This window comes from Acinonyx jubatus, chromosome C1 (assembly GCF_027475565.1).
Source record: "Acinonyx jubatus isolate Ajub_Pintada_27869175 chromosome C1, VMU_Ajub_asm_v1.0, whole genome shotgun sequence".
NCBI classification, from domain to species: domain Eukaryota; kingdom Metazoa; phylum Chordata; class Mammalia; order Carnivora; family Felidae; genus Acinonyx; species Acinonyx jubatus.
Window position 1 is genome coordinate 188,754,144 of NC_069381.1, and position 72,089 is coordinate 188,826,232.

At 40.3% G+C, this 72,089-nt stretch overlaps 1 protein-coding gene across 5 annotated transcripts; it reads left to right on the forward strand.

Moving 5' to 3' along the window:
* The first annotated feature begins 9,524 nt into the window (after positions 1–9,524).
* On the forward strand, positions 9,525–41,746 carry ZDBF2 (zinc finger DBF-type containing 2). Of its 5 annotated transcripts, XM_053215685.1 has the most exons (7): positions 9,526–9,858; positions 14,486–14,538; positions 15,509–15,586; positions 16,755–16,859; positions 22,313–22,440; positions 29,688–33,060; positions 33,682–41,746. In XM_053215685.1, exons 4-7 carry the CDS (start codon positions 16,800–16,802, stop codon positions 37,048–37,050), a joined length of 6,930 nt encoding a protein of 2,309 aa, XP_053071660.1. In that variant the 5' UTR covers positions 9,526–9,858; positions 14,486–14,538; positions 15,509–15,586; positions 16,755–16,799; the 3' UTR covers positions 37,051–41,746. The 5 variants fall into 5 exon arrangements, with proteins under 5 accessions (XP_026908448.1, XP_053071660.1, XP_026908452.1 ...); XM_027052647.2 differs by having other exon boundaries at positions 9,525–9,858; positions 29,688–41,746; XM_027052651.2 differs by lacking the exon at positions 9,526–9,858 and adding an exon at positions 9,894–10,151 and having other exon boundaries at positions 29,688–41,746.
* Positions 41,747–72,089: the final 30,343 nt, after the last annotated feature.

Below are 72,089 nucleotides of genomic sequence, written 5' to 3' on the forward strand. Positions count from 1 at the left end.
CTCCCGCTAGTGAATTTTGCCTTCATACCACTATGCCCATAAAAGAACTTAATACGATTCCAGAGCCAAGACTCTAGCCTACCGGACGCTCTTGGAGGCACTCTATGTGGTATGTTAGGAGACACTGTATTGCGGAGGCTTCGTGAGTGGCTGTGCAAGTGCCAAAGAGCACTCAGCCCTTTGAGCTCTCCAGTTTTAGTCTGGGAAATCATGGCAACACCTGATAAAAGAACACACTTCAGTAGTCATCACGCAGTAAGCGTGTCAACAACCAACGTGCCCTTTAGGCAGTGACCATGGCTGCTTGCTTTAGCTGATGTGTCCAAACAGTTGAAAGAGATGTTGTCTCTTTCTCGTGTGTAACGTCGTTGCTGCCTGCACCAATTGTTCTAATAATGTACCGTGGACTTGTTTTGAGGAGAAATCATAAGAGACATGGACATAAAGTGATTGCCGTGAATGAAAATATTTTCATTACACTCACCAACGTCCCTTAGAAACAGATGGCAGGCTGGCTGGAAAGGCCACTGGGGAAGGAGTTTGCATGATTAGCAGAGAGAGGGGGTAGGGAGACTGCAGGCAGGAGCATTAATGGAGATTTTCTCGGGAAGGAATGCTAAACAAGGTAAGCAAGGTGTACAAGCTATTATTGGAGAGTTGCAGAGTTTTTGTGGACTCCGGGCTATAGGATGGTCTCCAGTTGTCTGGTACTTTGCCCAGTAGTGATTAGGGCAGGAATTGAGTCCTGGGCTGTCGAGGTGGCTTGAAAGGGTGTTGGGGATGTGGAGTCAGGGACTGGTTCACTTGCATATCAAAGCTTTGCTAGTAGGCAATTTGTTATTGCTTGGAATTAGTTAATCCAGGGTGGGTGGTTTCCTTGAGTCTAATACCTCCTAATTCCACATACCTAAGAAAATATAGTTATAAAATATTTATTCATTGGGGAGCCTGGCTCAGTCGGTTAAGTGTTGGACTCCTATTTTCAGCTCAGGTCATGATATTGTGATTCATGAGTTAGAGCCCCACGTTGGGCTCCATGCTGATAGTTCAGAGCCTGCTTGGGATTCTCTCTCTCTCTGCCCCTCACTTGCTCATTCTCTCTCTCTTTCTCAAAATAAATAAATAGACTTAAACTATACTCATTTTGAGAGAGCAAGAGAGCATGCACATGGACACATTCAGGGGAGGAGCAGAGAGAGACAGAGAGAGAGAGAGAGAGAGAGAGAGAATCCCAGGCAGGCTCCTTGATGGGAGTGCAGAGCCTGGCATGGGGCTCGATCTCATGAAGCGTGAGATCACGACCTAAGTCAAAATCAAGAGCCAGATGCTTAACCACCGAGCCACCCAGGTGCCCTGAGAAAACATAGTTACTACTATTGGCCCTGTGATGCTCAGGCATCTTAAGGTGTCTTGGTGGAACTGTGCAGATATGTTAGCCTTAGTAGATATGCAAGATGCATATCTTCTATAATCTGCTGTGCAACGTTGTGCTTAGAAACAAGAATACTACATTGTACACTAAGAATCTGTTAAGAGGGTATATCTCATGTTGAATGTTCTTACCACAATAAAATAAAATATTACAAAACAAGTATAATAGTAGGGAACTACATTACTGAAATATTTTAAGAGGCAAACAAGGAGAAAACACACCCATTAGTAAGATTAGCCTAACTTGGAAGTTGGTTCCCAGCCAGCCATGAAAATAAGTTAGGGATTTGTACCATACATACAGGTCAAAGAATCGTGATCCATGTTTCATAGATATAATGCCTCAAAACCTTGGGCAACATTAGATAAAGTCTTAGACGTCTGTTGATAGTTCTGTGTGACTAGATTTTGTCTACTGATGGCAGTGACTCTGGTTGAAAAGCCTGCAACTCCCAACGATGTGACCTATTCCCCAAAAGGGAATGAAAATAGGGTCACGTCTATGCTTTTGCCAAAGTGAGGTTGAAGGGAATGGTGCTTCTTGAGATTGATATATAGTCATGGGAAACCCCGGTGTGAGCAGGATTGAATGGGAATCCCATTTTCGTAGGGCAACACCAGGTACAGGTGACATTGATTTTTGTTATTAGGGCCATAAGAAAAGCCCAGTCCTGAAGTACGTGGCTTCAGGCAAAATTGGGATCCTAAGCATAGTTGTTTTTTTTTTTTTTTTGTGGACTTTTGTGTGCTGTATGAAGGCCAAACATCTCCGTTGGGATGGAGCAAAAATGCCAAAAATGTTTAGCAGTGAGGGTTGGTATAAATCCTATCCAGAGGGCCCCCTAATTAGAACGGTTGTTTGAAATCTTAGGAGCTTGGTATAATGGAAGTATTGAAGCGAGTTGGACCTTTTCTCGGCTGCTTAACCTTCACTTACAGGCCATCTCGGAACTATGTCGGTGGGATATGCATGTAGAAGTAGGATGGTGGTAGGTTTATGGATCTCAAGCCCCACAATTGCAGGCAGTTAAACTCTGTGCTGCCATTCCTGTCGATTGTAAATATTGCTAGTATCAGAATGACTTTGGGGAAGACAGGTGCATGGTCTTTGGCTTTAAACGTATGGGTGGTAAGGTTGCTAGGCAAAGAATGAGTGGTTGTTGGCGGCTATGCAAAGTCTGATGATGAAGCAGATTTAGAAAGCTGGGTTGGGGTGCCTGGGTGGCTCAGTCGACTGGGTTTCCGACTTCGGCTCAGGTCATGATCTTAGAATTGGGCTCTGTGTCGACAGCTGGAGCTTGCCTTGGATTCTGTGTCTCCCTCTCTGTGCTCTGCCCCCACTCATTCTCTGTCTCTCTCTCTCTCAAAAATAAATAAATATTAAAAAAAAAAGAAAGTTGGGTTGGTGAAGTGAAGGGGTGTGGTGAGTGGATGGTAGTGGTCTAACTACCATTCTGACAGGAGCTAACAAGAATCAGCCGAGACGCGTAGCATGACACACAGAAAGGGCCAGTCTTGTGAACGGAAAATTAAACATGGAGTCTAGCTGTAGTTGAGGGTACATTTCAAGTGACAGCCTCAAAGATACATTTTTTTATGAGCCCCTGTGAACCTTTTCTGTGTGCTTCACTTCCCTCCGTGAATGTTCTTCTCTGTCTAAGCAGATCCTACTCACCTCCCCAGGCCGAGCTCAAGTTTGCGCTTAACTACTCGCATTGGAGGGCGAATTGTGAGAGATACTGTCAAGATACGTGTTTCTGATCCTGTCGTTTATCTTACCGATCCCAGGTTTCCTAGCATTGCTTTGCAACCACGCAGCTTGTCACTTGGAGTTTGAAGGCAGGATAGGATATAGTAAGATCCTGGGTGAGGCACGTTGCTAGCTCCGGGGGGTGGGGGGAGGGGGGCGGGTGGCGTGGAAATAGACATTTGGTGGATGATCCTGTTGTAAACGATCCCAGGGAAGTTCAGGGTCAGGAGTCGGGGAGGATGGCATAAGTGTGGAGCGATGCAACTGGGTTGAGTCCAAGGGATAATTTTGAGTAAGAGCTTGAGCAGGAGGTGAGGTCACTTTTAGCAGTGAACTCCTGTGCCGGCAGGGGCGATGCCTCCTGCCGTGAGGCCCTCTCCAACAGCGAGCCAGAATTCTTTCCGAGAAGTCAGTAAGTCCTCCGTAGCCTGGCTCCTCTATTTTGCTGCCAGAAAGCCACGATACAGGGCTGTCAGGTGGCGGATGGTCTGCGCTCAGGCCTGCGGTGGTTTGAACTAAAATTGTTTAGGTGGGCCCAGGTTCAGAGGGCATCGGCCCCTTCAGATTTTGGAAAAAAAAAAAAAAGACCCCAGTTTTGACTCCAGTTTGCTTTTCACTGTACGGTCACCTAGAAGGGGCCCTGGAGTCCATTTAGTTGCAAACCGTGTACCTGGTGTTTCTGAGGATATCAGAATTCCTCTCTGGACCTTCCCCAAGTCCCCTGGTGGGGCTCCTGCTCCAGAGCCGGTCATCAAAACTTTCTTTCTCCACTGTCTAATGTCTGTTAGTTTAAATTTTTATTTAGCCACTATTTTAAGCAGAAAAAAATCCAGAAGACTCCTAAGCCATAACCTGGTAAGTGCACAGCGACACTGTCACTCTCCCCCACCTTCTTCCTCCCTGTTTCTTACAACCTCCTTTGTGCCGTGATTGAGTGATTGATTTTATTATTTCCTGAGTTGCATTTCAGAGTTTCTTTGTGGAAATATAATTATATATTCCTAGTTCTGCCTTTCTCGCACAAAATTCATTACATTTTGCTTTTTTGTCACCTAATGTATTCCAGAGCTCTTCCTAAATAATATTTGAGTGTCATCTATTAGTTTTTAAAAATGGGGTCTACGGAATTCATATTAGCCTCTAAAATCATCCTTATGGCAACTATATATAAATGGAATAATTCTATAGTGTTGCAAGTTGACCAGTGAAAACAATTGAGGTGGGGGGAGGCAGGGGAGTTTAAATAGAGGGAAAGGCTCAAGAATATAGTTCTCATATTGATGATTTCATCATATAAAAGCCAACAGTAATTATTTTTTTAAAAGTTAAAGCTCCAGAGGGCATAAACTTTGAAATGAATTAAAAAAAATTTTTTTTTGTCTTTAGTTGGAGATAGTATTTTTTTAAAAAATTTTTTTAACGTTTATTTATTTTTGAGACAGAGAGAGACAGAGCATGAACGGGGGAGGGTCAGAGAGAGGGAGACACAGAATCCGAAACAGGCTTCAGGCTCTGAGCTGTCAGCACACAGCCCGACGCGGGGCTCGAACTCACGGACCGCGAGATCATGACCTGAGCCGACGTCGGCCGCTTAACCGACTGAGCCACCCAGGCGCCCCTGAATTTTGAATTAAAGGAAGGAACAAATGAGGGTGCCTGGGGGGCTCAGTCAGTTGAGCGTCTGACTTCTGCTCAGGTCACGATCTCGCGGGTCATGGGTTTGAGCCTGCGTGGGGCTCGCTGCTGTCAGCACAGAGCCTGCTTGGGATACTCTGTCCCCTGCCCCTACCCCGCTTGTGCTCTCTCTCTCAAAAAGGAAGGGGGCGCATGGGTGGCTCAGTTGGTCGAGTGTCCTATTCTTGGTTTCTGCTCAGGTCATGATCTCACGGTTCAGTTACTGAGTTGGAGTCCTGTGTTTGGCGTTTTCTCTGTTTCCCTCTCCCTCTGTCTCTCTCTATGTCTCAAAATAAATAACGTAAAAGAAAAAAAAAAAAAGAAGGAACAAGTGTGTGGTTAGTCCTGATTATCACCAGAAGTTAGGAGCATTATCTTTCAGGATTATAAATTGTGCTTTTCTGATAGCAAGAAAAAAAACAAGGTAAAGAAACAACGTGCTAGTAGAAACAAAAGAGGGGAAGGAGTGAAAGAAAAAAGAGAAAGAGTAGACTATGGTAAGAATTGGTAAGGAATTATTAGAAAAAAAAAAACTATAGCAAAGGATGCCCTATCTGATGTCTTTGTATAAAGATGTATTATGGGTGAGGGGCGCCTGGGTGGCTCAGTCGGTTAACCATCCTACTTGGGCTCAGGTCATGATCTCACAGTTTGTGAATTTGAGCCCAGCATAGGCAGTTTGTCAGCACAGAGCCTGCTTCGGATCCTCTGTCTCCTTCTCTCTCTGCTCCTCCCTCGCTCATGCTGTTTCTCTCAAAAATAAGGAGACCTTAAATTTTTTTTTCAAAAAAAGATGTATCACAGAGGTATCCACATAATGTAAAAGTGGGAAGGAGTTGGCTTGACTGAATTAAAGGAAGAACAGAATGGGAAGACTGTGACAAAGAAGTTAGATCTCATTGCACAGAAGTTTAAATCAACGGGGGAACATGTTATGATATTAGAGTTTTTATATTAGTCGCTGGTCCTGCTGCCACTCCTTTGTCCACATCTACTCCAGACAGATAGGAGCAACTACTAAAAAACTATTTCTTGTCTTTAGTTCCGGCGGATCATTTGTATGTTTCGTTAAAAATAGGCTCATAGTGCTCTGTAGCGCTTTGCCGACTTCAGTCATTTTTAAGTTCTCGTGTGATAGATGAGGGTTAAACTCATTTGCAGAGTTCTCTCCCGGCTCTCTTCTCCCCACACTGACATCCACCAACGTTTTCTGTGTGTCCACCATATACCTCTGCCACTTTAAAGTATAGACTTTAACTTGCCTTCCTTTTCCAAGAACCTATTTGTTCCTTGTTCCAACTATCACCCTTACCCTCTGTCTTTTGAGTGACATTTTTGTCAAAGATGGGGACTATCTTACAGAGAGGAATCAAGAACAAGACAAAATGCATGGAGATATCTTGTGATCATTCCCATTAAATTTAAAATTTTGATTTGGATGGGGCATATGAGTGAATTCTTTTCTATTAAACATGACATTATACTCTTTATATACTTATAAAGTTTATTTATTTATTTTTGAGACAGAGACACAGAGAGAGAGCGAGAGCAAGCGAGCTCTCACACATGCTGGGAAGGGGCAGAAAGAGAGAGGGAGAACGAGGATCCCAAGCAGGCTCTGCACTGACAGTGGGCTGAAACTCACAAACTGTGAGGTCATGACCAGAGCTGAAATCAAGAGTCAGACGCTTAACTGACTGAGTTTCCCAGGTGCTCCATATACTGTTTATAAAAATGCCAGGGTAGGGGCACCTGACTGGCCCAATTGGCAGACCATGCGACTCTTCATCTTAGGGTCGTGAGTTCAAGCCCCACATTGGGCATGGAGCCTACTTTAAAAAAAAAAAAAGAAGCCTGGCTAATGGGTAAAATCTTCATGATAACTTCACCTGACTATGGATAGGTATATGTGCACTAATAGAATTTTAGGGAAAAATAAACTCTAAACTGATAGAATCTAAGTTCTTTTATGATTCAGGAAAAAGGAAGATCTTTTTCCTTCAGACATTAGCCTAATGTTAGCTTAAACAGCTTACAAAACATCAGCATTATCAGAATGATTTCTGGACATAAAATAGCAGTTTTTATTCTTCCTTTGAAGAAAGAATGTGAAATAACACATACATAGGATCTTTTTTCTCCCTGGGGAGGGAACATACAAACCCAACCTTGATACTTAGTGTCCTTTAAAGAAATATTAGTGAATGAGTTTAGCTCTATAATGGATTAATAAAGGATTGTGGGGATCTGAAAAAGTTTAAAGCTTAACCTTACAGATGATTAAGCTCTGCCAAAAAAAGTACCCATTGCCAGTAGACAGAAATGTAGTCTGGAAGGACTACTAACTGGATGCAGGATGAAACTTCTTTTAATTTTATATGATAGGGGTGCCAGGGTGGCTCATTTGGTTGAGTGCCTGACTCTTGATTTTGGCTCAGGTCATGATCCCAGGGTTCTAAGATTGGGCCTTTTGTGGGGGCTCTGCACTAGCATGGAACCTGCTTATGATTCTCTGTCTCTCTCCCTCTGCCCCACTCGTGCACAGTCTCTCTCTTTCTCTAAAAATAAGAAAAAAATTTTTATATGATAGTATCATGTTGAAAAAAATGCTATCAACTAAACTAAAACACGTTGATTTTTTGGTAATTTAGTGTTTTATTTCATACTTCGTGAAATAACCCTTTCAGACTTAGATTTATTATGTGTCAATCTTGTGTGTGCACATAAAGGGAGATGTAAGTAAAATTGGTTAAGGGGTTCCAAAATTTCTTTGCATTCAAAACCCACCTTTTCTAAAACACTTTTTGTATCAGTTGTTGATGGCTGTGGTTTTCCATACAGTATTGTCTTCTGGGCCACCAAAAGTGTTGGAGATGTATCGACTCCTAAGAGTGCCCTACTACTGAATCTAGGGTTTTTTTTTTTTTTTTTTCCTCAAGTCGCTGATTCTATTCCGAAGGCTTCCAGGCTGGCATTGTCTGATCTAACCAGAAGAGGTCAATGGGTAGTTTCCCGGTAACACATAGGATTCATTTTACTTCTTCAACGATTTTATTTTGACTCAAACTTAGAGGGGTTGTAATTGACAAACCATACCATCAGAAATAATATCTAAGTCATTTCAGTGTGTGTGTGTGTGTGTGTGTGTGTGTGTGTGTGTGTGTGTGTTAGGCTTATTTAACTGTTTATTTGTAGGTTTCCAAAATGCATGAAGAACTAATGCTCTTGGTAAGGAACTCGGTTTCTCAGAAGTCTAAGCTCTTTTAGCCAGTCCCATCTCTTTTTTATATGCTGTTAATTTCCTCCTTTAAGGGTTGTGGGTTTTATTAAACAATGCACTTAACTCAGTTGAAATAAGGACAATGTGAAAAGCCACATTCAATTTTCTATATGTGGAGGTGCTGACATCCAGGTTAATACAGCTACCTGGCCAGTAATATTAAGAGACCAGTTTGTAAAATGCATCTTGATTTCTGAGATGTTGAAGTGTGAAAAATTTGTGTCTTCGCATCTGTGAAATGCATTATGTCATGGTGGCTGGGTTAATGTATAATGGGTTTTCTTTCACCATTTCCAAGGTTGGGATGTACCTTAAAAGTTTGCCTTAAAAAAAATCAGTATACATACATACATATATATATATATATATATATATATATATATATATATATATATTTTTTGGTGTGTTAAAAAAATCTAAATAGCTGCAATAGCCCAGGTTTAAAGTCGGAGAAAGATGTAGGGGGCGAGGCAAGAGCTAAGTAATACACAAGAATGGAAACTGTGGAAGCAAAAGCAATGGTGAATTTTAAAAAAGGGACAAAGTCACAAGCTTATTAAAGAAATGTAATGACAATGACAACAATAGCCAAAGAACAAGGTAGCTCATTCTAAGATTATTTTTACCTAAAACATAAGCTCTTTAATCGGAGGCTCTCTCCACTTTAAGGGATGCTCATTTTCCTTATAACATATTTTAATGATATATTCAGTATTGTGATTGATTCTGGTTTGTGTCCCCCTCATTACAGTCAGCTGTTTTTGCACACCACCATATTCGCAGTGGGTGGTACAGAATACCATTGAATGACTGAGGGGATTTCGGTTAATATTCGTAACCCTTTCATGTGCAGGGGAGGTCTTTGAATACCTACTCTCCTTAAGCCTCAGTTGTCTCTTTTGTCAACTGGGAATAATAGGATTCCTAGTAAGATCCTCTAAAGGGTTGCTTTGAGGATGAAATGCAAGAGTACATATATAAACCTTAAACACAGTGCCTAGCACAAAGTAAGCGCTCATTAAACAGGAGCTTTTGTTTGCTGCAGCTCACTGCGGCAAACACACACGAACGGCGCAAACGCCGAGCCCTCTCAGCGGAATTTTCTTTTCGAGGTTCGTCTGTTGCTGGGAATTGACAAGCAATTTCCCTCTGGGCCCTCAAATGCTAAAACCTTCGTGTCTATCTCGCGTCCTAACTCCGCTGTGAGCCCAGTCATTTTGGTTAGAACAGGTTTGATTTTACAAGCTCCGGAGTGGGGCCCTGACCCCGGTGGAAGTGTTCGCTTTAAAAGATCTGCGGGAGGGGAGGGTTGGGGCGGGAGGAAGGGGGCTCCAGCGCCGGGGGGCGGGGGTGGGCAGGGGGCGGTGCGCGGCTCCTGCGTCAGAAGGGGCCCTGTTTTCGCACCTTCCCTGACGTCAAAGCTCAGTCAGGACTGCAGCTCTACGTTCCCGGTGGATGTCTACGTGGGCTGAGTCGTGACTCGGATCCCGGGTCTTGCGAGTGACGCTCGCACTTCGCTCCTCGTCTCACACCGGCGGGAGAGGCCGGGGGGCTCCTCTGTGTGGCTCCGCGGGCTGCGGGCGGCAGGCAGCGGGCGGCCGCGGCGCCCTGGACGGCCCGGGGGGTCCGGGCACCGCCATGGAACCAGAATAGGAAGGGAGCGCGCCCACCGGTCCTCGGCCTGCGCCCAAGCCCGGGAGGAATCCGGGAGGCCTCCGCGGAGGTGAGAACCGCGCCGCAGAGCACCGCGGCGGCGGCGGCGGGCGCGGGCGCGGGCGGGGCGGGCCGAGCCGAGGCGGCGCGCAGCCGGGGCGACGCCCGCGGGCTCCGTGCGCGCGGCCGGGGGTGGGGCCTGCTCGCCTCGCGCCCCGGGCGCCTTCTTCCTCCCGAGGGACGGCCGGACCGCTCGCCCGGCTCCTGCACCCGCCTCGCAGGTCCTTCTCGGCTTCTCCCGTCCCCAGTCCCTTTCTGCCCGTCCTGCGGGAGCGGGGCCGGCGTCTCCGGGCCCGGATCGAGGTGGCTGGGGCGTGGGGTGGAGGTGGGGCGCAGGCTGCCCTGCGCTTCTGTCGGGGGCCCTGGGTCGGAGGGGCCCGCGGACGCGGCCCGGGGCTGAGAGGTGGAGAGGGGGCGGCTCGCGGAGGTCGGATTTGGGGCTTTGTACCCGCGGGGACTTGTAGGGGCACCTGTGGGGCCGAGATCCGAAGCCACCTGTCCACAAATCCCCTTCCCCCATTGCCCTGCGCTGTGTCCAGCTGTCCCCAGACCTAGGCCCTTATCAGCCTTTGGCGATTGGGATTTATTTTGGAAGCGTTAGATTTTTGTGTTAACGATCGTTTTACTATCGTCGTGCAACAGTTGTGTAAATCTGCTCAGATTACGCCGTCGTTATTACGTGCTCTTTAGAAGGCCCTTTGCAGCTCCTAACATTATCCGACGCGATGATTTTGGAAGCGCGGGGAAGAAATGCATAACGAGATGCTGGCTGTTAAACGTCTTTAATCCCCAGAATAGAATTATATTTAATTTGTTTGACAGCAATTATATACTATCAGGAAAAAAATAAATAAACCCACTGAAAAAGCCCTTATCAATCTTATCATCAAGGGAGTCAGTATTAACAATTTGGGGTACGTAAGTGCATATTCGTGTTACATAAAGGGGAATGCTAATGTAGTCTGCTTTTTTTGCTTGGTGCGTTGTGGTCATTTCTGTATCAGTGCATAAACGTTTTTCTGCTGCCTTCTTAACGTGCACTGATTTGGACCCAGAGCCTGGAAGGCAAGAATTTTCTTCTTCTCCCTGCACTTTGGCCAGTGGCCAACGTTAGTAAAGAAAGTGGTGAGAGATTTGATAAAGTATCACCGCAATGGCCAAGGTATTGGATAGAAATAAGCTGAATTCAGGGTGACAGCCATCTTCTGTATAATATTGTTTGTTTGGCTTAATAATGTGATGTAGTTTTTTCAGATTGCAGTTTTCACCCATTAGTGAATTGTGAAATTAATTTTGTGGGTCATAACTAGCACTTACAAAAAACAAAAGAGGATAGCATAGTAAATACCAGAATGCATTACAGGTAATGAGGATATTTTGTAAGCTTTGTTTTAACTGCGTGTGTGTGTGGGCCAGTGCGTGCGTGGGGTGCATGCGCGTGAGGGCGCGTACATGTGTGATTGCGTGTGTGTGTGCGGGGTTGTGATATAAAATGTATTGCTTTCTCTGTGCTACGCTAATTAAGTTTGAAAATCACTAATCCAAGGTACTGTCAGCACTCAGATCTCAGAATGGGAGCAATGATGCAATTAAGCTAAACGTTAGTTTTACTCTTTTCTTTGGAATATGTGACAGTGTTTATTGCAACAAATTAGATCCCTAATTATTTGTTTTCACTTAATATTAAAACAATCAATTAGCATTCCTGAAAATACAGAGAGGAAGCATTTTATGGAAGTTAAGAGGTTAAGAGCATAAACTGCTCAGATTGACCTACAGTCAAATCCCAGCTACAGTGGTTATTGGTGTGTGACCTGGAACAAGATACTGCTTCTTTCTCAACCTCAGTTTCCTGATTTGTAAAGTGGGAGTTAACCGGGACACCAATTTCATAAGGGTGTTTGCTATTAAGATGGGATGATGCATATGAAACTGTTGACATAGTGCCTAGCCCAGATTGACTATTCACTAAAAGTTAGCTATTATTATTTTATTAAGACTGAATGGAGGATAATGCTTGTCACCAGAGGAAAGGCAGCATAAGCATAAGGTGGATAATCCAAACAAATGGGAAGTTGAAAATTAATGTTGTAAAGAAAGGGACACTGAATTAATAAGATGGTCTTTTTATTTCATTTAGCCATTGTTTTGTGACTGCTCCCCCGTTGTTTTCCTGTTGCTAGACAGATAATTTGGGTGATCTTACTCAATAAACCAAATGCCTTTCTATTGTCTTTTTATATTTAATATTAAGTTGGTGTCTGTCTTGTGTGACAGTTGAAAAATATTTCCCATAGGGATTCTGGATTTTGTTAGCTCTTATTTCAAAATACCGTGGTTTGGGAAACACGCACTACAACTCTGAACTCATTGCAACCATGTGCTTATCTCTGCAGCAGGTCCAGATCTCAGGTGTGCAAGAAATAGTCCCAAAAGAAAAATAGATGCAGCTTGAGACATATGTGCTGAAGTCACCTCAGGCAGTCTCAGAGGTCTTTGTTCACTGCCTCAGATCGGTTTATGCTCTTTTAAGTGTTTCATAAACCAAAGAAATAGAGTCTGGGCATTGTCCTTTTTTAGAGCATTATTATTTTTATGAAAAATAATTTGAATGCTTTGCACTCAAAAAAAAAAAAGGCCATTGCAAGAGTACTTAATTGGGTGTGACAACTGTAAAAGTTTGGGGGAAATCTTAAACGTTAATCAAATGCTGCTCTCAGTGTTAGAAATGTCTTTAAGTTCTTGTTCTGTTTGAAAGGAACCAAAGTGGAAACTTGTTGATGGTAAATTATGGTGTGGTTTATGAAAATATGAAAAAAATATGACTTGGGACTCTAGCTGTCCTAGCCACAAAAAATCTCAATGAAACAAAAAAGCTTAACTTGACCTTAAATGAAACATGTATACATTCATATTTCTGAAGTTAGACAAAATACTAATTTATGTGTGTATCTATTTTTAAAATTCTCCTAATTTTTAAATAGCTAATTCACCGGCTGCTGGGTCTTGTCGGATAAGACAGCTTTTGTCTTACACTGATATGCAGTCATTAAAAATTCGGTTTTGGAATTATATATCATATCATATAGGAGTGCTCATCATATATGGTTAAGTGAGAGTCAGCAGGCTATATAGAATAGACTATAGTACCATACCATTTTTGTAAACACATGTTTAGAACAAAGAATATATGATAAATATTAATGGTGGGTAGTGGGATTATGACTGATTTTAGTGGTCTTTATTTTCATAATTGTGCCATGGTATGTTTTATTTTCATAATAAAAATTAATAAAAGTAATATTTGAAAGAAAAAATTACTGTGTGTTTTCCTAATTTGCAAGCATAAATGAGACTAAATCTTTGCTCTAAGGGATACTGATTCTTTGAATTTGGATAATTTGGGTGTTAACTAATTCTCTAATATCCTAGAAAATGGTGCCGCATAGTTTAACTTACCCTGTGAAAAGCTCCTTTGAATAGGGAAGAACCACTGTTCCAGAATTTTCTTAAAGCTCCCTGCATATACTGCTTTCCAAAAAAACCCAAAAACAAACAAACAACAACAAAAACAAACCCCACACTGTCTGAATATGTGGTCTAAATTCTTAAGTTTTCTTTTAACTACGATCATGTTGAAGCTGAATCTACGTTTCTTGCTTTATTGCCCCTTGAATTTTTAAATGAAGTCTTGGCTCCAGCTTTAACTTGTCAGTTTACTGTCTCTAAAGGTACTTTTGCTTTCTTACTTTTGTACTTTTGCTTTTTTGTTACTTGGAACATCTTTTCCTGATCTTTATTTAAGTACACCCTACCCATTTTCCAATGTCCAGTTAAAAAGCTATATCCATTGTGACATTTTGGCACTTACTGTTTGTGCTTAGGCATTTCTCAGATACCACCTGGTATTTTTACATTCGTTTCCTAGTGCCATTTTAAACTTCTTGAGAGCAAGAAAGCTTGTCTATTTCTATCCTTTAAAGCTTCCAGCATCTGCACAGGGTAGGTGCTAAGTATTTATTCTTTGATTATACAGTGCTGTCACAGCCTCTTTTGAACCAAATTGTTGGAGTTTTTTGTTAACCAATGATCCTGGGTAAGGGTCATCAACACTTTGCCAACAACAATGTGGAAGAATAAACAAGATTGATAATTTGGCCTAATTGTCAGTTGATAGGTGATAAAGAATTGACAGTGTTTTTCACCGAAAGTAACATAAGAACCGAGTTGTGTCGTTCGTCCAGGATCCACACTTAATTCCATGTAAATATTTCTTTCAAAGATTTCCTATAAAGCTCATATGGGTTTATAGCATCGTGTTCTTACCCTTACCAGAGATCCAGTTTTATTTTCCAGCTGCTGTTCCTGGAACCCAAAGATCTGAAATACTCGATGGTGGGTTATATGGGTGGGCCATGACAATTGCTCTGCCCCAGAGCATCTTAGGAGGTCATGTGGGAGTCTATGAGTCACAGTATGTAAAGTGCTTTGTGTTAAAGAGTTAGTATTTTTTTCTCCCATTGAAACATAATTGGGTTACTTTTCAAACTTATCTATGACTTGGGGATAGTTACTTGGCCTGTGGTAGACACTTAGGGGGCTGACCTTTTTTTTTTTTCAATTGTTTTAATTTACAGATGTTTTCCAGGACTAATGCAACTGATGAAATACCTGCCCTTTTCTGCTCAAGGTAAGTGACTTGTTACTTTATGAAAATACCAGGTACCAGTAGAATTCAGAATTGGAATAAAAAGACCCATTCAGTCATGAAAAGTAATATAATCCCAGGCCCCAAAGAAATGATCCCTTTAGTAAGTAAGAATTTTATTAGTATGTAAAAAATGATGACTTATGTTACTGCTTCAGCCTGCCTCAGAATCACCTTAGAGCATTTTAAATATGCATAATAGGCATGTGCCTGGCTCCCCACCAGGCGGTTTTGATTTAGTCAGTTTTTGAGGTGGGGTTCCTAGCATGCAAAGTTTGAAAAGTGCCAATCAGGTGCTTCAGAGTCATGGTGGCTCACTGTCTCAGTGGCATGTATGTGACATGAGATGACAGAAATGTAGATAATCATGGCATGGGAATTAAAGGCTGTATGTGTCAAAGATCAAAAAAAAATTATAAAGAATTTCAATTTTGTGTGTGTGTGTGTGTAACATTAGACTAATACTTTCATTTTGCCTTTCATTCAATGATTGTTTTAAATACATTTCGAATTTTTTTTTTTACATTTATTTATTTTTGAGAGTCAGAGAAAGATAAAGCACAAGTTGGGGAGGGGGCAGAGAGAGAGAGAGGGAGACACAGAATCCGAAGCAGGCTCCAGGCTCTGAGCTGTCAGCACAGAGCCCGATGCGGGGCTTAAACTCAAATCGTGGGATCATGACCTGAGCTGAAGTCAGACGCTTAACCTACTGACCCACCCAGGCACCCCGTTTTAAATATATTTTGAATAAAGCACTAGAAAATTTGTTATTTTATGATTTTCAAAGTTCAGGTTTAGGCCCTAGGGTTCTCTCAGCTTGAAAATTGGCTGTATCTATACACACAGCTTAAAGCTTGTTTCATTTTGTTGCTTCAGGTTAATAAATGAAGTAAAATAATGGAAAAAAGACCAAATTTTAAATAAGTCATTTTTTATATATTCTCTATTTCAGAGGCTGGTTTAATTGATTTATTTTCCCAGTAAGTGTGGAAGCCAGAAAGTCAAAGTTTGTCGTAATAAAAAGTAACAGGTGAGTGCATGTTACAATAGCATTTTGATTTAATAAAGCTCTTCTGTTCTCATTGATTTTCAGGCTTGACTTCATTTCTAAATATTGATTTTAATGAGTAAACTTTTTGTATTGCAGGATCATCTTATCAGAAATATTCTACACATTATAGGATCGTTCTGTTACATATTCAACAGACAAGAATGTTTAAAATAATTCGAATTAAAACTTGATGAAATTATTTCTTAAAATTCTGTTTTCATCTTAACAAAACAGCAAAAACCTTAAAATTGTATTGAATTATTATTTAAAATAATCATTAACTGTAAACACTTTGTGTCAGTGAGTAAATAGTTGTGTATCAGAATTACTTGGGAAATGAAAAAAATTCTGAATTCTAGGCTGTCTCAGCCCTACTAAATCAGAATTTTGGGGAATGATTGTGCTATTCAGCCTGGGTTGGGAACCACTGCAGTATGTAATGTTGAAGGATGATAGTTTCAAGGCGGTAGAAACTTGGAGACTTTTTTTATTTGTAGAGAGATCTCATTGCACCAACTGGAAGAAATTCCTCATATTTATTTGGTTTATGTAGTTGTCAGGAGAGAAGTGTCTTGTGTTTCAGACCCAAATTAGTTATTTTGATTTTTAGTAATTCTGTCAGGTAATTTATCTTAAAATCTGCACCTTTGTGGATTAAGCAGAAAATACATGCATCTTTACTCTCGTGATGGAAGTAGATGTTAGGTATAACAATGAGAATTCATGTAACGTCAGATTTTATGTAGGAACACAATGGGAAAATTACTGAGCCTCATTCGCATATAGTGAATATGCTATAACAACAACACAGAGGTAGGAATTTGTCTTTACGGATTGAGTACTGAACCAATTCCTAATAACCGTAACAAGTTATCAGAAAATTGATAAAAAATTGAGTCCAGTCTCCACCTATCAACAACACACCCCTTTTTTGGAAGGTGCACAACTCTCCCCCTCTCCTCCAGGCTCACTGATCGACTCAGTAGCTTTTGGCAGACTTATCTAATTTCATAATTATTCAAAATAAGGGTGCATCGTACTCAAGAATGAATTTCTGTTCTCTGATATTACCAAGGGTGTTTTCCTCAGGGTAGTAAGGACTTAACTGTTTGTTTGTTTTTTTCTTCCCGTTTTTTCTTTTTTCCAGTTGGAGTATTCCCGGACAATAGCCACTTGACTTTGGTTATTCAGCATGCAGAACAGACAGGGCTACTGCAGCTATTGCTGTGTGCGCTATAATAACCTGGAACAGGTGAGAGGATCCTGTTAATAAACAGTTATACCTCAAAGGACCTAGTCATGCATTTTATTAAACTCATTTACTCACCCGAACAGATTGTTGTGAATCTTCTAATTGGTAGACACCATTTAAAGTTCTCAGGATATAGCCAGGGACAAATCCACGTCCCTTTTGTAGTATAGTAAGACAGAAAATAAATAATCATATAAACTTAATACATGATAAGTCAGATTGTGATAAATGTTATGAGGAAAATAAAATAGAGAAGGGAGTGCACTTTCAGGGGGGGCTGCCAGATAAGGTTAAGGAGTGACATTTGAGTTGAGATTTCAATGAAGTTTGGGATCCAGGCTGCCTTATATCTGGGGGAAGAATTTCTAGGTAGAGGGAGGAGAGAGTAAAGACGGAGACCCCAAGGTAGAGGGGTGGTTGGCGTGCTGGTTAAAAGGCAGGAGCCGATGAGGCCAGAGTGCTGGTGAGGTGGAGGGCGGGTGTGAAGTGATAGGTGAAGAATCTAGAGAATTAGATGCTGTAAGACATTGTAGAATAAGGTAAGGACTTAGAAGATTATGCTTCCATGCGCAAATGTTTTAGATGTTGCTATAGTTTAGATTCTTTCCCCTCCTCTTGCTGCTTGTGTTTTTGGGGTTGTAAAAGATTGCTGGGTCCAAGGTCATGAACAGTTGCTCCCTGTATTTTCCTGTAAGAATTTTATAGTTTTTGTTCTTACATTTAGGTCTCTGATTCATTTTCAGTTAATTTTTTTATATGTTGTGATTTTAATTCCCTCCTAGAAGCCCTGTCTCCAAATACAGTCACATTGAAAGTTAGAACTTCAACATAGGCGTTTGGGGCCTGGGGGACACAATTCAGTCTGTAGCAATTAATATTGATTGAGTTTTAGCTATTAAGCCAATTTTATATCCCTGGGCTAAATCCCGCTTGGTCATGGTGCTTAGTCCTTCTGTATGTTCCTGGATTTGGCTTGCCAGTATTTTGTTGAGGATTTTTGCGTCTATATTCGTAAGAAATATTGTCTGTAGCTTTCTTTTCTTGTGATGTTTTTGGTTTCAGAACTCGGGTGATGCTGGCTTCAGAGAATGAATTGAGTAGTGTCCCTTTCTTTTTGTTGGAAGAGTTTGGGAAGAATTGTATATGGACGTTTTGAAATCAGTATTCATAGTAATAGTAGCTGTAGGTCTTCTGAACAGAATTGTTCATTTGGGAGAGCCTCAAGGTTTTCTTCAGGGTCTGAGCTGTGGAATTGTGTCATAGGTGAAGGAGTAATATAAGGAAGCTCTGGTCCTGTTAGTCTATACTATTCTATCTTAAGTGATATCTAAGACAAGTTTGTCCTACGTAAAAATTCTGCTGTTCAGTGGCATTTGTTTTGTTTAGTTATCAACAGTCATCATTTAAATTCATACTAAGGAAAAGTTATTATGATTTCCACATCTCTGCCTTTTAACAGAAAAAAACTTTCTACTGCTGGTTACAAACACGAGGCGGCAGATAATAAATCTCAAGGCTGTCTTTAGTGTTTCTGTCATGATCGATAAAATGATGCCATCACTTGACTTGGACGATTACTTGTTGAACTTTTGATATTACTAAAACATTGAATCTTTAACTACAAGTTCTATTCAGTAAGCATTCAGTATAACTTTTTGCCAAAGGTTTAAAATAATTTTTAGACATTTGGATACTCATGTACTAAGCAGGCACTTAAAAAGACTGTTGAAGGGGTACCTGGGTGGCTCAGTTGGCTAAGTGAAGGACTCTTGGTTTCGGCTCAGGTGGTGATGTCATGGTTTATGGGATGGAACCCCATGTTGCGCTCTGTGCTGACACCACAGAGCCTGCTTGGGATGCTCTCTCTGTCTGCCCCTCTCCTGCTTGCTTGTGTGTGTGTGCTCTCTCTCTCAAATAAGACTTAAAAAAAGACCCTGTTGATGACAGCTGAAGTAATTTGCACTAAGTACAAAGTCTTAAATAAATAAATTTCATGGCTTTGGAGAACTCTAAAGGCAGTGGAGAAATAGAGGACCCAGGTGTAGCTGAAGATTCAACAGAAACAATGGTAACCCAAAGAAAGAAAACAACTACCAATTTAGTATTCGATGCTTAATAAATATATCCTTGAAAAAAAAGGTGAAATAGAAATATTTTCAGAAAACGAAAATTAAGGGAATTTACTGGCAACAGACCCTGACTGAAGGAAATACTAAAAAGAGTTCTTCAGACAGAAGGAAAATGATTTCAGTTGGAAGCTTAGAGATACGGGAAGTCAGGAAGATCAGTGGAAAGGTAGCAGGTGATTTAAATGAATGATATCTTGTGGCATTGACAATGATGACATATAAACTGGAAGGAAAGTAAATCGAGTAAATTCCTTGCTTAAGAAGAGAGTAAAAGTAGCAAGTGATTTTAGATCTTGGTAGGTCAGGGTTGCTTGTGATAATCTGTTACCACTAACAGACTAGAAAAAGAGCCTGGCCTATAACTACCTCCCAACTTAACAGAAGTGGAGAACTTGGAATAATAAAAAGTGGTCCACAAGAAGGAAAGAAAGAAGAGACATAGGGACATTGCATAGGCAGGAGTAATGAAAACAGTTTTAAAAATAAAAACAAAGATTAAATCCAAATGCATCAGTACTCTATTAAGTAAAAGACTTGATGCTTGAATTAAACTATTCAATATTTTATCGGAGGTTCTAGCAAGGGAAATAAAGAGAAAGAAAATGATACATATTAGATAAAAAGAAACAAAACTGTGATTGTACCTTGCACAAAGTGTGATTGTAGATGTAGAAAACCTAAAGATATCTAGGTAGACTATTAGAATTGATAAGTGAGTTTAATAAGCTTGTTGGGCAACATAAAAAGAAATTGTATTTTTATATCCAACAGCATACAGAAAATGAGATCTAAAAAAGGTATTTAATAATAGCATCAAAGAACATGAACTCCTTAGGAATAAATATAACAAAATATGTATAAGGTTTTTATGTAGAAAACCATAAACACTGAGAGAAATATAAGAAAAATTAAATAATTGGTGTGATATACCAATCGGAAAAATCAATATTGTAACCATGTCAGTTTTCCCCAAACATATATATTGATTTAATGAAATTCCAAACAAAATTCCAGGAAAGGTTTTTTTTTAAGAATGTATTTTTAAGTAGTCTCCACACCCAACAAGGGGCTTGAACTCTCAACTCCGAGATCAAGAGTCAAATATTCCACCGAGTGAGCGAGCCAGGCGCCGCTAGAAGAGTTGTTTGTAATGAAAATTAAGCCAGTTCTAAAAATATGTATGCACATGGAAAAGGCTAGGAAAAACCAGGATAATCTTATAGAAGAACAAAGTCAGGAGACTTCGTGTACAAAATTTATTACTAAACTACAATCATTACATTTTTTTTTAACGTTTATTTATTTTTGAGACAGAGAGAGACAGAGCATGAACGGGGGAGGGTCACAGAGAGAGGGAGACACAGAATCTGAAACAGGCTCCAGGCTCTGAGCTGTCAGCACAGAGCCCGACGTGGGGCTCGAACTCACGGACCGCGAGATCATGACCCGAGCCGAAGTCGGACGCTTAACTGACCAAGCCACCCAGGCGCCCCTAAACTACAGTCATTAAGACAGCGATGCAAAGTTAGAAAGACCATGGAAGGAAACCAAAAACTCTAGAAACAGACACATACATGGATATTTGATTTGTGACAAATACGGCCCTAAAGAATGGTGAGGACAGGACTTTCTTCCATAAATGGTACTGAGTCAATTGGATATCCATATGGAGAAGAAATGAAACTCTATTACTAAATCATCCTGGAGACAAATGCCAATTTCAAGTAGATCGTAGATGTACATATTACAGGTAAAAACAACAAGACTTCTAGAAATGAACAGAAAATCTTTATGATTCTGAGTTAGGGAGGGATATCCTAAACTAGTAACAAAAAGCACTGAAAAAGAAAAAAATTGGTAAATGGACTGCAGTGAAGTTAAGAAACAATGGGAGATGATTAAGAAGGTGGAGAGGTATCCTGTAACTATTGCTGGGAAAGCTGTGGATTTACTCTGCATGTGTGTGTGCGCTCACAAAAATAAACTTTATGAACCCTCTGCCCCCAAAAGAAAAAGTGAAAAGATAAGCCATTGAGAGAAGGATGATATTTGAAACACATATAATTGAACAAAGAGTTCATGTTGAGAATAAATAATTTTTACACTTCGTTAAAAAAAAAAAGAACATGCATTTGGAAGACAGGAAGAGACTTGAACAGACACATCATGAAGGAAGATATCCAGGTCACCACTAAAAACGAAAAGCTATCACAAAAATTGCAAAGTAAAGCAACAGTGATAACAACATTAAACCCGTTCTACAGTAGCTAAAATTAAAGAGACAATGGCAAGTGTTGATGAGGAAATGGAGGGATGGAAACCATGACACGTTGCTGATGAGGGTACAGATCGGTATAGCTGCTTTGGAAGACATCAGTGCAGAGCGTGATGTGGGCTTGATCCCGTGGTGAGATCATGACCTGAGCTGAAATCAAGAGCCAGATGCTTAACTGACTGAGCCACCCAGACACCCCAAGAGAGTGATTCAACTCTCTTCTCTTTTTTAATAGATTTTTATTATAAAGATATTTGCTTGGGAAAAATACAAGAATTTATTTATTTATTTTTTATTTAAAAACATTTTTTTTAATGTTTATTATTTGAGAAAGAGCAAACAGGGGGAGGGGCAAAGAGATAGGGAGACACAGAATTGGAAGCAGGCTCCAGGCTCTGAGCTGCCAGCATAGAGCTTGACGCGGGGCTCAAACCCACAGACTGCAAGATCATGACTTGAGCTGAAGCTGGCCACCCAACCAAGCCACCCAGGCGCCCCAAAAAATAAGAATTTATAAGAAAAAATTTAAAATTACCTCTAAGTGTACCTCACAGATGTTAATGATTTTAAAATTTTGGTTTATTTTCTTCCATTAACTTGTCTATACCTTTTAAAACTATAGTTTCAGGTAAAAGCATACATGTGATTTTTGCATCTTCCATTTTTCTTCTAATATGTAACATTCCTCCATGTTACTTAAAATTCTTTGTATTATTTTAGGTAGCTGTACAGTATTACATCTTAGGGTATAATTTAAATATTTTACTGTTAGACATTTTGGAGATTTCCCGTTTTTTGTTGTTAAGCTTGTTTTTGTAAAAATCATCCACATTTAAGATGATTTCCTTAGGACAGATTTAGAGAAATGTAATTATTATATTGAAGGGAAAGGTCCTTGTATGATTTTTAGATGCATATTTTAGAATTGCTCTATAGGATGTTCATGTCAATTTATACTTCTACCAGGAGTATATAAACGAATCCATTTGTGAAACTCACTACTAATGAGTATTACCTGTGTAAAACTATTCAGTTTTTTTTTTTAATAGCATATGTCCAGTGCTCAGCACAGATACTTGACTACACAGAATCGACAGCGGATGGGTACCACTAGTTTGATGGAACGTTTCTTGCAGGATGTACTCCGGCACCACCCATATCATTCTCAAGAAAGCAGGTAAAGTAGCTGAGTGGGACCATATTAGTCCGCAGTTACTGTATGTTACAGTAGATGTTTGTGTTAACTTTCTAGTACTTCTTAAAGTAAATCTTTTAATTAAGGAATATACAGTGAGATTTTTATCTAGTAACTTCTCTTTGCAATTCTTTAAAAATTTTTCCTAGCTTAAATAAGCAATTTCACTGTAAAAGGTATGGACTACACCATACTTTTCTCTAAATAAATGTCTTAGGCCAATAAATAATTCTACATCATTAAGGCATTCTATTAAGGATGCATAGGATTAAGCTGGGGAAAAGGTGGGGGCAAAAATAGCTTTTAATTTTTTGTAACGTGTGTTTACTTTTGAGAGAGAAAGTAAAAGCGAGAGTGAGAGAAACTGAGCACAAGCAGGGGAGGGGCAGAGAGGGAAGGAGATACAGAATCTGAAGCAGGCTCCAGGCTTTGAACTGCCAGCTTAGAGCCTGATGTGGGGCTCGAACCTACGAACCGAACCGTGAGATCATGACCTGAGCCGAAGTTGGATGCTTAACTGACTGAGCCACCCAGGCGACCCAATGCTTACTTTCAAAAGATTAGTAACAGACAACATGGTGACAGTAATGGAAAATAAGGGTGGTCTAAGTAAAAACTAAGTCTGTTCCACATTAATTGAACTATTTGCTAACTCAATAGAAGAGACCTCAAATAGAATTGGCTTTTTAATGATCTGTCAGTATCTTGAGAGCTTGTATCAATTTTGATTGAAATTTTAATAAAAATAAATTTTTTGGTAACATTTAAGAGTTAAAGGAAAACATTGGTAGAAGATTGGACTAAATAGTGTGGTGAGTTTGCAGCTACAGCTGTATGAGAAAGCAAAATAGATTATTAGCACATCTGTGCAGAATTAATTGTTGAGATAGTAACCAGCAGTTTCTAGAAAAAGGGTAAACTTGAATGCTTTGCAGATCACAACCTGGAATTTAGCGAATGATGAAAAGTTTAAATGGGGACATTTTTAAAAAATGTTATTTTTTAGCCGTTGGAAAGATGATCTTGTGGTGAGTATAAATTTCCAGTTTATAGCTTGTATAAGCAGTGCTTCAACACACATATTTGTACATGCAGCTATTTCTGTGGTGTGCATTTCTAGAACTTGAACTTCTGGGCTAAAGTTTCTGGACCTTAAAAAATACATATTTTTTTTTATTATTTAACCTTTCCTTTTGGAGTTATTTCAGGCTTACAAAAAAGTGCAAAACTGGTACAAGGAATTCTTGTATAACTTTCACCTGACTTCTTCAGATGTTAAATCTAAAATAGTCACATCACAGTGATCAAATCCATGGAATTACACCGGTGCTATACTATTTGTAGGCAAAATCTTACTCAGATTTTGTCAGTTGTCTTTCTGATGTCCTTTATTTTGGGACCAGGATTCAGTCCAGGAGCACATATGGCATTTAGTTGTTCCATCTCCTTAGACTCCCTGAATCATGAACAGTTGCTTAGTCTTTTGCTTTCAAGACTTGGACACTGCTGGCCACTTATTTTGTATGATGTCCCTACATTGGGGTATGCCTGACATTTTCTCATGATTAAACTTAGGTTATGCGTGTGGGAGAAGAACAAATTATAGTTGATGTGCCCTTCTCAACGTATCCAGAGACCCATGATGTTGCCATGTCTCATGGCTGGTGATGTTAACTTGGATCACTTAATTTTAAGATGGCTTTTCTACTGTAATGTTCCTGTTTTCCCCATTATAATTAATGACAAGGACTTTGAGACAATGTAAATAAATATCCTGTTTCTCATTGTACTTCCACTCGCTTGTATTAAACATTGATTGATGATTCTTCCCTGAAACAGTTATTACATGTATTAATCAGAATTCTACCTTTATAAAGAAGGGCTTTCTGGTTGTCTCACTTATTTATTGAGTTATCTGTTTATATCATTATAAACTCATGGATATGTCTTTTGTGGGTTTTAATCCTTTACTATTAATTTATTTTGTTGCTCCAGGTGTGTGTGTGTGTGTGTGTGTGTGTGTGTGTGTGTGTGTGTAAATTTAAAAATCTTGAGACACTTCCTAGAAGGCTATGCCAATTTATATGCAATTTATATTATATACATATTCATAGTAGTCTATGAGAAAGCTCATTTCTTATCACTCTTGCCAACACTGGGATTAGCAACTTTTACCCCACTAACATAACAGGCCAAAACCATGTGTCCCTTAATTAGCCTTTATCTACTTACGAATAAAATAGATCATCTCTCTATATATGTTTATTAGCCATATGTTTATTTTATGAATTGTTTGTAGATTTGCCTGTTTTTCTATTGAGTTATTTGTATATTTTGGATTTAGATGCGATATTTATAGATAATAGTCCTTTGTATCTTAAATAGGTTGATTATTTTCTCAAAATCTGTCCAGTGTCTTTCATCTGTGTGTATTGTCTTTTACTGTATAGAAATTAAACATTTTGGCATAATTCGATACAAGGGGACTTTTCCTTTATGGCTTCTTTCATGACTTTTCCTTCATGTCCTTATTTCTACTTTTAAATATTAAAAAAAATTTTTTTTAATGTTTATTTTTGAGAGAGACAGAGATAGAATGCGAGTGGGTTGGGGCAGAGAGAGAGGGAGGCACAGAATCTGAAGCAGGCTCCAGGCTCCGAGCCGTCAGCACGGAGCCTGACGCGGGGCTCAAACTCACAAACCGTGAGATCATGACCTGAGCCGAAGTCGGATGCTCAACTGACTGAGCCACGCAGGCGCCACTACTTTTAAATATTTTTAATCTTCCTGGAATTTGTTTTTATACGTGGTGTGAGGTAGGGCTTATTATTATTATTTTTTATAAACATATATTATCTCCACTGATAAAATGTCACGTTAGGGCCACCTGGCTGGCTCAGTTGGTGGAGCACAGGACTCTTGATCTCCAGTTGTGAGTTCGAACCCCACATTGGGTGTGCAGATTACTTTAAAAACAAAAAAATGTCAACTGTAACATAAGCTAAATTCCTGTATTTTTGTATCTATATATCTGATTTTGAATTCCATTTTCTTACCTTGAGGTTTTTTAATCTCATGTAACATATTACTTATTTTATTTTATTTTATTTTTTTTAATTTTTTTTTTCAACGTTTATTTATTTTTGGGACAGAGAGAGACAGAGCATGAACGGGGAAGGGGCAGAGAGAGAGGGAGACACAGAATCGGAAACAGGCTCCAGGCTCTGGGCCATCAGCCCAGAGCCTGACGCGGGGCTCGAACTCACGGACCGTGAGATCGTGACCTGGCTGAAGTCGGACGCTTAACTGACTGCGCCACCCAGGCGCCCCAACATATTACTTATTTTATAAGCATTCTGAATTACAGAGTTTGTTTTTTAAAGTTTCTTCTCTCTTCCCCTCTTATCTAGACATTGCAGGTTTTTGTATTATTTTAGCCTTCTTGAAAATCAGCTCTTGGTTTGTTTTTGTTTTCTATTTATTGGTTTTTCTTTTTCTTGTTTCCTCAGATTTCCTAGGTGGGGGGGGGGAGTTTGGTTATTTTTTTGTTTTTTTTTAAGTTTTTTTTTTATTATTAAGTTTATTTATTTTGATAGAGAAAGAGCGAGCACAAGCGGGGGAGGGACAGAGAGGAGAGACAGAATCCCAGCGTGGAGCCCTTTGTGGGGCTAGAACTCACAAACCGTGAGATCATGACCTGAGCCAAGATCAAGAGTGAGAGAGGCTTGAACTGTGCCACCCAGGTGTCCTGGTTATTTTTTCTGTCTTCCTGAATTAATTGCTCATTTAATTCATTTGTGTCTACCAAATCCTTTATTAGTGGAAGATTTTAAAGTGTGAGGTTTCCATTTTGATCACATTTCATAGATTTGATACATAGTTTTTAAATTTTATTTATAGATTTCAGAAACGTAGCACAAGAGTTACGTAAAAGGGGTTTTGAATCTTTAACGGTTAGGTTTTTAGAGGGCTTTTTGGTGTAAAATGAGTTTAAAATGAGTAGAAATGTAGATTGTGGTTTAGTTGTTAATTTTAAGCATGTGCAAATACAGTTGTAAATCAAAGCATCTAGATGGTGAACCCTATAACTTTTGGGATTTTGCCTAATTGTTTGATTTTATGATACTGCCTTCCTCTTCTTTGCCAAATGTTACAAGATTAATTTTATTTTCAGATTGTTGTGACAGTCTTTAAGACAAATAAATGGGGATGGTCTTAAGGGGTTCTGAGAAACTAGGGTTAAGTGGCATTTCTCCTGCAGTTTTATTGATGAGAATTCAGAAGTATGAACAGTTTTGGAATTTTTTTGCCCCGTCATATGCTTCTGATATCTGGGTTAACTTTTTAATTTTACAAGTACCAAAAAAATATGTTATTTTAGTGTTAATCATGGTAAATTTTCAGGGGAAAGAAATCATGATATTTATGATATGTTAAAAAAAAGTTGTGGGGCACCTGGCTGGCTCATTCAGTGGAGCATGTGGCTCTTGATCTGGGGGTTGTGCGTTTGAGCCCCACGTTGGTTGTGGAGATTACTTAAAAATAAAAAAGCTTTAAAAAAAAGTTGCATGTGACTGACATGTATATACATTTCTCTTAGATGATTGAGGCATCTCACAAATTGAAAAATATTTAATAAAGGTACCTTTTAGGTGTTAATGTATTTTTAAAAACTTATTTTTAATAGACTACATTTTAGGACAGTTTTAGATCAACAGAACACTTGGGAAGGTAGTACACAGAGTTCCTGTATACCCTCCCCATCTAGTTTCCATGTTACTAACAACTTACACTGGTATGGTACACTTGTTACAATTAATGGACTGGTATTAATACATTAAGTTCTGTAGTTTATTCGGTATTCTTAGTTTTTACCTAATGTCTTTTCCTGTTTCAAGATCCCACCTAGGATAACCATGTTCCATCATGTTGTCATGTCTCCTTAGACTCCTCTTGGCATTTTTAATTTTAATAGACATTGCCAGATTGTTGTTCATAGAGATTAAACTAACCTATACCTCTACTAACAATGTATTAAAGTGCCCCTGTCATGACACCCTTGCCAAAACAATGTGTTGCTATAAACACTGGGGTGCTTGTAGCCCTTTGAATTAGTACTTTTGTATTCTTTGGGTAAGTACCTAGTAGTGCAGTTGCTGGATCCTAGGGTAGTTCTGTTTTTAACTTTCTCCATACTGTTTTCCCAGAGTGGCTGCACCAGTTTGCATTCCCACCAACGGTGCAAGAGAGTTCCCCTTTCTCTGCATCCTCGCCAACACATTTTATTTCTTGTGTTGTTGATTTTAAGCCACTCTGACAGGTGTGAGGTGATATCTCATTGTAGGTTTTTGATTTGTATTTCCCCGATAATAAGTATCTTTTTGTGTGTCTGTTCACCATCTGTAATGTCTTTGGAAAATGTCTGTTCCTGTCTTCTGTCCTTTTTTTTTTTTTTCAATTGGATTGTTTGTTTTTGGTGTGTTGAGTTGTAGAAGTTCTTTATATATTTTGGGTACTAACCCTTTATCAGATATGTCATTTCCAAGTATCTTCTCCCATTTGGTAGGTTGCCTTTTTTTTTTCTCTAACGTTTGGTTATTTTTGAGAAAGAGCGTGCGTGCGCCCACATGAGTGGGGGAGGGGCAGGGGAAGAGAGGGAGACACAGAATCTGAAGCAGGCTCCAGGCTCTGAGCTGTCAGCACAGAGCTCACAAACCTCGAACTCACACACCTTGAGATCATGACCTGAGCTGAAGTCAGACACATAACTGACTGAGCCATTGAGGCACCCCGAGTGGTAGGTTGCCTTTTGGTTTTATTGATTGTTTCCTTCACTGTGTAGGAGCTTTTCTTGGATGAAGTCCCAATAGTTTATTTTTCTGGAAACATACCTAGGAAGAAGTTGCTCTTACTGATGTCAGAGACGTTGTTACTGTCTGTGTTCTCCTTTAGGATTTTAATGGTTTCATATCTTACATTTAGGTCTTTAATCCATTTTGAATTTATTTTTGTGTTTGGAGCATTATCTCCAATAGCCAAGTTACGGAAACAGCCCAAATGTCCATTGACTGATAACTTGGTAAAGAAGATGTGGTATATATATACAACGGAATACTGCTCAGCCACGAAACAGAACAGAATCTTGCCATTTGTAACCATGTGGATAGAGCTAGAGAGTATTATGCTAAGCGAAATAATTCAGTCAGCGAAAGACAGATACTGCATGATTTTACCATATGTGGAATTTAAGAGACAAAACAAACGAGCATAGGGGAAAAAGAGAGGAGAGACACGTCAAGAAACAGACTCTTAACTATAGAGAACGGATGGTTACCAGAGGGGAGGTGAGTGGGAGGATGAGTGAAATAGGTGATGGGGATTAAGGAGGGCACTTGTTGTGATGAGCACTGGGTGATGTATGAAAATTCTTGAATCACTATATGGTACACCTGAAACTAATATATGACACTCTATGTTACCTAACTGGAATTTAAATAAACACTTCAAAAGAAACGACAATGTGTTAAGATTTGTGAATTCACAAACTAACATTTGTGAATGATTACTATTTTCCGGGTCTTTTAAAAAATGCTCTTTACGTAGTAAAAGTAATGTACTCCTCAAAACAATCTCTCGGGGGAAAATAATACTATATTCTTTCTCTAGGAGAAAACTGGAGCCTGAAAGGTGAAGTGACTGATGTTAAACTTTTTACTGTTTACCACTCTGATATATGGCTTTTTTTTTAAGAACAGTTTTTCATGTTTAGGAGCCATCTGTGTTGATTTTATTCTTTTTTAATTAAAAAAAAAGTTTTTTTTAAAGTTTATTTTGAGAGAGAGATTGCAGGTGGGGAAGGGGAAGAGAGAGAGGGAAAGAGAGTCCTGAGCAGGCTCTGTGCTGTCAGTGCAGAACCTGACTTGGGGCTCGAACTCAAGAACTGTGAGATCATGACCTGAGCTGAAACCAGGAGTTGGACACTCAACCAACTGAGCCACCCAGGTGCCCTGCCATTTGTGTTTATTAAGTAGCAATTGGTGGAGCTCCTTCCATCTCCTGCACTGATTTACCTACCTGAAAACACACATAGTGTACAGCCTCATGGGATTGCCTTGATTCTTTGTCCCCTTAACAACTGGGCCCAGGACGCAAAGAAAATAACCTTTATTATGCCTTTACCTTAACATTCTATTAGAATATATTTATGGATTTTTCTCCTTGCTTTCTAGATCAATGCAAAATGAGAGACTTCTTACGAATACTGCATCACCTACCGTGTCACCTACTGCGTCACCCTCTGAAGTGGTTCCTGTTGATGATTGTATTTCTGAAGAAATGACTGATGATGCTGCTGGTGTCAAAGGAGAGAGCTCCCCCAAGGGTTTTGAACCTAGTAAAGAGTTACATTCTAGACCTAGTAAATCTCAGGAATATATACAGGGGGTTTCAGTTAGACCATCAGTTATCCAAAAACTGGAGAAGGGACAGCAGCAGCCCTTGGAGTTTGTTCATAAAATTGGGAGTGGTGTGAAAGAATTTAATCCAGTTGGTATTGGTCAAGCCACAAATAATAGACAGAGCTTAATATGTCCCTCGGTGATTTCTAGTGCTCCTGCTAGTTGTTTACCTGGAAGTTCCTATGACAGACCGGTTACAACTAAAACGATTAGGTCACCAGCAGCAGCCAGTTTGGGTCCAGTCAGAAAATGTGACCCAAACAAAGTTGACAGATACCTTGAACAGCCAGACAGGGGCTCTAGAAATTCTGTGCTATCGTCCATTCTAGAAACTTCTTCAGTTTCATATCAGAAACCTAAAGAATCAGACAGAAAACCTTTGTGTACAAATTCAGATAAATTGATTATACGGGAAGATGTAAAGTCTCAGTGTAAAACTTTGTCAACTGGCGCTAAAGTCCGTGAATTTATGGGTACTGAAGGCTCTTTAAAATCTGAATCTCTTTCCAAATTGGCTGTAAACCAAGCAATCAATGTGAATAAAACTGGTATGCCTTCTAATAAAGGACTCTTTGAAGATGCTGCTGCAAAGCACCGTGAGAAATTCTTTTCAGGTATGGATCAGACCCAAGAGGAAAAGCATTTGGTTTTTAATAAGTCAGCCTTTTTGGAACAGAAGAGCTCAGTGATTTCTGAAACAAAGTTTGCTCGTGGCTGTCTTCAGTCAGCGTGTAATCAACCCGAAGAGGCTGCACAAGACCTTTGGAAGGAAGAGCAAGTTGACCAAGAAGATAAAAACTATGAATCGAGAGCTTCTGAAATGAGTTTTGACTGCAGTTCTTTTCATTCACTGACTGACCAGTCTAAAGTGACGGCCACAGAAGTAAATGTTTCAGAGGAAGTATATGCTGATCTGCAGTGTAAGAACGATAAATCTTATGTTTCTGAAGTAAGTTCTGATGGTGCTGGCTCTCTTCAGTTGGCTACCAACCGGACTCAAGTAATTGTTAAAGGTGTAAGTGCTCAGAAGGCAAAGCCTATTAGCCTGGTTGATGAAAGCTATGAATCTAGTGATTCTGAGATTAATTTTGATTGTGATGCCTTACTTCAATCAGCTGATGACTACCCCCGACAGCCTGCAAAAGAAGGAAACCTTTCTAAGGAGGAACACCTTGACTTGGTTGATAAGAACTATGGATCTAGTAGCTCCGAAATAAGTACTGATTCTGCTTTGCCTCTTCAGTCGCTGGGTGACCAACTCCCAGTGGCTGTCACAGAAGCAAAACTTCAGAAGGTTCACATTGGCTTGGTTGATAAGAACTATGGATCTAGTTGTTCTGAAACAAGTACTGATAATGATGTTTCTCTTCAGTCAGTAGTTGACCATCCCCAACTGGTTGTCAAAGAAAGAAACCTAAAGGATAGGCATGTCTATCTGAAAGATAAGAGCCATACATCCAGTAGTGCTAAAGAACATCTTGATTATGTGGTCTCTCTTGACACAGTGACGGATGAATCTCAGAGGGCTGTTGAAGAAATAAGTCTTCTGGAAGAGAAGAATGAACCTGTGGATATGAACTATGATTCTCATGGTTCTGAAATGAGTTTCCACACAGATGCTCGATTAATGGCTGGCCAATCAGGAGTAATAGTTAAAAAAGTAAACCTTCGAGAAGTACCTGTTGACCTGGAGGATAAGAGTGTTAAGTCTAGCAATTCTGATCAGAGTTTTGATTCTAATGCTTCTCTTTATCAGTCGGTTAGTGATCAGCGTCAAGGGGCTCTGGGTGAAATAAGCCTGAAAGAGTTAAATTTTGATATGGAAGTTAAGAGCTATGGATGCTCCAGTTCTGAGCTGACTTTTGAATCTGATCCCCCTGCTAGGTCAGGTACTGAGCAGTCTGAGATGGACATTGAAGAAATAAGAAAAAGGCACATTAATTTGGAAGATCACTGTGGTTCAAATAGTTCTGGAATAACTTTTGATTCTGATACTGCTTCCCGCTCAGGAGGTGACCAGTCTCAAGTAGCTATTTATGTGGAGGAACCTAGTCCTCTGGAAAATAAGACTCCTAAGTCTTGTGTTTCTGAAGTAACTTTTGACTCTGGCATACCTGTTCAGTCGGGAATGAATCAACCTGGACTAGCTGTTAAAGAAGTAATCGTTCAGAAAGAAGACTATATCCACTTGGGAAGGAAGAATGTGGAACCCAGTGGTTCTGAAATAAGTCTGGATTTTTATGTCCCTCCTCATTCAGTGATTAACTCTCCTGAAATAGCTTTGGAAAAGCTAAATCTTCAAAAGGAAGAGCAGATCTACCTGGAAAGTAAAGTAAATGAACCTAGTGTTTCTGAATTAAGCTTGGATTATATTTTTCATTCAATTACTGGACATTCTAAAGATCCCCTTCCAGAAGTCAACCTTCAGAAAGAAGAGCACATACACTTAGAAAATAAAGGTAACGGACCTGGTATTTCTGAAATCAGTTTGAAACCTGACATGTCTTTTCATTTAGTGACTGATCATCCTAACATAGCTGAACCTGACATGTCTTTTCATTTAGTGACTGATCATCCTAACATAGCTGTGAAAGAAACAAGCCATCAGAAAGAACACATAAACTTACAAGATAAGGAAAGTGAATTAAGTGTTTATGAAACAGGTTTGGATTCTGGTGTCCACCTTCATCAGTCAGTGACTCAGAAGCCTGAAATAGCTGTTAAAGAAATATGGCTTCAAAAAGAAAAGCTTGTTAAATTCAAAAGTAAAAGTGCTAAATTGAGTGGTTCTGAAACAGGTTCTGATGTACCTCATTATTTAGTGCCTGAACCTCAGATAGCTGTCGAAGAAATCAGTGTTCAGAAAGAAGAACATGTTCTAGAAAAGCGTGACAAATACAGTAGCTCTGGAATAATGTTTGATGCTGATGTCCCTCCTCAGTCAATGACTGAAACACCTCACATCGCTGTTTTGAAGGAGGACCGTGTTGACCCGGAAGGTGAAAGTACTGGATCGAGAGGTTTTGCAATAAATTTGGATATCGGTGCCCCTCTTCATTCAGTCATTGGTCAACCTCAGCCAACCCTCTTGAAGGAAAGAAACGTTCTTCTGGAAGATAAAAACAGTGAATCTAGTCATTGTAAGGTAAGGTTTGATTATGGTGACCCTCTTCGGCCATTGACTGGGCAATTTCAGGAAGTGGTTAGGAGAACAACCCTGTGGAAGGAAGAGGATATTGGACTGCAAAATAAAGTGTTTGAAACTAGTGGTTCTAAATTAATCCATGGTTCTGGTGTTTCTCTTCAGCCCGTGGCTGATCAGCCTGAAGTGGCTGTTAAACGAGTAAACCTTGAGAATGAAGGTCATGTGAATGTGGAAGATAAGCACAGCCAATGTAGTGGTTCTGAAATGAGTTTGGATTCTGATTTCTTGGTTCAGTCCATAGTTGATCAACCTCAAATAACTATTTTGGATCAGGACCATATTGAGCTAGAAGAGAAGCACAGTCGGTCTGGTGGTTCTGAAATAAGTTTTGATTCTGAGGATCCTCTTCAGTCAGTGGCTGACCAGGTTAGAAAAACCGTTAAAGAAATAAGCCTTTGGAAGGATGAAGTTGATGTGGAAGATAAGAGGGATGAAGGTGATGTGGAAGATAAGAGGGATGAAGGTGATGTGGAAGATAAGAGGGATGAAGGTGATGTGGAAGATAAGAGGGATGAATCCAAGGGTTTTGAAATTGTGTATGATTCTGATATCCTTTTTCAGTCAGTGGCTGGCCAAACTGAAGAAGTCGTTAAGGAGATCAACCTTTGGAAGGAGCACGTTGACTTGCAAGGGAAGATTGTGGAACCTATTGGTTCTAAAATAAATTTTGATGCTAATGAACCTCTCCAGTCTGTGGCCAATGAAATTCAAGAGGCTATTACAGCAGAAATAAATCTTCTGAGGGAAGGGCATGTCTGTCTGGACGATAAGGGCTATGAACCCAACGATTCTGAAATAATTTATGTTTCAGATATCCCTCTTCAGTCAGTAGTTGAGCAGCCACACATTTTGGAAGGGGAACATGTCAACTTGGAAGATAAGAGCAATGTTTCTTGTCCCGAAATAACTTTTATTTCCGATGATCATCTGCAGTCAGTGGCTGACCAGCTTCAAAAATCTGTTAAAGAAGTAAGTCTTTGGAAGGAAGACCGTATTTACCTGGAAGATAAGAGCTATAAACTTGGTGACTTCGAAGTAAGTTACGATTCTGATGTTCCTGTTCACTTTGTGGCTGATCAGTCTCCTCTGACTGTCAAAGAAATAAACTCGCAAAAGAGGGGTCATACTGACCTAGAAAGTAAGAGCTGTGGACCTAGTGTTTCTGAAATAAAATGTGATTCTGGTGTTCATTTTCAGTTAGAAGTTGACCAGTCTCAAGTGGTGTGCAAAGAAATAGATCTTCCAAAGGAACGGCATCTTGGCATGGAAGTAAAGAGCAGTGAACCTAGTGATTCTGAAATGATGTGTGATTCTGATGTTCCTCTTGAAATAGTGGTTAATGAACTTCAGGTGTCAGTTAAAGAAGCAAATCTTCGGAAGATGCTCTTTGTGGACCTGGTGACCAGTGATAGTGATTGTGAAGTGATTGCTGAGTCTGATATCCCGTTTCAGCCAGTGATTGACTCCCCTCACATGACTGTCAAAGAAGTTGATTGTATAAATACGGAAGATTTTGATCTAGGTGAGTGCTGTGACTCTTGTGATTCCGAAGTAGGATATGTTTGTGAAGCGTCTCCTCCATCAATGACAAATGAACCCAAAGAGACTTTCAAAGTAGTAAACCAGAAGAAAGACTATATTATTCTCCAGGAGTCCAGCTGTGAGTCTTACGGTTCTGAAATAAAATTTCAAATCGATCCCCCAGATAGGTCTGTGACTTACCCATTGCAAGGCTCTGATAAAGAAATGGTGACATTTGTTGACTCAGAAGGTAAGAGTTGTAGACCTCATAGTCCTAAGACACACTTTAAATGGGAAGACAATTCTGAGCCTGTGACTAGCAAACTTCAGAAAGCTGATAAAGGAAGCAACTTTTGTCACAAGAAAGACGAAAATACTGGCCGAAAAGATAAGCACTGTGAATCGAAGGGGTCTGCGGCGACTCGCAAAGCCTCTCCTGGGTCAGCAGGCCGTCAAAGGGCTGGTAAAGGAAACCCGAAGTTAAAACATGCAGATCGAGAAAGTAGGAGCTGCGAACCATGCGGTTCTGGGATGAGTTTTCAGTGTGATCGCTCTCTTCAGTCCGATAGTGGCCAGCCTCAACAAGCTGTTAGTAAAAAGGAAGGATTTAAGAAGAGGTCTGTGGACCTAAAAGGAAAAAAAGGCGATTCCCGTTCAGGCCCTGTTCTCAGGGTTGCTTCTGTAAGGAACCGGGAAAAAGCAAAGGAGGTCATAGAAGACAATCCCGATGAACCAGTTCTCGAAGCCTTGCCTCATGTCCCTCCTTCATTTGTAGGCAAGACATGGTCTCAGATAATGAGAGAAGATGACATGAAAATTAACGCTCTGGTGAAGGAATTCAAGGAAGGTCGTTTCCACTGCTACTTTGATGACGACTGTGAGACCAGGAAAGTAAAAAAAAAAAATTTGAATAAAGGAAAAAAGATTACCTGGGCTGACGTTAGTCAGGACACTGCAGCAATTCAAGTTTTTTCAGATGGTGATGATAATGCAGGTGGCATTTCAGATACTGATGACTTTTCAGTGGCCTTAGATAAACCTAGCCATCATCCTACAGCAAAGAGGCCTTATGAACAATCCTGGCGAGTGGCTTCTCGATGCCAGGCTGTAAAAGTCAGCCATGGAACTCAAACCAATCTCACAAAAGAGTCAGCGACGAAAGCAAGTGGACCAGAGGAAGACTCGCCAACAAGGAAGCGTTTACTTTTACAGAAAGACAGAAAAATGAGAAACAGAGTGCAAATTGGAACACTTGAATTTCCTGAAACATGTACTAAAGTTTTGAAGCCTTTGCAACCCAATGCCTTAGTCTATGTTATTTCTTCAAATATGAAGTTTCAGAATGGTGAATCCTTCAACTTTGCTAAAAAGTACCTTGGTGGCAGAAGTAGTCGAGATGTTAGCATACAGTACAAATATAAGCGGAGGTCCTTTGATTACTATGACCCATTGAATAAGAAAATTGTAACGAATCCTCCAGAATCTGACAGAAATAACTGGCTTCAAATTCACTTGAGCGACCTAAGCTCCAGTTCAGATGAAGATGGTCCTGCAGAAGGCTTTGATCCAACAGGCATTTTGACGCTAAGAGATGAGCTAATGGCCTATCCGGGGGCGCGTATTTCTCCCGAACGTGTGCCAAGACCAGGGACTTCGAGTGCTAGTCAAGTTCCATCGGGAAGTAATTTCCAGTCAACTCCTGTAGGCGGCGATGCTGCCAGAACCTCCCCCAAATCAGCCACACGGAAGATACTGGAAGGTAAAAAGAAGATTCAGAGAAGGAAGATGAAAACTAGCAAGCCAGGTTTCCCCCAGAAGGTTTATAAACCAATTATTCTCCACCAAAAACCCAGAATCGCTTCCGAAAAACCGTCCATTTGGATTCGGACCAAACTAAGTGATATAATTAGGAAGTATATTTCAAAATACTCTGCTTTTTTGCGTCGCAAATATCAGTCCAGGAGCGCCTTTATTCGACTGCATCTTAAGAAAAAATGCGACGTCACTAAGTCGAAGAAGGCGAAGAAACCAGCGAAAATGCCTTTGGGCTCACCGGCTCCCTCGGGGCCGCCGGGGCCGCCGGTTCCCCCGGTTCCCTCGGTTCCCCCGGTTCCCTCGGGGCCGCCGGTTCCCTCGGTTCCTTCGGGGCCGCCGGTTCCGTCCGTGGCGGCTGCTGAGGGGCAGTTGGGAGCAGTCCCTAGCTGTTCTCCCAAGCCACCTGTGCAGAACTCTTGGCCCGCTGCAGGAAGAAAGCGGAGTGGTACTAAAAAACGCCCTAGGAAGAGAAGAAGAAAGCCTTTTAGACCTGTTAAAATATATGCTTTGAGAAGCTTATATTCTCAGGTACCGTACTCTGATAGGATGAGGACTCGGCTGTCAGACAAATCGCCAGCTAATGAGGCCACCTAGAAGCGTTTCCGTTCAGGCTAGCTGAGGATTCGGTACTTCACTTGAAATACATTTTGTGCACATAGCTTTCCCAGCTTTGGTGGAAAAATTAACCTTCAACTATTTTGCTACAGACATTATTTTTCAGAACTTTTGTAATTCATTTAAAATTCGTGTTTAGGGTCCTTTTTTTTTTTTAAAAGATTCAGACTCATCCTTTGTCCATTTGCTGTAGAAGAGCTTCATTTTAATTTATATCCATAATTTAGCAGAGGATACATTTTTTCTCCCTCAAATCCTGTCCCTCTTATTTATTTTTTATGGTTGTATCTCATGTCAGCAGGTTATCATATTGCAAAAATGAATGTGGCAAACATTAAATGCTATCTTATTTTTACTTTTTAAAAATTGGAACAAATGAACATGTACTTACATTCTGTGTGTTTCAGAGTGGCATTGTCAATACCGTATTCTAACTGGATAATTAAGGAGAAACTATAATTATCTCAACTTTTGAATGAAGCTGATTTAAATAATCAGAAACAAAATATAATTTATCTTTTAAAGCATTCAAGAAAATGAGATTCCATGATCTTTAATCGAGTTTTTAAAAACTGCCTAGTGATTTTATATACATAAGCAGAAACTCCTCCTGCTTCATTTAAATTGGATCTGCAAGTCTCTAACTTTCCTTATTTGGACACACGCACATATACAATGTCTGTAGGCTTTTCTTTAGCATTATTAGATCTTAATGGGAAAATGATCTTGCCAGTGTAATCAATGGTTTCTACCACCTTTATTCCCCTCCACCTCAAGTGTTGGTGGTTTATTATGAAAATCTGGGTTATCTTATGGCCTTACCTCTTCAAAATATTTCAGCCACTACCATATCTTTTTTTGTAACAGCTTGAACTGAAACTATTGGTTTGGTAATTTGGGCAGACCATTAATTGTCATTAACAAACTATTTGTAATCTTACTATTTCAAAAGATCTAGTGCAACTGATGACCTACACGGAGGCCAGTTTTTCAAGGGAAAAACTACATATTTGTACATTAGTTTGACTTTCCTTAAACTTGCTATCTGATTTTAATAGTTCAAACAAAAGATGTTAAGCAGTTTGGGTCTGAGATACTCAGAATATGTTTCGATCCTTTATTCAGAGACACTGGTCCAGTTGGTACAGATGCATCCAATTATCCTATTAAGACAAGGATCCTGGATCCTATTCTATCATTAATGTTAAAGGAAACACGAATTTCAACTATATTGTACAAACCATATTTAATTGAAACTAGGTCAGTGTACCATGATTTCAGAGATAAAAATGTGTTACTTTAGAATTAATGAAATATAGTGTAACAGTTGGTGTCTAAATGTAGTTTTATTTCAGGGGCCATTTTTAACCTGTGGGTATGTTATGATGGTGTTCTGTTGTAATTTCTTTACTTCTAAATTTAAAACAGTTATTCTTTTGAAAAAAAAATGGACAAATGTTTATATTTTTAGTTGCAAAGCAACTTCAACCCTGCTTCCTATACAAACCTATTTTAATTCCCTTTCTTAAGACAACATTATGGGCCACTAGTTTAAAATAATCTTCCCGTTTTCATTTGGAAAGCAAACTGTCCTACTGATTAAGAAGTAAACAAGCAGCTAATACGTAAAAATATTCTATTTGTGGGTATTGGTGTCTTTTTTTCCTATAGCTTAGACGCGGTAATTTCCTTAAGTACTACTAGTAGGCATTCTGGATGCTTTTTGCTTAAGTTAAAAAGCAAGAGATCACATGGAAATGATGTACTCCATAACTGTGATGTGTCATATCTATTGTGATTACATCATGCAGAGCGGACAGTTCTCACAATTCAAATGATCAAAAGCAGTTAAAAAATTTTACTACTTTTTTCACATTGGAAACTCTTCTAAATACCATTTTTTTGAGAGAAAAAAGATTTATATTTAAAATTTATACTACTAAAAATATCAAAGTATAATACAGTCCTAATTATTTTTTTTAACATTTTGGAAATATTTATAAGTTCCTGTAATCATTATTTTAGACAAGTTTGAAAACTTGAAACTGTAAAAATTATAATTTAAATTAAATTAGAAATGAATTACTTTCAGAATTTGGTAGGATGTAAGATGTGCCCCTTTGTCAAAATATTTTTGCTTAATTTGCAGATTAGATGAAACAGTTGGATGTTTTTTGTGTATTCAAGAATGCATTAAATTCTTTTAATAGTAAAAAATTAAATTATAACCACAGTGAATATTTTATTATTCTTGTCCTTGTTCAGTATCTTGCATAGATTTTTATTACAATTGTCCCAAGTTATACAGTATGTGGACAATATTGTGTGAAGTGTGTTTTGCATTTGTGCATTTAAATTATTTGTGTAATTAGGGCTCTGAGTGACACTTTTTGGTAAAGAGAAACTATATTTAAATATTCAAGCAAGTATATATTTCCATGTAAAGCTAATGTGAAGACTAATGTATTTTTTATAATGCAGTTTAAAGAGTAAATTTGTTTTCAAAGTTATCAAGATAAAATTTATCAAATATTGAAATTTGTCTCTACTTTCTCCTCATGTTAGGAAGTTTTTCTGGGAACACTTAAGGAATCAGAGAATAACGAAAACAAGTTCATTTTATAAATGGTCTTAGAGATAATAAATAAGAGAATATAAATGTTGATGCTGGTGAGGAAATAGTTTAACCAAAGATATACAGGTATGTTCATGGAGTAGTTATTTCAAAGGATTAAAATGAAACAACTATTTATTTGACTGGTGGCGTAGTGAGTTAGCAACTGTTCACTTTGTATACCTGTATTGAAAGAGTCAATGAACAGGATTGAGTTCAGGAGGCAGTATCTACATCATTATCTGACACCTACTGGGAAGAGAGAACCGTAGCGCCTCCAGTATCACAGCGTATATTACAAAAGACAAGAAAAACATGGAAAAGTGTACGTATGTCACTGAGGTGGGGGCCTTTGGCCTCAATAGTATTGACTGCTGGGTTTTTTGGTCCCAGATTATATTGTTAAGATACAACAACAGCCTACTTTTTGTGATAAAAAATTACTAAAGTAAAAATATGTGATGGATGTCCATATTCAATGAAGGACTTTTATATGGAGAAATAAAATGTGGAACATACTGAAAAATCACGCAATTAGGGAATTAACACATCAAAATGTCAACTTGAGAAAATGAGTGGCTGAGGAAGAGTCTCAACATTTTCTGAAACTTTATTTAGACCCCAAATGTTAGGGAAATAATATAGTAAGTTTCCTTTGTTCTTAGACTTTATATGTATATTTAAAAAGTTTTCCCCAAATATTTTGAACCATTTACTTTGATTAAGAAATAGGTCTAGGGTGAACTATAATTTGTTGCTGAATCTTTAAAGTATGAACTTCTACTTTATTTACGTTTATAATTTATTATATGCATGTTGTTTTTCTTTACATGCATTTTATTTTCTAAGTTTTTAAGCTGGACGTGTGTGTGTGCGCGTGTACATCTTGAGCCCTTACAAGTGCCGGGCACTGTTCTAAGCTTTTAAACTGTATTATCTCATTTGATCTTCAAAGAGCCCTTATGAGTTAGGTACTGTGATTGTCACTAAATAGCTCTATGCCTCAATTTTGGGATTACAAATGAGTTGTTATTTAATGTAATCAAATGGGGATTACAGTCAATCCCCAGTGCCAGGACACCACTAATCTACTGTCTGTATAGTTTAGCCTTTTCTGGACATTTCATATAAATGGCATCATACAATATGTGGTCTTTGTATCTGGCTTCTTTCATTTACTATAGTGTGTTTGAGGGTCATTCATGTTGTAGCATGTATCAGTATTTTGTTCTTTTTTATTGCTGAGTAGTATTTATAATTAGTTTTTAATGAAGCTGGTAACAGAATGCTGGTCTCCTGATAAATATGATAAAAGCTGTTAGGCTTGAGGCTAGCTGTTCCTTTATAACTCTCATACCTGTTACCCTCGATTACCACCCCAATTCCAAGACCAACTGGATATCTGCCTTTTTAAGTGCCCTTATCCCATACTTGAATGCTTTATACTTCCTCTGTCTTTGACTCTAACTCCCTTTACTGCCTATCTTTGCATTCTTCCCACTGTGCTTTGTGACTTCTCACTTTCAGTGTCAACACATTATCCTGTGTTCTCAGTCTTTTCGCAGTGGATTGCTTGAATGTAACCGAACTGAGAATCACATCCAAGGTGCCCGTTATCCTACACGTGCTGTAGAGCCAGGAAATATTGGTGATGGTACTGGTCATTCTTCTTTAAAATTCCTCTCCTATGTGATCCAGTACATACCATCGAAATCAACATTGGTATACCCCTCTTCTTCATAGACCTCACTTGGAATTTCCCGATTGTTCCAAAATGTCCTCTAGAGGTCCAGGATTTGATCCAGGATCACAGACTGTCATGACTGTTGAGTTTCCTTCTGTATGGAGCAGTTCCTCAGCCTTTCTTTGTATTTAATAACTTGACATTTTGAAGTGTGCAAACCAGTTTCTTTGTGGAATGTCCCTCGGTTTGAGTTTGTCTGGTGTTTCTTTATAGTTAATGCTTTTGTGGGGGGGTGGGCAGAAATTCTGTGGACTTCTCAATGTATCATAACCGCAGCCATGTGATGTCAGTTTGAATAAAAGTGGTGATTGAAAATATCCAGTCTTTGTCTTTATCTTAGAGGAGTAACTTTTTAATAATCTGAAACGGGGGCACTCATAGTGGGTAGGTTGAGTTATTAACATATAGTTATACATTTTTTCACAACTGAACTTTGAAGCAGTTGTGACAAAATTTTTTTGTTGTATTTATCATCTAACTCATCATAGGTTAAGATAGTAGCTTATGTGTACACTTAAATGTTACTTAAACCCCTATTATGTGCTCGGTCCTCTCTATTGGGTGCCAAGGATCTAAGCATCAACTACACAAGCCTCTACTTGTTCATGTTCATTAGCTGATACGAGTGAAAGAATTTCAGTAGTGGTAAGTTAGTGAACCTGCGACGTAATCCTTAAACTTTCAAAAGATTGTTAAACCTGTATAGATAACACAGGACATTGCTATTTGGCATGGAAAACTTCCTCAACTTTCTGCACAGAGACCATTTGCAAAGCGTTTCTCATCGTTCTCTGGAAGGATTGCTTTCCTATGTTTGCATTATTATGAATAGTCTCTCCTGTGTTGGTTTGATCCATCAAGGTGAATTGTTTCTATATAGACTCTCTTAGATAGTTGTCTTATCAGGGCACAGAAAAGACTTCTTAAGGATGAGTATACATATATACATTAGATACTTGAGTTATCATCAGCTCTTTTGAACTGGATAAATAGAGGGTTTATTAATTTTTTTGGAGAGTTGTAATTAGGGTCACAGGTAATAAATGATATTATGTTGTCCATTGAGCTGAAACTATTTTACTAGGTGAATGCCCACTTGAAAATATGCTTATTGTCTACCATGATTATTTCACTGTACCAAATGGTGGTCGCCTAGTAACTGGTTCTTACTACAGTCTGACACAGTGACCTTCTTACCTCTAGGATATGTTCAGGTGAGTATTTGAAGTAGCACTGATGGCTCTATAGAGTCAGAGAAACCTCTTGACCCTTAGAAGTGATCATCTTCGCGTTTTCATACTGGGTGTACTACTTGACATTTATAACCCAGCACAGCTACAAGGTTCTTTTTCTTCCTACAGAGAAAGCATCTCAAGCGGAATATAAAAAGTTGCATGACAAAGCGTGACAATCTTTTGAGAACAAATAGTAACCCCATATTGCCCAGCATAATCAGTGGCAATGGCCAGGTAGCATTTGGAGCTAGGACATTTCTACTGTGCTGGATGATCATGTGAAGACGCAGAAGGTGAGGCAGAATAAAAGTGGCAGAATGAAAACAAAGCTAAATTTTAGTATTCCCCATAATGGGGTGGCCCCTTTATTTTTTTTTTCTTCAATATTGGTAATTTATTTTTTTATTGTTTTTTAAATATATGAAATTTATTGTCAAATTGGTTTCCATACAACACCCAGTGCTCATCCCAACAGGTGTGGGGGGTGTCCCCTTTAAAAGTTGATGAAAGCTGGGCTAGTTAAAAAAATTTTTTTAACGTTTATTCATTGTTGAGACACAGAGATGAGCATGAGTGGGGGAGGGGCAGAGAGAGAGGAGGCATAGAATCCGAAGCAGGCTCCAGGCTCTGAGCTGTCAGCACAGAGCCCGACGCGGGGCTTGAACCCACCAGCCGTGAGATCTTGACCTGAGCCGAAGTTGGACGCTTAACTGACTGAGCCACCTAGACGTCGTTGGGCCGTTTTTAATGTGGTTGAATCACCTGATTAAATGACTTAACGCTTAAAACATTTTCAAATTTTATTTTTATTATGTTTTATATACCAGTTTTACTGAAATAGAATTCTTATACCATAGAACTTACCCATTTAGAGTACAATTCAATGGTTTTTAGTATATTCACAGAGTTGTGTAGCTATCACCACAATTTTTTATTTGGTTGGTTAGTTTTGAGAGAGTGTGTGCGCATGTGTGGGGGAGGAGCGGAAAGGGAGGGGGTACAGAGGATCTGAAGCGGCTCTGCGCTGACACCAGAGAGCCTAATATGGGGGCTCGAACTCACGAATTGGGAGATCACAACCTGAGCTGAAGTCAGACACTTAACCGGCTGAGCTACCCGGGTGTTACATCACAATCTATTTTAGAACATTTTCATCAATGAAATCCATGCACACTAGCAGTCAGTAAATTGCATTTGACACTAAAAAGAAGCCCCATGCCAGCTAACAGTTGCCCTCCACTCCCTCAGCCTCCCTTGATCCCAGTCCCTGGCAGTCACTAATCTACTTTCTGACTCTGGATTTGCCTATTCTGGGCTTTTTCTTTTCTTCCTTCCTTCCTTCCTTCCTTCCTTCCTTCCTTCCTTCCTTCCTTCCTTCCTTCCTTCCTTCTTCTCTCTCTCTTTCTTTCAGAGACAAAGAGAGGGTGCAAGTGAGTGAGGGGGAGGGAGAGAGGGAGAGAGAGAGAATCTCACGAGGGGCACAGGGAGAGAGAGGGGGAGAGAGAGAGAAGCGGTCCCAACCTGAAGTGGGACTACCCGATGCAGGACTTGAACTCACAAACCGTGAGATCATGACCTGAGCCTAAGTCAGATGCTTAACCAACTGAGCCACCCAGGCATCTTATTCCGGCCATTTTGTACAAATAGACTCATATAATGTGTGGCCTATTGTGACTGGCTTCTTTCATTTAGCATAATGTTGTTAAGGTTCATCTGTGTTGTAGCAGGAATTGGTACTTCATTTCTTTTTATTGGCAAGTAACATCCCATTGAATGGATACATCACATTTAATTTATGCATTCACTAGTTGATGGATGGAGACCCATCAACATGGGTCTCTACCCTGATTCTTCATGATAGCTTTGGTGTTACCTTCTCCAGGGGGTCTTTCCTGGCTCGCCTCTGTCACATAACTGTGAACAGATCTTTTCTTAGTCTAACACTCAAATATAACGCTGTGAGGGCAGGAATGTGCCTTTCATTTCTGCATTCCTGCAACTTGGCAGCTGGCTCACCTGTCCTGTGCCTTCTGGGCAATTTTTGCATATCTGTATACCATCTATATTGTTTATATTGAGAGATTTGTAAAATAAGGGAGAAATCAAGAATAGTTAATAAACATCCATGTTGCTTCCATCTAGATTACTAACAAAGTGTTAGATTTCCTTCAAGTCACTTTCTGTTTTTTTAAAAAAAGGAATTGAAACTTAAATTTTAATACTTTTTGTTTCCTTTGATCATCAATTTTAGCCATATCCCTTCCTCTCTTCCTTTGCCCTGAGGGACAAATTTTTTTGTTTTTTATTAAAAATTTACTAGTAAATATATTTTTTTTATTTTAGAGAGGGAGAACACGTGAGCAGAACCGGGTGCAGAGGGGCAGAGGGAGAGAGAGAGAGAGAGAGAGAGAGAGAGAGAGAGAGAGAGAGAGAATCCCAACCAGGCCCCACACAGGGCTCCATCTCATGACCCTGGGACCATGACCAGAGTCAAAATCAACAGTCAGATGCTCAACGAACTGAGCCACCCAGGAGCCCCTGGAGGGAGAAATTTTTTAAAGAAAGGTGGCAAGAATATACTAAGTGATTACAGCAGTTGGCTCTCATCCGCGGTTTTGCTTTCCGCAGTTTCAGTATTCCACCCCTCCCCCCCCTTGGTCTGGGAGAGATGAGCCGCCTTCTGGCGAATCAGCAGAAGGTCAATAGTAGCCTAACTCTACTTCACCAGGCTTACGTCATTCACCATTCGGCATCTCATCACGTAGGTGTTTTATCTGACATCAACAGGGAGAGTGAGTACGTTACAATATTTTATTTTTACTTTATTAAAAAATGTTTAATGTTTTATTTTTGACAGAGAGAGACAGAGAGAGACAGAGAGATAGTGAGCGTGGGGGAGGGGCAGAGAGCGAGGGAGACACAGAATCCAAAGCAGGCTCCAGGCTCGGAGCTGCCAGCACGGATATCAACGCGGGGCTCAAATCCACCAACTGTGAGATCATGACCAGACCCCAAGTCAGATGCTTAACCGGCTGAGCCACCCAGGCGCCCCGCAATAAGATATTTTAAAAGAGACCACGTTCACATAACTTTTATCACAGTGTATTGTTATAATCGTTTAATTTTGTTATTAGTTACTGTTGTTAATTTCATACTGTGGCTAATTTATAAATTAAACTTTATGGTAGGTGTGTATATGTAGGAAAAAACATGGTATATATAGAATTCAGTACTATCCATGGTTTTAGGCATCCATGAGAGGTCTTGGAATATATCCCCTGCAGGTAAGGGGGGGCTACTGTATTTCAAAGCAACCATCTCTGGGGCACCTGGGTGGCTCAGTCGGATGAGCGCTGGACTTCGACTTAGGTTTGTGAGTTTGAGCCCCACATTGGGCTGGCTGCTGTCAGGGCGGAGCCTGCGTCAGATCCTCTGTCCCCTTCTCTCTCTGCCCCTCCCCTGCTCACGCTCTCTGTCTCAAAAATAAATAAACTTTGAAAAACAAACAAACAGACAGACAAAGCAACCATCTCTGAAGTCTTTCGAACAAAGCCCACACGGAGGGCACAAGGGATGGGTCCCTGCAGGGCACTTACTCTAATTCAGACGAACATTCCTCTATTTGGAGATAATTTCTTTCAGGTAGAAAATTTATGAAGTTCCTGTGAAATGAAAGATGTCGATGAGGCTTATTTTGAAGAAAAATGGCCACTTCATTTTAGGCGTTAATCAAGGATGACTAACTTCTTTTCAGATACTGTTCATTATAACTGCTTCCAAATGATGCGGCTTAAGTTATGTAAATTTAAACTCTCAGGAATAGGTAGATTCTTTTTTCTACGTCCTTTTCAGTCACGAAGCGGCTAATTTCACCTGCCGTGGGTGAGACTATGGGCAGAAATTCCTTTTAGTTATGTGCCGGTATATTGTGGCAACAGATCTTTTATTTAGCAAGGTAAGTCCTTAAAGTGCTTTTAGTACAGATTCTGTGACTTAAATTGTGCTAAGGAATAATCATGAAGTCTGATATTCTTCCTCAACCCCTGTCCAATGGAAAAGCGGATTTAGTCTTCCATATGTGACCTTTCTCTTGGACATAGAGAATGGTTTACACTATATAGTCCTTAAGGCTCAGTATTCATGCCAAAGTAATTTTCTTTTCCTTCTGAACCACAAAAACTGGAAATTGTTCAGGAAATATGTGCTTGAGGTACAAGGGCATGATGAACACTGGAGGCACTGAGAGCTCATCTTGGGCATGGGAAGCGGGACGAGAGTCCACACTGCCTGTGAATCACCCCAGCCTTTGAATGACCCTGTAGTCAGGGAGAATAACACAGTAGGCTTGGCATCATCTTTGCCCCCTCACCTCTTTCTTGGCCACCACATCCTAACACAGAGTTACATTAAATATTTACTTACAGTTTCTCCCACATTGATCATCGCCACTCCTGTGGCCACCAACCTAGTCTTGAACTTCTTTGTCTTACGCCTAATTTATTCTAATGGAGGCCGGGGCCTCTGGAGTGATGGAGTGAAGACCTCTGTGAATCTTCCCTTCCATAAAAACAATGAAAATACTGAGAAAGTTTGTCAAAATCAGCCTTTTCAGAACTCTGCACATTAAGCAAAAATCTTTCAATAAGATGCGGAATGTTTATTCAGGAAGAAAAACTGCCGCATCTCCGGAGGAACAGTGGGTTGTGGCATTTCCACCTGTTCTGCTCCCATTACCCTTTCCCCAGCTCCACTGTAGTTGTGTAAACCAGCAGCCTTACAGCTATCGGAGGGGGCAGACTGTGTCTTGAGATCCTCAAAAAGTCCTAGCTCCAGAACATTAACCCTATTTGACCCGTCTTGCAGCTCCCTGGAAAAACCCTTTGAGGGGAGTTGCTTTGTAGTCCTGTTTTTGTTTTTGTTTTTTTTTTTTTTTTGGTCCAGAAAAGCTCCTTCCTCAGGGCCCTTGTTGCAGACAACCAGTGGCAATTGTTTAACATCGCAGCTGTGATACCAATTGGGGCAAACAAGAGTCTGGCCAAAACTTACAAGGCAGATCTGGGGAACAAGGTGTCCGTTTGAAAAGCTCTGATACATTCCCGGGGCTCTAAAAGGTCCTACAAATGTGCAAGTCTGTGTGCATGCCTGGAAAAGACCCGTGAGGGCACCCACCTCTGGCTGGCTGGAGGCCCTGGGCAAGCAGAAAGTGACGCGTAAGGCGGAATTAGAAACCGCCTGAGTGTGGAGGTCATGCCCCAACATACCTACATACAGAGCTTCTCACGAAAGGTTGCAATTCTTATTGCTTTAAGGCATTTCAGGAAACCTCTGACCAATCATTAACCGACCATTAAAGCTAATTGATCAGAGAATTCAGTGGCTGCACACTATAGGGAACAAAGAATTTATAGAAGTGGTCTCTTCAGGAAGGTCACTAAAGTAAACAGCAGTGGCAACAAGAATAAAACTGAAATACGGACAGACGCTAAGGGTGGGGGAAATCTGATTTCCAGAGTTGACACATTATATTATCTAAAATGTCTTCCTCCCTCCCTCCCTCCCCTCCTTCCCTCCCTCCCTCCCTTCCTTCCTTCCTTCCTTCCTTCCTTCCTTCCTTCCTTCTTTTCTTTTCTTTCTTTCTTTCTTTCTTTCTTTCTTTCTTTCTTTCTTTCTTTCTTTCTTTCTTTCTTTCTTTCTTTCTTTCTTTCTTTCTTTTCTTTCTTTCTTTCTCATTCTCTCTTTCTTCTTTCTTTCTTTCTTTCTTTCTTTCTTTCTTTCTTTCTTTCTTTCACCTTGACATCCAACACAGGGTTCAAACTCATGGCCCCAGGAGCAAGACTTGCATATACCTCTGAGCCAGCCAAGAGCCCCTAAAATATCCACTTTTCAATAAAAAATTTTAAATAGTTGCAAAGAAACAGGAAAGCATGGCTTATGCACAGGAAAACAACCACTCTTTTAAGCTACTTTTGAGGGATCTGAATTTGGGACTTAGATTTATAAGTATAGAAATTAATATTTATAAATATTAATATAAATACGTAAATGTAAATAACTAAAGAAAACCATATCTAAAGAATTAAAGTGTGAGAACAATGCTTCACCAAATAGAGAGTATCAATAAAGAGCAATTAGAAAAATCAAAATTTTGGAGTTGAAAAGTGTTTTCATATATTTTTCTATAAAAAATGTAAACATCATGTCCTCCTTACTAGGGAGGCTCCTACAAGATGTAATAGTTATCATGTACATTACATTTTTGTGTTTCTCAATAGGCCTGGTGTAATACATAGCTTTCTGCTTAGCACTTAGGGTACATAATTTGTGAATATATATTTATTTGTGTGCCTGTCTTCCCACTAGCTTAGAGACTTCATGAAAATGGAACCTTATCTACTTTATTCTCTAGTATCTATCCAGTATCTGATTTAATATCTGGCTGATGGTAAGTTTTTAAAAAGTATATGTTAAATAAATAAATTACAAGCAAACTTATGAATGAAAGGAACTATCCTTTGATGAACATCTGCTACATATTATATGCACTGTGCTAGATTTCTACATCTATTATCTAAATCAGTTTTCCCAACCCCTCTAGCGTGGATATCATTATCTCTATAATCCAGACTAATTTCCTTATCTTGGAGGTGGTAAAGACCATTAGCAAAATTGGTTTGGTTAGCATACCGTGTGCAGGCTAGCAATCGGATGATCTTAAAGCCAGGAAATTCTGGGCCTCCCTGGTTCTCCCTACTGAGTGTTATTGGTTGGGTATTTGGTTTCCTCCAACCCTTTGCAAATAAGCATCCACAGAACTCCAGATGTTTACTTGAGTCTTTACAAAAGATTCACAATGACAGAATTTACGTGGGGCCTGTTGAGGAAGGATTCCACATGGCACTCCGGCAGTCTTACACACACCCATTTAGGTCCTGTCTGCAAAAGTCTGAGCTACGACTAATCTGAGTCTTGGCAGAATGCCTTATTATTCTCCCAGAACATGAGAGGAAGGGAGGTCTGTGACCGAGCTGGCCTGCGGCAATCACCCTTGAGTTCCTCATTGCCTTAGGGGGTACTGGTGAGGTGTGAAGTTTTCTGCCATGCCCCTTTGGAATATACCTGCAGACTGTGCAATAACCTAGCTGCAGTCTAGAATTAGCTCTGCAGCACTGGGACATCCCATGATGTGTGTTGCAATCTTCTGGTCCTTATTATTTTGGGGTCATCCTCTTTGTTGTTTGGGACAAGGACGACAGGGAGGTGGAGTTTCGGCTATTTTTTTTTTTTTCTTTTGCTGTCTGTGTAAGTTATAAACTACTTAACTCTAAAAAGGGCTAGTGTGGGGTGCCTGGGTGGCTCAGTTGGTCCAGCTTCCGACTCTTGGTTTAGGCTCAGGTCACAATCTGGAAGTTCATAAGTTAGAGCCCCACATCAGGCTCTGCATTGGCAATGCAGAGCCTGCTTGAAATTCTCTTTCTCTCTCTCTCTCTCAAAATAAATAAATAATAAAAAATAAAAAATAAATAAAAAGGGCTAGTGTGTTTTTACCACTTGAATCTGTCACCTGGTCTTGGCCTTGGCCATCTTTGCTGCTGTTTTACAGGGCCCTGATCCCAGAGTGGGAGTCCTTTCAACCCAGACCTGTGGGGTGCCTCTCCCTCACCTGGCTATATCTTCCCTCCTCTGTGTAACTCAGCCATTAGGCTTTGAAGTCCATATTCTGGTTGTTTCTTCTCAATTCCTTTTAATTTTCAAGATTTTGTGGGGTGATATCGGGTCAGTTTTTTTTGTTTTGTTTTCTTTTTCAATTTTGAAAGTTAAGTAGAAAAAGATCCTGAGAATGGAGAGGGGAAAACTGACTGAGACATATACACTTGGAGTGACAGCTTGCATTTTTCTTTTCTTATGATTGGCCTTGAAAAAATTATACATATGTATAAATTATATATATAATTAATAGCTTTAATTATTTATAAAACAGATATTAAAATTCAAACACCTAGCATGGGGATTCTGGAAGAGTTAATCTCTTTTCAATTCCCACACAGATTTTGACTTTTTATTATGCAGAAGAGAGTTTTTTCCTTTCCTTCCTTGAATTTCATTAAAAAAAATCCTCTCTAATAACTTGATATTGTAGATTGCTATGAGTGTGTGTGTGCATATGTGTGTGTGTGCGTGTGTGTGGTGTATGTGTTCATGTCTGTTTTTTTTAACTTAGAAATGGTAGAGGAGAGGAAAAGACCTCTTATATGAGAGAAAACTGAGACATGGAAAGGTAATACTAATTATAGTCAATCAATAAATGTTAAGGAACACTGTGCTCGTCAGGAGCTTGTCCGATGTGCCTATTCTGCATGTGTGAATCTTGGTCAGAGGCTCCTGAAGACGGTGGTTTGGGGGCTAGTTTTCCTCTAGGATAGTTACTAGGGAGTAAAAGGCACTTTAACCTCCTTCTCAGAGTGCTATGAGGGGGAGGATTGTGCCCGTTAGAAATATTTAGTTCTAGAACATCTCCAACTGACAACCTGAAAGTCATTTGAGAGATTTACTTACGGATATTCAAGTCAGAGATGTTGAGTGACTTTTCTTTACCAAAAAGACAAAAATGAAAACGACTTTAGGAAATTTAAGGTAGTAGATGAAATAAATCTATCAGTTTATTATAGAAAATGTTGAAGCTATGAATAAAGAAACTGGGAAAATTAAAATGATTCACCATCCTGTCATGCAGAAATAACACAGTTGGTATTTTGGTGTAAGTTCTTACAGATACACATTTTATGGGATGATCCTATAACTAGTACATGGAGTATTGTTTCATAACTAGCTTTCCCCTTGCCAACTAAATATACTGTGAGTACCTTTTCCTGCCGTATTTTCTACAACATCCTTCTTAATGGCTGTGCAGTATTCCATTGCATGGATAGCCAAATGTTTATGTAAATGGTTCTAGGTTGTCATATATTAGGTTGTTTTCAGTTTCTTTTTGCAAGTATAAAAACCCTGCCATTAATATTCCTATGAATAAAGCTTTTTGAATATTCATGATAATTTACTTGGGATAAATTCTTAGAGATGTGGGCATTTCTTTTTCTAATATAGAACAAATTGGTTTTATAATTAGTTTTTCTATCAAAAAATGCATTGGAGGTTTTACATATGGTTCTCTCTTATATTAGTCCGTAATAAAAAGCTGAGACTAATGTTTGGCTGTCATATTGTAAAAGGCAATTTCATTGAAGAAAAAACCCAATATACCATAGATACATATTTTTCTAGTGGTCATGTTTTTTTTTTCTTGTCTGTCTGCCCCCTTAGAATGTAAGTTCCGTGAAGTGAAGGACTTTTTTCCTGGTTTATTACTGTATTTCTAGTGCTTGTATCTAGCACAGAGTAGGTACTAAACAAATAGTTGTTGAATGAATAGGTTAAGGACTCAGGGCTTTTTATAGGGACTCTAGCTAACAATACAAGTTGACGTCATTAATGAATGCTTGAACTGCATGGTGTTACATAGGGGCCCATTGGTCAGGCAGTGGTGAGGCAGGAAATGGAAGTTAATTTTACTGTATTGATGGGTAAGAAAAATGTGATTATCATATGTGTCAGTTCAGGTCCTCCAGGAAGAAGCACTGGGATAGAGTCACAAATACAAGAGCCTTACTGTGAAACAGAACTGTCAGGTAAAAATGCCTGTGAAATACGAAGACTGAGGAATCAAGAGTAGGCACAAAAAGTCTTCAGATACAGTGTATGTCTGGTACCTCTGAAAGGAGAGGGGGAAAGAAAGACGGTTGGGTGGAAAGAGCCCCAGACTGTGGTGCAGGTGGATAAAGTCTCGGCTTCCATCCCCCGCCCCCAAAGGGAGCTCCAATATAAAGATGACCCAGAGAAGAGTTCCCACACTGTGCAGCCAATGGCTCAGCGGCTGGGAGCCGTCAGGGAGGCTCATGGGCTCAGCTCATTTAGTGGATCCTGGAGGTGCTTCACATAGGGGCTGGCAGCTAACGGAACTTCTGGCTGCTGACCAGCAAGCTCTTTCTAAAGGGAGATCCAGGAGATGCACCTCCATGGTTACCATGGTCCTCTACCGAGCCATGCAGGTCTACTTCTCCAGACACACTCGGGGAGCTGCTTCTCCGGGGTTTGTTGCAGAGTATTGCTTTTAAGCTTGCTCCTTTGTCAGCCATTTCACTGCTGCAGCAGGTTGGTTGCTTTTTGGATAATATTGTATATGATGTAGCCATTGGATCTCATGGTCATGAGCCCACCAGTGTACTTCCTTTGCCGTGCAGTAGTTTGGATGCTATGTTGTGGTTGATTTCATGTGATTTCATGGCTGCAGATTAGTCACACTAAGCCTTCATAACATGGTTTTGGCAGGAGAGGTATAGGCAGGAAAGACAACCTCTTACTTGAAGTATCTTTTCCTGAGAGAGTGAATCACATTGGCCCTTCTAGGACGTGAGGGATCCAAACTAGTCAACTTGCCACCAGGTGGCTAGTTGGTCCTCTCAAGAAATAGTGCTGTATCATGGGTTCGTATTGGTCTCTATCATTGGAGGTTAGACATTCAGAGGTTATAGTACCTAAATCAGCCTTGGTAAGTAAAAGTCCCTGCTGTTGGACCCCATCTCTGACATGGTGGTTACTCTATATGTATGTCCATCTTTCCAGCTCTCCAGTAACCGATGATGAAGGCTGGCTAATGTCAATTGGCTTATCCATTTTATCTGCATAGTTGTTTCTTACCTCTTGTATGGTGGATGTTTTCTGATAAATGTTAAAATCTTTACACTTTGTGCCCCTTCTCATATATCCATCCACTTGCCTCTACTCCAGAACTCCTTGCTCCAGTCTTCCAGAATTTTTCTTCTAGGCCCTTGACCAGCCTACCACGCCATTCACTACTGTCCCCGATTCTATATATGCATTCTTACCTTGGACCATTTCTCCTACACAAGGTGAATGATCAGGTGTACAGTTGAAGCTCCAGCCATTTTAAAGGTTTTTTTTTTTTTTCACCACTGTCTTTAAAAGTCACCCTTAAATGAGGACTGTAATGCAGCCTCCATTTATTTTCAGCTTTCACCTATATTCAGAGCCAATCCATTAAAAAAATTTTTTTAACATTTATTTATTTTTGAGAGACAGAGAGAGACAGAGCATGAGCAGGGGAGGGGCAGAGAGAGAGGGAGACACAGAATCGGAAGTAGGCTCCAGGCTCCAAGCTATCAGCACAGAGCCTGATGTGGGGCTCGAACTGACAAACCACGAGATCATGACCTGAGGCGAAGTTGGATGCTTAACCGACTGAGCCACCCAGGCACCCCTAGAGCCAATCCATTTTTAAACCAAGTGCAGGCTCCCCCATCTTGTTTCGGCTGGTCATGTGAGGCCCTCCATATGACCAGGAGGCATGAAGGTGCATTGGTACAACCAGGGAAGGGAAATGGGAGTCTGGACTACTTCCTCGTGCAGCTTACACACGCTCTGGCCCTGCTTGAGCTTGACCCCTGGTTTACCTTTTCCATCTTAAAGAGGCTTTGGCTGGGCAGTTATGTGTGTCACTACCTGGCCTCTAGTATTTCAGGGACTCATTATCACCATCACTATTAAGGAGCTGCTCTCTGCGACTGCCTGTCCCACAGTTAGCACTAATCTGTAGAAGAGGACCACCTTGGAATTTTTTAGTGACGTCAGTGCCCCTCTCCCCACGGCATTTCTGATGGCCTTTGGTTCTCCTGTGGAATATATTCCTGTGATTGGTCTTTGGGCCCTGCATAACATATGCATCCCAGCATGCCCAATTCCCTGAGCCTTTTAATTATTTTCTCTGCTGCCTACCATAGCAACTCATGCATTTCAAATTCACTTAGCACGGGCCATTGCTTTCTTCGGAATTTTAAAGCCACCCAAACGGTAAGTTTGTCCTATCCTTTTGGGTCCTTATCAGAGCGTTAACTCTCATGTTCTGAGAGAGTGTCACTAAGGCAATAAACTCTTGCTTATATAGGAGTTGGTCAAGCACGCTCAAAATCCAATCCTATAGTGTCTACTAATCCTTGCAGCTCATTTAAGGTGTAATCTCTTCTTCTCTTTTAAAAAAAATTTTTTTTTTAATGTTTATTTATTTTTGAGACAGAGAGAGACAGAGCATGAATGGGGGAGGGTCAGAGAGAGGGAGACACAGAATCCGAAGCAGGCTCCAGGCTCTGAGCTGTCAGCACAGAGCCCGACGCGGGGCTCGAACTCACAGACCATGAGATCATGACCTGAGCCGAAGTCGGACACTTAACCGACTGAGCCACCCAGGCGCCCCCTCTTCTTCTCTTATAGTTCCCAACATGTGCTCAGTTGTGTGATGCTGGGATTTTGTCCTAGTTATTGATCTGGCATCCTGGTGAGGAGGAGGGGTGACCAGTTGTCTTGTGGGGGAGAGGTCTCTGCAGTGTCTTTCTGCATAGGGGAAATGCTAATTCAGAAGAGGGTCTCACAGAGGAAACACTAATTCCAAATAGGGAGCTGTAGGTAGCCACCAGATTCTCTGAGGGTTCAGGGCAGTCTACAGAACTCACATCTTTTACAGGATACATTCCCATTCAATATTTCCGTGTTCCATATTTTCTAGCTAGAGGCCCAAACTTGCCTTGGCTGAGTAGTCAATGGTCTTTGAAGTTTGACTACCCTGAATTTGTTCCACAGTTGTGTCTGTTCTCTTTACTGCAGGAGGTAAGTGTCTTTGTAAGCTGTCAGGGAGGTCCTTTGGCTTCCATGCTTAGTTTTCAAATGTTAACTGCCTTCAGGTTTTCATTATGTCTTCATATCCTTTTTAAAAAATTTCTTTTTAATGTTTGTTTTTGAGAGAGAGAGAGAGAGAGCACGAGCAGAGCATGAGCAGTGGAGGGGCAGAGAGAGAGAGAGAGAGAGAGAGAGAGAGAGGGAGACACGGAATCCAAAGCAGGCTTTGAGCTGTCAGCGCAGAGCCCGACGCAAGGCTCAAATTCATGAACCGTGAGATCATGACCTGAGCCGAAGGTAGACACTTAACCGACTGAGCCACTCAGGTGACCCTCTCTTTATATCCCTTAATAATAATCAGCCAATTCCATTGTCCTGTATGTATTGTTCACTCTCAAGCTCCTGTATTGGAGCTTGCCAGAGAAGTCTCCACCAGAACCCTTTCCTGAGTCACAAATACCAAAAGGAGAGAAAATAGGAATAGGCAGGTCAGGAGAGAAAGGAGGAAGACAGATTAATTGAGAAGAGCTAAATCTCAGTCAACTCTGAGAAGACCTCTGGCGTAAAGACTGCTGGTAGAGAAGTTCTATGTTGTGCAGATTACCAGCCCGTTGTACACCTGTCACACTCAGTTATTGGCTTGGGGCTGCTAGGGAGGGTGTGGCACATCCTGAAGGTGCCGTGGCTGGAAGTTGTCAGCTAATGGCACTCCTTGTGCCGACTGGCAAGTTGGCAGATCCAAGTGGCGCCCATCTGTGGCTGCCATACCATACCAGTTATTTATATATAAACCAGGTGTGGTAGGTTAATAATGATTCTTAAAGATATGTCCACCTCCTAATCCCTAGAACTTGTGAAATGCCTGATTTGTAAAAAGAGTCTTTGCAGATGTGATTGTGTAAAGGGTCTTGAGATAAAATTATCAGGGTGGACCCTAAATGCCATCACAAGTGTCCTTATTAGAAAGAGGAAGAGGGAGACCTCACACACACACACACACACACACACACACACACACACGCACATGCACACATACACACACACACACATGCACACATACACACACACACACACACACATGCACACATACACACACACACACACACACACACAAGGTAATGTGAAGACAGAGGCAGAGATTAGAGTAATGTGGCAAAGGAATGCCAGCAACCACCAAAGGTGGAAGAGAGGAGGAATGGAATCTCTCCCAGAACCTCCAGAGGGAGTGCAGCTCTCCTGACACCTTGATTTCGGACTATTGGCCTCCCAAACTGTGGGCAAATAAATTTCTGTTGTTTTAAGCTACAAGTTGGTGGTTGGTTGTGGTTACAGCAGCCATAGGAAAGTAATACACCAGGTTTATAATTTCTATTTTAATGTTTTTTTAAAATTGAGATATAATTCCCATGTTGTAAAATTCACACTTTAAAAATGTATAAGTGAAGGGAAAGAAAACTAAGATAAAAGCAGAGAAGGAGAGAAACCATTAGAGACTCTCAAATACAGAGAACAAACTAAGGGTTGCTGGAAAGGAGGTGGTTGGGGGATGGGCGACATGGGTGATGGGCACTATGGAGGGCTCTTGTGATGAGCACTGGGTGTTATATGTAAGTGATGAATCACTAAATTCTACTCTTGAAGTAATTATTACACTATATGTTAACTTAGATTTAAAATAAAATTAAAAGATAAAAAAAATTAAATTAAATTTTAAAAAGTATAATAGATTTTCTAGCACATTCACAAAGTTGTACAAGCTTTACTACTAATTCTGAAACATTTTAATCACCCCCAAAAGAAACCCATACCAATTAACACCAACTCCCCTTTTCCTTTCCTCCAGTCATTAGCAGTTATTAATCTACTTTATGTCTCTGTGGATTTGCCTGTTCTGAACCTTGCATGTAAATGGAATCATACAAATGTAACCTTTTGGTCTGGCTTCTTTTACTTAGCATAATGTTTTCAAGGCTCACCCATGCTATAACATACAGCATAAATCAGTACCTCATTCCATCTTATGGTCAAATAACGTACCATTCTGTGGATTTACCACATTTTGTTTATGCATTCAACAGTGATGGACATGTGGACATTATTTCTTGAAATAAAATTTCTATAGCAGAAATTTTTCTGTTAGGACTTATGTTACCCAGATATCAGTTCGAATCGTCTCTCTTCTTAATACTTTGAGTAAATCCCAATTTCAGATCTGAGTATCCTCAATATTTCTCTAGATCCTTATAAGTAGGGGAAATGAGTAGGGCTTAAATTTTCACTAACGTCTTGCTCCTGTGTCCTGTATTGACTGAATTCTTGTTCTTTGTTCTGAATATTGAGGCAGATTCTTTATCTCTGTATTGATGTGATGTCTGGTGGTGGAACTTGACTCCCTTCCTTTTCCTTGGTACCAGTTCTGACTTCAGTTGCAAGTGACAAAAAGCAGACTCAAGCTTAAGCAAAAAAAGGATTTCAGCATCTTGAGCAGTGATTCTCAAAGTTTTTGAACTCAGGACCTCTTTATACTCTTAAAAATTATTTACATGGGTTATATCTACTGAGATTTATTGCATTAGAAATTAAAACTAAGAAAAATTTAAAATATTTACATATTAATTCCATTAAAAATAGCAAAAATAATCCTACTGCATGCTAACAGAAACAACACATTTTTAAAAAATTTTTTTTTTAATGTTTATTTAGTTTTGAGACAGACAGAGACAGAGCATGAATGGGGGAGGGTCAGTGAGAGGGAGACACAGAATCTGAAACAGGCTCCAGGCTCTGAGCTGTCAGCACAGAGCCCGACGCGGGGCTCGAACTCACAGACCGCGAGATCATGACCTGAGTCGAAGTCGGCCGCTCAACCGACTGAGCCACCCAGGCGCCCCAGAAACAACACATTTTTAATGAAATAAAACTATATTTCCAAAACCAAAAAATACTGACAAGAGTGGTGTTTAGTTTTTCAAATCTTTTTTAGTGTTTAATTTTTTTTAGTGTTTAATTTTTAAAAAAAAATTTATTTTATTTTGAGAGAGAGAGAGAGTGCATGAGAGAGGGAGAGGGGCAGAGAGAGAGAGAGAGAGAGAGAGAGAGAGAGAATGAGAGAGAGAGAGAGAGAGAGAGAATCTTAAGCAGGCTCCATGCTCAGCCTGACATGGGGATCAATCCCACAACCCTGGGATTATGACCTGAGCTGAAATCAAAACTCAGACCCTGAACCAACTGAGCCACCCAGGTGGCCCTAGTGTTTGATTTAATAGAAGACACTTGGATTTTCATATCTCTTTCTGCATTCAGTCTGGGCTTTGGTTGAATTACGAAGAAAACTTGGTCTCACAGAGATATAAATTGGAACAAAGAGGAGTATTTTATTTTTTTTTTTAATTTTTTTTTTCAACGTTTATTTATTTTTGGGACAGAGAAAGACAGAGCATGAACGGGGGAGGGGCAGAGAGAGAGGGAGACACAGAATCGGAAACAGGCTCCAGGCTCTGAGCCATCAGCCCAGAGCCGGACGCGGGGCTCGAACTCCCGGACCGCGAGATCGTGACCTGGCTGAAGTCGGACGCTTAACCGACTGCACCACCCAGGCGCCCCCAAAGAGGAGTATTTTAATAGCCTTGTCCTGTAATTGTGAATATTTGTCTTTGAAATTACACTAAAACAGGGCAAGTAGTAGTTTCTTAAAGGATAATTGCAATGCAGAGTCTAAAACCATACCAATGATCTTTTTATGGTTTGTTACGTTAAAATCCATTGGTCTGTATTGCACGTTGAGTGGATCTTTTACCTGTGCGTGGCTTTGTAACATCATGCCTTGGTGTGGAAAATACCATTTCACTGAATTATGCAAATCTTCCAAATGTTGACACATTTCATTATACAGTATCGAAAAATCACATTTGTTTATATTACTTCCAGTTTCATCAGAAACATCTTTAAATATCAGCAAACTGTTAAGCTCGCAGGGTTGGGCATGGATTTCTAAAATCCCAATTTTCACTCGAAAGCTTGCATTTTATCATTGGCAACAATTTTGTCAGTTGTTTTCCTTGCAGTTAAAGGCTCATGTTATTTTTGGTAAAATTGTCTGCCAAACATCTGAATCTGAATAAGCATACCTTGCCTGTCAGTTATTCTTTCAAATAAAATGGTATTACATGAAAATCAGCTAGTGCAGGTTGCAAATCACCTGCTACAAATGCTCTTCCTGGAGATAACTATTTTACTTTAATACACAGCAGTTCTTTGTTTTGAAAGAGTACGGATTTTGCCATTAAACTATTTTTTAGAATTAAAAAAATTATTATTTTAAGTATAGTTGACATATAGTGTTAGTTTCAGGTGTAAACATAGTGATTCAACAGTTCTATACATCACATAATGGTGACTATGGTAAGTCTAGTCATCACCTGTCACCATACAAAATTGTTACAATATTATTGACTGTGTTCCCTGTGTTGTACTTTTTATCCCCATGACTTATTTACTTTACATCTGGAATTTTGTACCTCTTAATCCCCTTCACCTATTTCTTTGCCCACTGCCCACCCCTCACAACCATGTTTGTTCTCGGTATACTGTAGTTCTTTATGTGTACTTCCCATTTCATTTTTTAAAAGTTCATTTATTTTGAGAGAGACAGAGGGAGGGTGCGTGCGTGTGTGTGTGCCCACATGCATGCGAGTGGGGGAGGGACAGAGGGAGAGGGAGAGAGAGAATCCCAAGCAGGCTTTGCACTGTCTGCACACAGAGCCCGACATGGGGCTCAATCCTAAGAACTGTGAGATCGTGACCTGGGCCGAAACCAAGAGCCTGACGTTTAACCCACTGAGCCACCAGGCACCCCCCTGCCCCATTTCATCTTGCAGAATGTTTAAAAGACGTGTTCTCAACCATCCAGGTTTAATAGAAATGATTTTTACTGATTCAGCAAGAGCATTTTTTTCTTATTTGTTTATTTACTTAGAGAGCACAGGCAGGGGAGAGGCAGAGAGACAGGGAGAGAGAGAATCCCAAGCAGGCTCTGTGCTGTCAGCACAGAACAAGATGCGGGGCTCAAACTCATGAGCTTTGAGATCGTGACCTGAGTGGAAACCAAGAGACGGTCACTTAACCCACTGAGCCACGTCAAGAGCATTCTTAAGTGAAGCTGGTTTTTTTTTTTTTTCCTTTCAGTAAATGCGTTTTGGTAAAGAATATAATAGCCACCAGTACGCTTTGATGACACTATGAAGGTCTGTACTTAGGTGCCAGCCATTTCATTCACTGTTTTGTGCTATCAATAGAAATTTAGCACGGTGGGTCAAAATCCTCAGATAATGTCTTAAATATATTTTGAAATTGATTTTTCATCTCATAATCCCCTGAAAGGGTCTCCCAGATTTCCAGCGGTCCACGGGTCATGATACTGCAGCCTTATCATAACTTTCTTCCATGTGCAGTACTCCTAGGAGCTTTAAACACTCTTCATCTTAGCCAAGGAGCCTGACAGTGGAGGTCAGAGGACTGTAGACTTCACAGTTTTGAACTTAAGTTTGGCCAGATACAAAGCAGCTTTGACCTGTTTGATCTATCAACTGTCTTATCACCTGGCTTGTTTGCTAATTTATTTATATCACTTAGTTCATATGGTTTACATTATAAGCTATAGCAGTAAAATCATGAATAAAATTTTTATAAATCTTTTATAGTTGGTATGAAATAGGTTGATGAGGTAAAGATAATTTCTCAGCTTGGCAAATGAAGCTGTGTAGCTCCTATGGGCTCTAGATGGTCTGAGGATAAATGTCTCTTACAAGAACAAAGAACAAGGGCCAAAATCAATTTTGGTCTCTCATATTTGCCAAATCCATTTTCATGTTCTTTCAAAATTAATTATCATTATACCAGAATCTAAAAGCATGGCATTTCAAGATGTTTCTGTTTTTGTGAATTGCTGTTCAAAATGGACAGCGTTTTACTGATGAGTAATTTCACAGGAGTTCCTGTATTTTTTTAAGCATATATTTCAATTTAGGCCAGTTTCAATTTAAGCATCAACATGATCAAAAGGCTGTTATGTGGGTGGGGAGTTACACATAAAGATTTTTATTATGGTCATGAGGAGATATAAAAAGAGAATTTCAGTGTGTCTTCAAATAATATGAAAGGATGTGCTTTATTCTAGTAGTAGCCAGTGAGAAAAAATAGAAAACCACAGACAATACCACTTAAGGGAATCAAGATGTAATATACAGTTGCCTTGACAGAGAAATTGGAAGGTTTGACCAAAAACTGCTACAGTTTCTTCTAGATAAAGGGCTCTGATCCCCTCAATTTAAAATCTCCTTGTCAGGGTACTTATCTGAAATAGTGACCCTCAAAATGTTGATATAGCTCATTCATTCAGATAACGCTTTTTAAAAAAGTTTTTATTTATTTATTTTGAGAGAGAGAGAGAGAGGCAGAGAAAATGCGAGTGGGGGAGGGACAGAGAAAGAGGGAGAGAGAGAATCCCCAGTAGCTCCCGCCATGCTGAGTGTGGAGCCTGACATGGGGCTCGATCTCACAACCTTGAGATCATGACCTGAGCCGAAACCAAGAGTTGGATGCTTATCTGACTGAGCCATCCAGGCGCCCCTCACTTTTTTTTTAAATTGAGGGCCTGCTATATTTCAGTTTACCTGATCTGATGGAAAATTATGAATATATGTCAAATCTGAGTATTGGACTTAACCGCCTGTTTAACAATAATTCAGCAATATAGTGATATGATACAGAAAAATGGAATCATGGTACAAGGTTGAATGCATGTAAATAGTCCTCCATTTATTTATTTATTTATTTATTTATTTTCATTCTGACTATACTGTACTTTATCCTTTTCTTAGTTTTTCACCTTTGAGTGGGTCTCAGGTGTAATACATCTCCCTCCTTCCTGCTTCATTTATTTATTCACCAAATATTTCTTGGTCATTACTTGTGAGCTAGGTTCTCTGCCGAGCACTAAAGATATAACCATGAACAAGGCAAATAGGAATCCCCATTTGGCACTCGCAATCTAGGTGGGGAGACGAAAATCAGATAAATAATTGCATAATTAATGACAGTTCTGGTAAGTGTTGTTACAAAGGAAAATAAAAGGGCCACGAAAAGTAAAAGGTACAGCAGGACATATGACCTAATCACGTGGATTGAGACTTATATTCTGCCTCTTGTACAGGTCAGGCAGCCAGAGTCACCAGGATGATGGCCATGCAAGCCCAAGAACCAGAGAACATATGAAGCTATGTTAGGGTGACCAACTGTCTAGGTTTGTCTGGAACTGAGGTGCTTCCTGGGACACGGGGCTGTTAGAGCTGGAACTAGGGAAGTCCTGGGTAAACCCAGATGGGACTGATCACCCTAAGCTACCCCCATCCCAGGATATTTTCTATCCAGATAAAGGCCGCCTCCTTTGGAAATGATGAACCTCAAAGAAGTGCCTGGTAGTGATACAGAATTTCTCCTCCTTGCCAACTGAAGGGGAATAAAATATAAAAGCATGGGATGTAAAATGTATGAACTTGGTCATAGCAGGTGAGTCCTGAGGGCAGGTCTCTGCCACTGCAGAAGATAGAAGATTGTTTACTGCAGCACTAGGGATTTTTGGTGGCCTCAAACACAGTAAGACTTCAATTACAGGGGGAGGTGTGGTTAAGTGGCTTTACTATGGTTACAGAGCTAGTTGAGAGAATAGGTGATGCAGGTCTAGTTTCCATGGAAACAGACTCTGAGCTGAGGATTCTGTTGCCAGCAATTCATTAGAGCTCCGCTTGCTCTCTGGAGTGAGGAAGGCAGGGCAGAGAGAGGTGGGACGTAATGCAGCTGAATCACAGGCGAGCCTTGGCCAGGAGAATGTAAAGCTGGGATGAACCTTCAGAGATAAATGGATTAAGGCAAGAGGTCTGGGTCCACCAGTCATTGTATGCAGCTTGCCTGGGAGGAAACCTAACCTTTCCGCCAAGGGCACTTTCCTTCATTCTGCTAAGGCAATGAGCACTTACTTGTGGGGATCTGGGTGGCTCACAGCTAGCTTCCCAGGCCTTTGGATTTCAGTTCAGCGTTTCCGTGACACCACGTGTCACCACTTATCAAGAATGGCCCGTAGACATCTTTAGGCTCTTGATTTAGTGTGTAATTAAATAAATTTCCTGGCTCCAGAAAGATGCTGGTCAATAATGTAAAATCATAAAGTTGTTAATAATGAATGAATCCGCAGATGCAAATGGTATGTAATTACTGTGTAGTGCTTTTGCTGAAAAGACACTGATTATTTCATGTGGAAGCTGATTTTTAAAATATAAACGGTGACATGGTCATGAGCAAAGAATCAGACATTTTTATCATGCCAGCATTTGATAAGACAAAATGTGAGATGACAATTCCTTGTTAGCTTAGCAAGTATTCCGTTTAAGAAATTTCAACACAAAGCTAACAGAAGGGGTTGAAAAAAGTGTGTCTAAAAACGTAAATTTTAAAGAATTATATCAATCAGTTCTTTTTTTGAGTAGTGTCTGTGAAGTCAAGGTTTGAGATTTTGATTTGTTCAGTTTTGGGGTTTTCTTAAATATCAATACAGCATTATGTAAAAAACAACTATGTTTAATTGTATAAAATTAGTACATTTGGAGTTGAGCCTGTTATAAACAAAACATAGATAATTGGCTTTTTTTGCCTCTAAATCGGATACGGTGAAATTAAAGCATCGCAGCCTTCAAACATGGCTGCATATGAGAATCTCCTGCGGAACATAAAAAAACAGGCCTCCCCCTGTATATTATGAATGTTGATGTGGGCCCTATAGTTTGTAATGTGGCCAAGCTCTGAAAGCCAATTCCTATGCGGCTTGCCAGGCACTAGTCTCGTGGTCTGATTTTCCTTTTGGAAAGTGCTAGTGCAGAATACAGCTTCAGCTGTAGGCCAGGTTTTGTTGGTAACGCAAAACTGTTTTTTTTTCTTTTAAATGTTTATTTATTTTTGAGAGAGAAAGAGTGAGCACAGGAGGGGCAGAGAGAGGGAGATAGAGGATCCAAAGCAGGCCCCACAGTGAGAGCAGAGAGTCTGATGTGGGGTTGCAACTCATGAACCGTGAGATCATGAGCTGAAGAGAGATGCTTAACAGACTGAACCACCCTGGTGCCCCCAAACTTTTTTTTTTTATTGTGGTAAAATGTCCAGAACATAAAACTTGCCATTTTGAACCAATTTTAAGTAGATAGTTCAGGAGCATTAAGTACATTCATGTTATGTAGACATCATCATCCATCTCTAGAACTTTTCCATCTTTCCCGACTCAAACTTTGCACCCCTTAAATAATAACTCCCCGTTCTCTCTTACCCCTAACCCCTGGCAACCATAATTCTATTTTCTGTCTCTGTGAACTTGACAGTTCTAGGTACCTCGTGTAACTGGAAGCATATCATATCTATCCTTTTGTGACTGGCTTATTTCACACAGCATAATGCCTTCAGGGTTCATCCATGTTGTATGTAGCCTGTGTCAGAATCTCCTTCCTCCTCAAGCCTAAATAATATTCCATTGTATGTATCTATCACATTTTAATTTATTTATTATTGTTGTCATTTTTTTTTAACATTTATTTATTTTTGAGAGAGAGAGAGACAGAGGACGAACAGGGGAGGAGCAGAGAGAGAGGGAGACACAGAATCGGAAGCAGGCTCCAGGCTCTGAGCGGTCAGCACACAGCCCGACGCGGGGCTCGAACCCACAAACTACAAGATCCTGACATGAGCCCAAGTCAGATGCCCAACCCACTGAGCCACCCAGACGCACCTATACTACATTTTTAGGTGGACACTTGGGTTGCTTCCACTTTTTGGCTATTGGAATCATGCCGCTTGAAAATGGGTGTACAAATATCTGTTTGAGTCCCTGCTTTCAGTTCTTTTGGGTGTTTACCCAGAGGTGGAATTGCTGGAGCATATGGATGGTAATTCTATTTTTAATTTTTTGAGGAACCACCATAACATTTTCTACAGCAGCTGCAGCATTTTACATTCACGCCAGCAATGGGCAAGTATTCTAATTTTGCACATTCTCACCAACGGTTATTATTCTCTGTTGTTGTTATTGATAATAGCCATCCTGATGGTGTGCAGTCACATCTCATTGTGGTTTTGATTTACCTTTTCCTAATGATTTGTGAGGTAGAGTGTCTTTTTGTGTGCTTATTAGAGATTTGTGTGTCTTCTTTGGAGAAATTTCCATTCCAGTCCTTTCCCCATTTTTTTCCCAGCTTTATTGGGATATGACTGACATATGAAAAGAGTATATATTTAAGATGTGCAACATGATGCTTGATGTTTTGAAATCCATATATACAATGTGAAATGATCACCACAATCGTGCTAGTTCACACATCATTTCATCTAGTTGACACTTTTTTCTTTTTGTGGTGAGAGCACTTGAGAACTACTCTCAAAGCAAATTGCAGGTATATACTACATTATTAACTATAGTCCTCATGGTATACATTAGATTCCCAGAACATATTCCTCTTATAATTGAAACTCTGTACCCTTTGACCAACGTCTTCTTATTATGCCCATCTCTCAGTCCCTGGCAACCACCATTCCATTCTCATTAGTCTGGGTTTGACTTTTGGGGATTCCACATATAAGTGAGATCATGCAGTATTTGTCTTTCTGTGTCTGGCTTATTTTACTTAGCATAATGCCCTCCGGGTTCATCCATGTTGTAGCAAATGGCGGGTTTCTTTCTTTTGCTTGGTCGAGTCTGCTATTGAACACTAACGAGTCCTTCATTTCAGTCACTGTATTCTTCAGTTCTAAAACTTTTTTTTGATGGTTCTGTTTCTTTGTCGAACCTCTTGTTTCTTCATGCGTTGTTTTATTATTTTCGTTACTTGTCTGTTCTTGTACACCAAGTTCACTAAACATTTCTAAGATTATTCTGAATTCTTTGTCAGTTCATAGACCTCCATTTCTTTGTGGTCATTTACTGGAGCTTTATTAATTCCTTCGGTGGTGTTATGATCACCTGATTTTTCACGATCCTAGACTCCTTACTTTGGTATCTGTGCATGTGAGTGAGCAGTCCCCCTTTCCCAGACCTCACAGGTTAGCTTTGGCAGAGATAGTCCTTCACCAGTCTGCTTAGCTTGTGGTTTTGGACAGGTCAGCTGAGAGCGTCCTTGGGCAGGTGGGGTCTATTTTTGGGTGAGGCCGCTGCCCGAGCTCTGAGGTGGAGGGTTCGCTGCTGGCTGGGAATAGCTGGATGGGACTGCTGGCTTGGTCCCCTGCCCAAGTGCAGCTGTAGGATGGGTTGTGCAGCTTCCCGGATTCTCTGATCAGGCTTGGTTGGGAGGGACTGGGTACTATGTGTAGGTGGGACTATGAATTAGCTCCGCTGCCTGGGTAGGGCAGCAGAATGGGCCCCAACGCGGGCACAGGCAAAACTGTGCACTGAGTGCCCTGGCCAGATAGGGCCGCTTGCTTTGCTCTGCAGAGAGTCAGAGCTACTTGCTGGGCTCTCTGCTCATGTACCACCCGAAGTGGAGCTGCAGGATGGGGTACACAGCTTCCCCTGGGCTCTGGTTAGCTTTCCTGGTCAAATGGGGCTGAGGGTGTATTCAGTAGCAGGCAGGGCTATGAGCTAGTGTCCTTGACTGGGCGGGGCCACAGAACAGGCCCCAAGGCTGGGAAAACTCAGTGTTTGAGACCAAATGAGGACTGCGCTATGCACCAAGCCCCCTGGCTAGGTAGGACTACCAGCCTGGCTCTGCAGAAGGGCAAACCCGTTGGCTGGGCTCTCAGCTGAAGTGCTGCTGGGCTACGCAGCTTCCCAAGTGCTTTGGTCAGGCTTCCTGACTGGGTGTGACTAGGAGGCCAGGTACCATCAACAGTAGGAAGGGCAATGAATCAGCTTCTTTGCCTGGGCAGGCAGCGGAACAGGTTGTAAGACCAGCAAGGGTGGGTTGTTTGGGGGGATCAAATCAGGCACAACTACACACTGAGTACCCTGGCCAGGTGGGGCCACTGTCTTTCCTTTGTAGATGGGCAATGCCGCTGGTTGGGATTTCCACTTGGGCACCACCATGAGTAGGAACTCAGTCTACTAAGATCTGAGAGCTGGTTGTTGTAAGCCCTGTCCTCCTCCATCACAATCTGATCTCCAGTAGTCAAGCCCCACAGATTTCCCCCTGAAAAGATCCATGGGAGGCAAGACTCAAGTGGGCCCCCCTGGGAAGAAACTCACAGTGCTGGAGAGCGGAATATTTACCTTGGGCTCTCTTTTTCTTATTGGGGAAACTGTAGGCCCAGAGGGCCCTCTCGGTGTGGTGCTGTGCCAGTCTGGGAGAGGGGCCGTGTGGTCAGTATGTAGCCGCTTTTCCAACACTTACGGTGCAGTTCTTCATGGTTTCTGAGCTCAAGGGTGCTTTCACCTCAGCCCCCATTTCTGGAATTTTCACAATGGTATCTTGTCAATGGATAGTTGCTAGCTGGTCTTGTTAGGGGACTGAAGTCAGGACCTATGTCACCATCTCGATGACTCCATTTTTCATTTAATCCGTAGCATTCTTTAGCCCCCAAATTTCTGTTGGGTACTTTTTCATGATTTCTGTCTCTGTTGAACTTATCATTTTGTTTATGTATTGTTTTCCTGATTTTATTGAGATTTTTATCTGTGTTGTCTTGTAGTTCACTGAGCTTCCTTAAAAACAATTATTTTCGGGGCGCCTGGGTGGCGCAGTCGGTTAAGCGTCCGACTTCAGCCAGGTCATGATCTCGCGGTCCGTGAGTTCGAGCCCCGCGTCGGGTTCTGGGCTGATGGCTCAGAGCCTGGAGCCTGTTTCCGATTCTGTGTCTCCCTCTCTCTCTGCCCCTCGCCCGTTCATGCTCTGTTTCTCTCTGTCCCAAAAATAAATAAACGTTGAAAAAAAAAATTAAAAAAAAAACCAATTATTTTCAAATATTTGACAGGTGATTTGTAGATTTCCATTTTTTTGGAGTCAGTGACTGGAAAATTATTGTATTTCTTTGTGGTGTCTTCTGTCCTTGATATTTTATGTTCCTTGAAATCTTGTGTTGTTGTCTTCATATTTGAAGAAGGTGTCACCTGCTCCAGTATTACTGACTGGCTTTGGGAAATACAAATGCCTTCACTGGTCAGCTTGGCTAGAGAATCTGAGGCTCGCTCAGACCTTTACTGTGGATATGTCCACTCCATACTTCTTGTTCCCTCTTTGGGGAGAATTCCTAAGATTGTATACCTTCTCTCAGTCCCACAGATCAGTCTGGGTGCAAAGAGCTCATTTGTTTTCCCCAGAGCAGTGCCCTTTATTGCTGAAGTTTCTATGCCTTCTCTGAGTCCTGCAGGTTTGGGCTGGTTTTCTGCATGTGATCACATGCCATCTCTAAAAGCCCATTCTTGCTGTGCCTTGGGGTGCACATGAGGAGCTGACCATGGCAGGGGGTGTGGGTGAGGTACTTGGAGCATTTAGAGTCTCCATGGGCCAGTTGAGGGAAAGCATCTTGTGTGGTTTGTAGGCAGCCTTCTTGATGGAATCTATAAAACGGTTTGTACAAGCCACGTCCCTTTGATGAATTCTGGTTCCTGATTGCTATGCAGTCAGCTTCTTCCAACCTTTCAGTTATGCTGATCACCTCACTACTCTGGGTGGAGCAACAAAGAAGTGGGCCTTTTGGGCAGTGTGCTGCATGGCTGGGGAAGCTGGTGTTCTCACTGTGCTGTCACTTTCCTTTTGGGGGAGAAATTGCAGACTGAGGGGGTCTCTCTTGACACTGAGCTGCACTTCCTTGGGGGAGAGGTGACATGGGTTAAATGAAACTATTTTTCTTACCCTCTTTAATGTATCTATTATCAGACTTTTTGCCCTTTCATTCTATGAGTTGCTTTTTCACTTTTTTGATAATGTCTTTTGATATACAGAACTTAAAAAAATTTTTTTAAATGTTTATTTATTTTTGAGGAGAGAGAGAGAGAGAGAGCGAGAGCACAAGCTGGGGAGGGGCAGAGAGAGAGGGATACCCGGAATCCAAGGCAGGCTCCAGGCTTTGAGCTGTCAGTGCAGAGCCTGACACGGGGCTCGAACCCACAAACCATGAGATCATGACCTGAGCCAAAGTTGGACGCTTAATGGACTGAGCCACTCAGGCACCCTGATGCATAGAACTTTATAGGTGACGTTTGTCTGTGTTTTTCTGTTATTGCCTATACTTTTGGTGTCATATTCAAGAAATCATTTCCAGACCAATGTTGTGAAGTGTTTCTTCTATGTTTTCTTCTAAGAGTTTATAGTTTAAGCATTTATGCTTAGTTAGGTCTATAATTCATTTTGAGTTAATTCATTTTGAGTTAGTCTAAGGTAAGACACTCCAACTTCATTTCTTTCTATGTAGGTATCCAGTTCTCCCAGCACCATTTTATTGAATGGTCTTAGCATCTTTGTTGAAAATCCTCTGATCAGATATGTGAAGGTTTATGTCTGGGTTCTCTATTTTATTCTATTGGTCTATATGTCTGTTTTAATGCCAGTACCATGCTGTTTTGATTATGGTAGTTTTATTTTTTATTTCATTATTATTTTTTAAAGTTTAAAGAGAAAGAGAAAGAGGTAGGGGGAAGGGCAGACAGAGAGGGAGAGAGAGAGAATCCCAAGCAGGCTCTGTGCTGTCAGTGCAAAGCCTGATGCAGGGCTCCAACTCACAAACCATGAGGTCATGACCAGAGCTGAAGTTGGATGCTTAACTGACTGAGCCACCCAGCCACACCTGATTATAGTAGTTTTGTAGTAAGTTTTGAAATCAGGAAGTTTAAGACTTCCAAACTTTGTTTTCTTTTCAAGAGTGTTTTTGCTGTTTGGGGTCCTTTGAAATTCCACATATGTAGTTGACTTTAAAATTTTCCCTTTTAAAAATTATTTAAAATTGGGGGCACCTGGCTAGCTCAGTAGGTAGAAAATATGACTCTTGATCTCAGGGTCATGAGTTTGAGCACCATGTTGGGCTTGGAGCTTACTTAAAAAAAATAAAGTAAAAATAATTTAAAATTGAAGTATAGAGGTGTGCCTGGGTGGCTGAGTGGGTTAAATGTCCAACTCTTGGTTTTGGTTCAGGCTATGATCTCATGGTTTGTGGGTTTGAGCCCTGCATTGGGCCCTGAGCTGACAGTTTGGAGCCTGCTCAGGATTCTCTCTCTCTCCCTCTCTTTCTCTCTCTCTCTGCCCTTCTCCTACTCTAGTGGGTATGCATGCATTCTCTCTCTCTCTCAAAATAAATATATAAACTTAAAAAAATTCAAGTATAGGGGCACCTGGGTGGCTCAGTTGGTTAAGCATCCAAGTCTTGGTTTTGGCTCAGGTCATGATCTCACAGTCATGAGATCGAGCCCCACATTGGGCTACAAGCTCACAACACTGGGCTTGTTTGGGATTCTCTCTCTTTCTTCCTCTCTCTCTGCCCCTCCCACATGCACATACACACACACACACACACGTACTCTCTCTCTCTCTCCCTCTCTCTCTCAAATAATAAATAAATTTAAAAAATTTAAAACAAGTATAATATATACAAAAAATACATGAAACACAAATGAATTATCAAGAAATTATCACAAAGTAAATACCCAAGTAACAATCACTTGGTTCAAGAAATAGCACATTGCCAGCACACTAGAAGCCTCCTCTTTGTCCCCTCCCAACTGCCATTTCTTCTCTCCTCCAAAGGTAATGACTATCTTCTTGTCTTCTAATGGTACAGTCTAGTTTTACCTGCTATGAACTTTGTATTAATGGAATTGTACAATATGTCCTCTTTATGTCTGACTATTTTTGCTCAATATTTGTTTGTGGGAGTTATCCATGTTTTTGCATGTAGTTGTAGTTCCTTCATTTTCATTGCTATAAGACTTGATTATTCACAAGCAGTTTTACCTCTAACTTTTAAAGGGACCGGGAATTTATTTTACTTATGCCTCTTAAAAAGCCACGTGTTTAAGAATATGCATACTCTCTAGGCTTCTTAATTTGTGGATCAACTAAAATCTGTAGACCTTACACATTTACAGAATTATCTAGGCAGCTGAGACTCATATCTAGGCAGCCTCAACCATACTAAAAGGAAAGCTATCTAGGTAGGAAAGTGACAAGATGGTCTTGGATGTACCAGATATAAGTACTAGCATTTGCTTTTTCCCAGAGACCTTCCAGAGTATTTTATAATTTAATGCAAGAGTTGTAATACTGATGAGATCAGGTCAAGCTGAAAGTGTGAAAGTTTGGAGGCAGATGGACCTTTCAGTATCTCTTAAATCACACCCACCATATAGGTAGATGACTGTTAGTTTTGAATTTATGGAACAATTGGTTCCAAATCTGAACAAGCAATGTCTTCCTGAGCAAATGCTTCTTATGAGGTGCATTGAATTGAGCTCATATTGAAGAGTTTATTGTCCCAAAGCAAAGCCAGTGAACTGGCCTGTGAATACAATTCTGCTTCACATCCAGGGCCCACCTTTCTCTGAACTGATCTCTCCTCTCTTCCCTTTTCTCTCTCCTCCTTCTCCCACATCTGATAGAACTATTTTCAGAATTCATTGTACAGGCCAACTCCTTTTGACATAACTGGCAGGTTGACTCATGTGACTGGTTAA

What these genes read in the sequence shown, in the direction of transcription:
- ZDBF2 (XM_027052647.2), top strand. Translation starts at nt 16,800, where the DNA reads ATGCAGAACAGACAGGGCTACTGCAGCTATTGCTGTGTGCGCTATAAT. An exon ending in GCTATAATAACCTGGAACAG is followed by an intron (nt 16,860 to 22,312) that starts GTGAGAGGATCC and finishes TTTTTTTAATAG; the next exon opens with CATATGTCCAGTGCTCAGCA. An exon ending in TATCATTCTCAAGAAAGCAG is followed by an intron (nt 22,441 to 29,687) that starts GTAAAGTAGCTG and finishes CTTGCTTTCTAG; the next exon opens with ATCAATGCAAAATGAGAGAC.